We start from the raw sequence: 63592 nt of genomic DNA on the forward strand, positions 1-63592 counted from the left end.
CGTTGAAAGGATCAGAACTTTGCTCAAAAAGTCGACCGTGAGAGACAAAGCTATGGCTTCCACAATCTCACCCATTCTCCAAATCCTCCAACCACGATGCCGATTAAACATCACCGTCCGCGCCGCCTCAGTGAAACCACCGCCGGAATCTCTCTCTGCCGCCAGAACTCGGCGACAGACACTGTTGATTCTTACGGCGACGGCGACGGCGGCGGTAGTGGGGAGAGAGAATCCGTCAATGGCAGAGGACATTCCTCTGTTCGGGCTGAGGAAGAAGCTGAAGAAGGTGGAAGAGGAGGCGGAAGAGATCGTGAGGGAAGGATTCGAGGCGGCGGAGAAAGGACTTGAGACGGCGGAGCGAGGGATCGTTACGGCGGAGAAGGGCATTATAACGGCGGAGAGAGGGATCGAAACGGCGGAGAAAGAAATCGAATCAGCGGTGAATTTCGGAGCTCTGTCGCAGGCCGGAGCGGTCGCTGGAGCTGAGGTCGTCGGAGTGCTTGTTGCTACTTCAATTGTTAATGGTATTTTGGGTCCTGAAGCGCAGAGATAAAATTAAATGGGTATTGGATCCTAAATTTTAGTGTTTGTTTACTGCTTTCTTGCTGGGGTTTATGTTTATAATGATTAATGAACGAAACGTTGTAGAAATATTGGATAAATTATGTAGCTTTGGAAGTGATGAACAACTTAACATTTGCATTGATGTTTGGTCTGATTCCACTCACGGCCTTTTAGTGGGAATGGCTACCTTTTAGTGTGAATGGATAAAGAAAAACCCTTAAAGAGCTCGTTGTCAAACGGACAACTAAGGAAGTTTACTGTGATGTCTCACATTAGTTGGGGAGGAGAACAAACCACCATTTACAAGCGTGTGGAAACCTACGTTCTCTTAGTAGACGCATTTTAAAGCATTGAGGGGAAGCCCGAAAGAGAAAGCCCAAAGAGGACAATATCTACTAGCGGTGGATCTGAGCTGTTACATTTACAACATTCATTCTTCTTGTCACGAGCGGGGAGCGAGTTCAAGACTAAAGAAAACAAAAGCATCTCTTCTTTTTTGTCTTGCCTCGAAGGCTTACGGGTTTGTGGGCACAAGTGAATAAGGCTTGAATTTAGATACAAGTGGAGTTCGAAAAGTTAGAAGTTAGCCAACTAAAAACTAAATGTGAGAAGAAATGACCAGTAGAACCCAAGATATAGTCTAGGCACGTTTATGACATCAAGTTATAACGCTCGAATATAGTATGAGTTCTCAAGGGGATAATGTCGATCAAACTCTCAAAAACAAATCAATGAGAGCGAGTGAGTAAGAAGAAGCTCTAATTGGACTATGGTTAGATAAGATGGTTAGATAAGATAAGAGCTTCAAAACTAGAATTGTAACTTAAGCTGGAACTGAATGATGAGACTGATGCAGATAGTCTAGATTAATTTATTTAAAAGTTTAAAGTTAAAAAGAGTTTTATTTTATTTATTTTAATTTATGGTTGTTACCTAATAACTTTATAAAATTTTAAAATAGTATGTTATATGTCACATATATATATATACACGCATATCCTATAGCGTGATCATGTCATGAAAGTATTATGTGCATCTGACTCAGGCTGATCGTACAAATACATACAGCATCCTTGCCGTTTCGGTGGCCTAAGAATGAGTCCGCGCTCCACATTCCGTTGTTGTTCCTCAATTTCTCCTCCTCACGTACCCTAAAATCCCTCTCTCTCTCTTTCTGTGAGAACCCCACAATGTTCGGCAGCGGAGGCTCATCCAGACGCGGCCTAGTTTTCTCCGAAGATGATGACAACAACAACAACACCGTCCACAAAACACGCTTCAACGAACTCAATAAATCCTGCCTCCACGATTCCGACATCTCCCTCCGACTCCCCACCCGCCACTCCCACAACCTCGACCTCACCATCCTCCCTTCAATGGACACCGAGGCCGACCCGGACCCCTCCTTCTCCACCTCCCCCTTCGCCAGATCCCCATGGTCCGCCCACTTCGATACCGACCTTCCGCCCACAGACGAGGACAATTCCTTCCTCCCCAATATCCTAATGGGCTCCCTCGTCCGCGAAGAGGGCCACATTTACTCTCTCGCCGCTGCAGGGGACCTTCTCTACACCGGATCCGACAGCAAGAACATCCGCGTCTGGAAGGCTCAGAAGGAATTCTCCGGGTTCAAATCCAACAGCGGCTTGGTCAAATCCATTGTAATCGGTGGCCAGAAGATCTTCACCGGCCACCAGGACGGTAAGGTCCGGGTCTGGAAGGTGTCGACTAAAGACCCAGGCGTCCACAAACGAGTTGGAACGCTCCCCACGTTAGGCGATTACATCAAATGTTCGATGAAACCCAGAAATTACATGGAGGGGAGACGGCGGAGGAACCTGTGGATAAAGCATTTCGATGCAATTTCGTCTCTGAGTTTGAGCGAAGACCAAAATTTCCTGTACTCTGCTTCTTGGGACAAGACCTTCAAGGTCTGGAGGGTCTCCGATTCCAAATGCTTGGAGTCCATTCAGGCTCATGACGACGCCGTCAACACTCTGGTTTCGAGTATTGATGGTTTGGTGTTCACTGGATCGGCCGACGGCAGTGTGAAGGTCTGGCGGAGGGAGCTGCAGGGGAAGGGGACCAAGCATTTTTTCTCGCAGACATTGGTGAAGCAGGAATGTGCCATTACTGCTCTGGCTGTCAACGACGAGGCCACTTTCATCTACTGCGGCTCCTCCGATGGGGTGGTTAATTTTTGGGAGAGGGAGAAATCATTGTCGCACGGCGGCACTTTGAGAGGGCATAAGCTTGCTGTTCTCTGTTTGGCGACGGCGGGGCGGTTGTTGTTGAGTGGCTCCGCCGACATGGGGATATGCGTCTGGCAGAGGACGGCAGCGGAGCATTCTTGCTTGTCGGTGTTGACGGCCCACACAGGGCCAGTGAAATGCTTGGCCGTTGAAAAGGACAGTGAAGCCGGGGAAGGCGAGCGGCGGTGGATTGTGTACAGTGGGAGTTTGGATAAGTCGGTGAAGATATGGAGAGTGTCGGAACAGCCGCCGGCCGTCGATCAAAGTCCGCGGCAGCAGTTGGCGGAATCGCCCTCAGGCAGCGGGTTCTTTGTAAATGCTCCCAGTTTCGTAATTCGAGGACAGTAACAGCCGATTTTGAGATATTAATTAATTCATTAATGGTAGCAACAATTTGGTTAAATTAAATTAAATTAAATTAATAAACAAAATCATTTCCATCAAATTCAACCTTTAATTAAAATATTGCAATTAATCTGTTACCGAAACTAAATTACAAAATTATGGTAAATCGTACAAAATCTAACTAATAATAAAATCATTATTATACAAATATTGAAATGAATGGAACTACAAAATTAAGCATGCTCTTACCAATAAAATATATTAATCCAATTAATTAGAAAAATATTAACTATTAAGGATATAATTAATTCATTTGTTATTAAAAAAAGGATTTAATTAATTCATCATAGGCACCCTTTATTACAATAAAGTTGTAAATAAATAAAAACATATAGTTATAAATAACCAATTTTATTATAATCACTATTTCTAATACTTTTATAAAAAAAATAGATGCTATTTTTAGTAAACCGTCTGAAAAAAATTATGCCAATGATCGATCAACTATGTCCCATTGACATCAAATTTAACGAGTTTTCATATTTTATGTGGACGGACTTGGCTCTAGAACCGCATGTCCAAAATTCCTTCGGAACTCCGAATTTCAAGGTTAAGGCCGGGGCCCTACTTGACCCTTCAACAAGCCTATCTTTGACACTCTTGTCTACTCGTTGCCCATATCTTGCTGATGACTCGTCTTCTCTTCAGTGCCCACTTTGATGTGTTGGATGATGCATCGTCCTCTTGATCACATCATGACACTTGACTAGGCCCTCGTATGATTGAGGAGACCCTTGACAAAATAGAGAGGAAAAGAAAAGAGAAGGAAAGAAAAATGGATTAGGGTTTAAGAGGAAGGAGATAAACTTTGATTCGGTGAGAGGAGGTAGAATCAGATTAAGAGTCCTTCACAAGAACTTATGCAAATGAGCTTCAACGAGGGCATCAGATTTATTTAATTTCGTCAAGAATGGAGGAAGAACGAAGGTGAGTCCCATGAATTTTTAGGTTTCGATTTCCTCGAAATTTGTGATCATATGAAGAAAATTAGTCTTTGAAAATTTAGTATAATAATCTTGGCGTATTTTCGCACAGTTTTAATCCGAAGTCAAATCGTGTCGGAAGTAGGAGTTACGAGAATCTCCCAGAATTGTAAGAGAATTGGTTTTAGCCAAATTTGGTGCCTAAATTTGATGAAAAATTCTAAGAAAAATATATTCATGTAGATAGAATATAACTCCACAACTTTCATTTTCATGAACGAAATTTTGCAGGCAAAGCAGGGGAAGACGCGTGTCGCTCAACGACTGGAAGGCGCAACTGGCCTAGAAGTCGACACAGGTAAGCAGTGGGTGGAGAAACATGGCTGGAGGCAAAGGTGACGCCTAGTGGTCCAACCGCTTACTAGACCGACCCACGAACTGCACTCGCGCCCGAGACCCGAAGCGATGCTACACGTGTCAATAGGAGAAAAATCAGAAGAGAGTCGTTTGCCGCTGGATTCAAACGCATTCTATCAGACCTGATCCCACCAACCAGTTGCTAACTCGTTGCACACCTGAGGCACGCATACTTCTCTTGCGAGCGCGTGACAGCCACGCGTGGGACTTCCTCTCAGTGCGTGAGGCGCGTGCATAGGGTATTTATGGTCCATTTAGCCTCCATTCAATTGTTTTTCATCTTGGTTTTGACACGGACCCTAATTAAGCTTGATTCAGGACGTTCCAGTGAGATTTGAAGAAATTTAGAGCCTCCAACATGTAGAAACGCAAGCTTGGGAGGGCACAATTCATCCCAGTAAGTAGCCACACGGACTCGAGGAAAATACCTATATGATTCACTTGGCCATGCTAGCATGCAGGCTTATCATACCTTAGGTGGTTATATTATGCATGTTTAGAACTTCAATGAACAAATGTGATTAGGTGTGCATGTATGTAAAGGAAAATTACAAAAATGCCCTTGCATGAAAATAGATGATGCATGCCCATTGAATATTTTCTGCTGCACTAGAATGGTGGATGAAAATGTTGTGATCTGCACTCCGAGTGCTAGATGAATGTTATCGTCCCGTTGAACATGTTTGAAATATATGATTAAATTATGTTAGATTTAGGTAAATATATGTAGGAATTGTCTGTGCTAACTTGATTGATAGGAGTATTCGTTTATTGAACTTACATGAAACGTTTAGATTATGATTCTTGTGTATTAGGCGATCGATAGAATTATTTCCCTAGTAAAGTATGCATATATAATTATAAGTAGGGTCGCAGAACCAGAGTGGTTTTGCAATGTCTTAGGTCTAAACGTTAGTTGTACGTTGAGCACCTTAGGATCGTGAGCGGCAATCAGAGATCTAGATGCACCCGAAGGAGCTAACCCCGAGTGATCTAGAAACGTTTGTTGTGATCTAATCCGCCTTGACGCTTTAGAACCTAATATATATCTCTACAGCACCCAATATGTATTACATGAGTAGATGATTTAAGGAACTACCACTGTGTGTATAATAGCCTGTCTTGAAAGGGGACGAGAGATTACATAAGTGGGTGACATGAAAAATTGCTACTGTATGTATGATACTTACTCAAGGGAGACAAGGGACTACAGAAGTAGATGATTGATGATATACTATTGTCGGGAGAATAACCCGCCAATAGGGGACAAAAGACTACATAAGTAATATATTAAGGAGTTACTATTGTGTGTGGAGGAAACCCACTCTTAGAGGAGATGAGGGACTACACAAATAGATTGAATTGGTTGATGAAACAATTGAACCAATAACTATTGCACTAGATTTGACAATAAGGGAGGAGAGAAATCAACATCCACCTGTATGGTTAGCAAATTATACTTCCAGTGAAGACTTATCTGAAGAAGATGAGGAAAATATGACATTCTTAATGATTTCAGATCCTGTGAATTTTCAAAAGCCCAAAATGGAGATTGGCTATGGATGAAGAAATCAAATCCATTGAAGAAAATCAAACATGGAATTTGGTGGTTCTACCGACTGGAGCAAAGAAAATAGGAGTGAAATGGATTTATAAAACCAAGCTAAATGAGTATGAAGAAGTTGATAAATACAAAGCAAGATTGGTTGTAAAAGACTACACACAAGAACATGGAATTCATTATACGGAAGTGTACGCACCTGTGGCCAGAATGGATACGGTGAGAATGATCATTGCTTTTGCCGTCCAAAAAGGTTGGAAACTCTATTAGTTAGATGTCAAACCAGCTTTTTTATATCGAGAGTTAAAAAAGATATTTTTTGTTGAACAACCAAAAGGCTATGAGAAAAAGAGAAGTGAGGAGATGGTGTACAAACTCCAAAAGGCTCTCTACGTATTAAAACAAGCACCTAGAACCTGGTTTAGTCGAATAGAATCCTACTTCATCAAGAAAAGATTCAAAATCAGTTCCAGTGAGCAGACACTCTTCATCAAGAAAAAGGGAGGTAAAATTCTTATTGTAAGCATCTATGTTGATGATCTTTTATTTACTGGAGACGATGAAGAATTATTGCAGGAGCTTAAATGTTGCATGAAGAAAGAGTTTGATATGACTGACTCTGGTCAGATAAAATTTTTTCTTGGAATAGAGGTAATACAAAGATTAGATAATATTTTTAAATGTCAAAGAAAATATGCTGCTGAAGTTTTAAATCGACTTGGCATAGAGAATTACAATTCTATTTGTAATCCCATTGTTCCAGGACAGAAAATTGGCAAGGATGAAAATGGTGCAAAAGTAGATGTAACTTTGTATAAAAAAATAGTGGGAAGTCTGATGTATCTCACAGCTACTCGTCCTGATCTCATGTTTGTTGTAAGTTTGATTAGTCCTTTTATGGCATGTCCAATACAACATCTCACAGCAGCTAAAATGGTTTTAAGGTACTTGAAAGGTACGATAGATTATGGTGTATTTTATAGAATGGGAGGAGTTGGTGATTTAATTGGATTTAGTGATAGTGACTATGCTGGAGACATGGAAGATAGCAAGGGTACTTCAGGCTATGTGTTTATGATGAGTGGAGGAGCAGTAGCTTGGTGTTCTCGTAAGCAGCCTATAGTCACCTTATTAACCACAGAAGCTGAGTTTGTTGCTGCTAGTGCTTGTGCATGTCAAGCTATTTGGATGAGGAGGATACTCAAAGAGATTGGTCACTCTCAAATAGAAGGAACAAAGCTAATGTGTGATAATACTTCAACTATTAAGCTATCCAAAAATCAAGTTCTACATGGACGTTCCAACACATAAGAGTAAGATTTCACTTTCTTAGAGATCTTACAAAAGAAGGAACTGTTAATTTATTATTTTGTGGTACCCGAAATCAACTTGCTAATTGGTTGACAAAGCAAAGCCATGAGAGCTTATGCTCAAAGTGGACAATATCATACCATTGTGGAGAGTTGTGATTCCTAACATGGTATCAGAGTCATGCCCTAAACTTAGTCATGTCAATAGAATTCTCAAATATCAAACAAAGAATTGTGAGTCTCGAAGGTGTAGTCAAAAGTGACTAAAGTGTCGAACAAAGGGTGTACTTTGTTCGAGGGCTCCAAAGAAAGGAGTCGAGACTCGATTAAGGGGAGGCTATTCGGGAGCTCCATAAGCCTCAGGGGAGGCTTATAGTGTACTTTGTTCGAGGGGAGATTGTTGAGGATTGTTGAAGATTGTTGGGAGTGAGTCCCACATTTGCTAATTTAGGGAATGATCATGGGTTTATAAGGGAGCAATACTATCTCCATTGGTATGAGGCTTTTTGGGAAAGCCCAAGGAGAGTGGATCTGTGTTGTTACAAATGGTATCAGAGCCAGACATTAGGGGTGTACACCCAACCCGAAATGTAAGGTTCCGAAATATAAGGTTTGTGTTGGATTTCGATGATCCGAAATGTAAGGTTCCGAAATATAAGGTTTGTGTTGGATTTCGATGATTGGGTCAACCCTGCCCTTTTTTGCCCAAAGGCCCAAAGTCAAAGCCTAATCTACAATATTGTCTAGTTTCTGACCAAAGCCCAAGCCCAAACCCAAACCTAACACTTCAAAACCCAATACTTCAAAACCGAATAACCCAAACCTAACACTTCAAAACCCAATAATTACTCTATTAGTGAAAGAAATTTCTCCCTCCCTGCTATGTGTTCTGCGTCTCTACTATGTGCTCTGCGTCCTTCGCACTTCAAAACCCAATAATTACTCCATTACTGAAAGAAATTTCTCCCTCCCTCCCTACTATGTGCTCTGCGTCCTTCGCAATATGCACCCTCCCTCCCTCCCTTGCTTTGCGCCCCTGCTATGTGCTCTGCGTCCTTGGCATCCCTCCCTCTACGTCCTTCGTAGTAGGCACCCTCTCTCCCTACTATGTGTTCTACGTCCCTGCTATGCTACGTCCTTCGCAGTAGGCACCCTCCCTCCCTCCCTCCCTCCCTGCCTGTTATGTGTTCTACGTCCCTGTTATGTGCTCTGCGTCATTCGCACTTCAAAACCCAATAATTACTCCATTAGTGAAAGAAACTTCTCCCTCCCTCCCTGTTGTGTGCTCTGCGTTCCTGCTATGTGCTCTGCGTTCTTCGCATTCCTCCCTCTACGTCCTTCGCAGTAGGCTCAGCGTCCTTCGCAATAGGCACCCTCCCTCCCTCCCTTGCTCTGCGTCTCTGCTATGTGCTCTGCATCCTTCGCATCCCTCCCTCTGTGTCCTTCACAGTAGGCATCCTCCCTCCCTCCCTTGCTCTGCGTCCCTACTATGTGCTCTACGTCCTTCGCATTCCTCCCTCTGTGTACTTCGCAGTAGGCACCCTCCCTCCCTCCCTCCCTACTATGTGCTCTGCGTCCTTCGCACTTCAAAACTCAATAATTACTCCATTAGTGAAAGAAATTTCTCCATCCCTCCCTACTATGTGCTCTGCGTCCTTCACATCCCAACCTCTGCGTCCTTTGCAGTAGGCTCAGTGTCCTTCGCAGTAGGCACCCTCCCTCCCTCCCTCCCTTACTCTGCGTCCTTCGCATCCTTCCCTCTACGTCCTTCGCAGTAGGCATCCTCCCTCCCTCCCTTGCTCTGCGTCCCTGCTATGTGCTCTGCGTTCTTCGCATCCCTCCCTCTATGTCCTTCGCAGTAGGCACCCTCCCTCCCTCCCTACTATGTGCTCTGCATCCCTGCTATGTTCTCTGCGTCCTTCACACTTCAAAACCCAATAATTACTCCATTAGTGAAAGAAATTTCTCCCTCCCTCCTTGCTATGTGCTCTACGTCCTTCATGTTAGATAAAACCTTTGTTTTTCCTTATTTAGATTCACACGTTTACATTTAATTCTCCGTTTGACCATTTGACAAACACGTCGAATGGATTAGCGAATTCTTAGACGGCAATTTTGTAGGAAGTGGCACAGATTCAGTTGGCCACTCTCCACCCATTTTTAGGATAGGTTATATTTAAATAGGAAATCTGTTTAGAAGATTTCACAACCTGAATTGAAAAGCAGTCAAACTTTCAGTCCTTCTCTCTGTTATTTTACGCACTTTATCTTTCTTCCAACAACCTCCTGTCGACAATTTCCTTTCACCGAAAAGAAAGAATTTCCTTGGCCGATTATCGAAATCCAACACTTCACAGTAGGCACCCTCCCTCACTTCCTTGCTCTGCGTCCCTGCTATGTGCTCTGCGTCCTTCGCAGTAGGCACCCTCCCTCCCTCCCTCCCTGCTATGTGCTCTGCGTCCCTGCTATGTGCTCTGCATCCTTCGCAGTAGGCACCCTCCCTCCCTCCCTGCTATGTGCTCTGCATGCGTCCTTCGCAGTAGGCACCCTCCCTCCCTCCCCTCCCTAGTATGTGCTCTGCGTCCTTTGTAGTAGGCACCCTCCCTCTGGTCTCTTGGGAAATGACCGTTATTTTTTATCAACTTTCTCCTCTAAATCTATTATGCTCTCTCCCTACCTCTCTACTCTCAGCCTCTTCACTAAAAAACATTCCTCTCCCTACCTCTCTGCAATCCATTCATCTCAAAGTCATGCAATCCATTCATCTCAAAGTCAAAGCCCAATCTACAATATTGTCTAGTCTCTAACCAAATTTCTCCACTAAATCTTTATGCTCTCTCCCTACCTCTCTGCTCTCTCCCTCTACTCTCACCTCTCCACTAAATCCATTCCTCCCTACCTCTCTGCAATCCATTCATCTCAGCCTCTCCACTAAATCCATTCCTCTCCACTAAATCTATTCCTCTCCCTACTTCTTTACAATCCATTCCTCTCCCTATCTCTCTGCAATCCATTCTGCTATGCTCTCTCCCTACCTCTCTACTCTCTCCCTCTCCACTAAATCCAGTCCTCTTCCTAGCTCTCTCCCTACCTCTCTGCTCTCAGCCTCTCCACTAAATCCATTCCTCTCCCTACCTCTCTTCTCTCAGCCTCTCCACAAAATACAAATCTCTCTCGATACCTAGTCTCTCACAAGGAATTTAGCATTCTCTCGCGTTCTTTATCTTGTTTCTTTTTCGCGCGCCGTCTTTCTCTCTTTAGTCTCCTGGAACGCTATAACGGGTAAGTTTTTTCTCTTTTTATTATATCTCCGATTGTATATTTTAACTCTGATGCATTCTATGATAATTGTTCATATTGGGTTAAATGTTTTTGAATCATAATAGTTCTATTTTACTTTTTATAGATGGAAAACAATAGTGCAACTATATGTGCAAGTAGCTCTAGTAATTATAATGCATTGAAACCACCATTGGCTACACAATCTGAATTTAAGAAGAAGAAACCCAGTAAATCAATCGTGTGGGATCACTTTACAAGATTAGAGAACAATAATAAGAGGTACAAGTGCAACTATTGTTCTAAGGAGTATGCTTGTGATACTAATTCTTGTGGAACTAGCACGTTATGGAAGCACTTAAAAAATCAGTGTAGAAAGTACACATATCAGGTGGAGGACAAAGGACAAACCACTCTAAGTTTTCAACATTCCATAGATGGAAAGGGTTGTATTAATATTGTTACTTCATTATTTAGTCAAATAAGATGTAGAGCAGTATGTGCCAAGATGATAATTATGGATGAATTATAATTTAAATTTGTAGAGAATGAGGGTTTCAAATTGTTTTGTAGTATTGCATGTTCTAAGTTTGACCCTCCGTCAAGAGTAACCATTGCTAGAGATATATTTCAGTTCTATCGAGAAGAAAAAAAGATGTTGAAAGATTTTTTAGTCAGTCATTCCAATAGGGTTTGTCTTGCCACTAACACATGGACTTCATTGCAAATGGACTTCATTGCAAAACATTAATTACATGGTAATCACCACACATTTTATTGATTCAAAATGGAATTTGCATAAAAGAATTCTCAACTTTTGTCAAGATGCTAACCACAAGGGAGAGACTATTGGCAAGATTATTGAGAGTTGTTTATTGGAATAGAGAATCGATAAGGTTTTCTCTATCACAGTTGATAATGCAAGTTCCGATGATATAGCTATTTCGTATATTACAAGAAGGCTTAGAAGTTGGAATTCACTTGTCTTAGATGGAGAAATATTACACATGAGGTGTTGTGCTCACATAATTAATTTGATTATGAATGAAGGGCTTAAAGAAATGCATGACTCCATTTCTAGTATTCGCAATGATTTGAGGTATGTTAGATTATCTCCCAAGAGATTGACAAAATTTTAAGATCTTGTTGAACAAGAAAAAATTAAATGTAAAGCATTTGTTTGTTTGGATGTGGCAACTTGATGGAATTCCACTTATTTGATGCTTGATCATGCCTTGAAATTTGAAAAAGCTTTCAAAGTATTAGAGGAAGAAGAATTAGATTATGTAAGTTCTTATGGGAGGACGACCTTGCTGCAAAGAGGCAGCCAAATTCGAGTGGGGGAGAGCCAAATCAATAAGTCTCTCACCCCGTAAAGGTGCTCTAACATGCGAATACACGTGTATTCCTTGAGCCACCACCTTGTGCGTAAGGTGGATCACTCCACAAGAGGTGTCGTGACCAGTATCCGCTAGAGAAGTGAGCATCAAGCTGGAAGTGGACAAAGAGAAGTGAAGTTGCGAGAAGATCGTGAGAAGTTCAAGTGCAGCAATAGCCACACAAAGGTGGAAAAATGCAGAGAGTTGGCTGAAGGGTAGTGCCAACAACTAAAGTGACTGTGTCAAAAGTTTTGAATTGACTGAATAGAAGAAGTGGCTGCGACGAGAAGATGTCGTGGTCGGGCTTACGAGCCCACCTTGTGCAACTCAGAGAATACACACATTGAGGCCAAGTTGGCCACAATAGGGTAAAGTTCCCCTTTGAAGTCCATAGTCGTCTGGGGAGTGTCTGCAGAGAGAGTCAGCCTCACCCACAGCTATGGCAAACACTGAATAGTCATGTCTACATTGCGAGTCTCGGTGGCTGAGTCCAAGATGCGCGAACAACAGAAATAGGTCCGAAGGGGGATAACTCGTAGATAGTGTGCACAAATTTTCGTATTCATCTCAAACACGTTTGTTTTCCAACAAGTCAATAACAAGTCGTCTAAACTCCGCTCCCATAGTATTTAGTACTGCGAAGAATAATATCGTACTTGACTTGCGAGCCATGCCCTGTGGGGTGTACCATTATGTGTCACTAAGAAAGTATACAGATTGACCAAGAGTAGTGCCAAGCCAAAGTTGAGACAAGTTCACCCAACAATTGACCAAGTCAAGAGTCAGAACGTGGTGCCATATGACAAAGGAAAAGTCAGAAGCATCCACTCGAACTTGTCCCCAAGCTGACGAAAGATGTCAGCAAGATGAGCATTATGACAAAAGATAGTCAGGTGCTTAATAATTTTATACTTTTCTGAAACACAACCAATTCCAGCGAGTCGAGTCAGCAACAGTCATGACAACATACTATGAAGAGAGTATGTTGTGACCCTCACGTCATGACAAGCAAAGTGGCATCCCTCAAGAAACGCTCATCCTGCCACATTCGGGCCAATATAGAAGAGTGCCATGATTCGATCGAGGAGGACGATGCATCATTCAACACACCACCACGCGAAGTGGGCATTGAAGACAAGTTGAGACATAAGCAAGACAGAGACATTGAATAGACATGAAGAGCAAAGATAGGCTTGTTGAAGGGCCGGGTAGGACCATGGGCCTTAACCTCAAAAGTTGGGGTTTTGGAAGGAATTTGGACATGCGGTTTGGGAGTTAAGTCCGTCCATATGAAATATGAATGCTTGCCAAGTTTCGTGTCAATCGGACAGTGGACGGACAATGCACGACATCGTATGACCGTTCAACAAAATCATGTCTACGCCTGGAATATTGAAAATGGCTCAAAATGTACTATAGGGGTACCATGGTGTTAGCTCTCCACCACCCTTGGGCCCTCTGGCCTAAGTGAGCTACCTTGTGGCACATACGTGTGTCACAGTGTGGGCGAGCGTGCCGAGACGAGTGTCTCGGACGACTTCCTTTGAAATGAGATTTTGAAGGACGGTACTGGACGGCACGAGTGTGCCGGTATTGCGCCCTAGCCCACGTGTTGGAGGTTGCTACATACACCCGCTATCCGGTACGATATTCGTAAATGACTCGGCATTGGGCACGGGAGGGCTAATGCCTCGATAGAACCTGGATGGATGGATGTTCGGGAAGTCCCAATGAGATGAAAGACACGCGGGCTCATTCTCGATGGCATGACCGAGCGAGTTATGATGGACGACGACATTCTGAGACTCGGGGTGGCATCAAGACATATGGACCCTGTCGATGAGGATCGAGATAACAAGATGAGATGCAACGTTGCATTGAGAGATCTTGGCCGGAGCAGAGGCAAGGTCGAGCCAAATGACTTGGCTTAGTGTAAAGGCATGTCAGATGTGTCGCAGAGAATGAAAACTGGATATATCAGAAGAATGGGGAGAAATCTCACATTGGTTAATTTAGGAAATGATCATGAGTTTATAAGTAATGGAATACATCTCCAGTGTGGTATGAGGCCTTTTGGGAAGCCCAAAGCAAAGCCATGAGAGCATATGCTCAAAGTGGACAATATCATGCCATTGTGGAGATCCATGATTCCTAACATGGTATCAAAGTCATGCCCTAAACTTAATCATGTCAATAAAATCCTCAAATATCGAACAAAGAATTGTGAGCCTCGAAGGTGTAGTCAAAAGTGACTAAAGTGTTGAACAAAGGGTGTACTTTGTTCGAGGGCTCCAGAGAAAGAAGTCGAGCCTCGATGAAGGGGAGGCTTATGGTGTACTTTGTTCGAGGGAAGGATTCTTGAGGATTATTGGGAGTGAGTCCCACGTTGGTTAATTTAGGGAATGATCATGAGTTTATAAGTAAAGGAATACATCTCTATTAGTATGAGGTCTTTTGGGAAGTTGAAAGCTGTTGAGGTAGCAAATTTCTATTAGTTAGTTTTGTTGTTAGTAGTTTTCATGTATTTTTCTATAAAAGGCATTGGACCCTATGAATAAAAGATGTTCATTTTTTGTACATTTGCCAAGTCTCTAAAATTCACAACTATCATTTTGGTATCAGAGCAGTTTAGGATCCAAGAAAGTGATACAAGAAAGAAAATGAGCAGCAACAAAACACTCACCAAGATTCCACAGTTTGATGGTCACTATGACCATTGGAGTGAACTGATGGAAAACCTCTTGCGTGCCAAGGGTTTGTGGAGTCTAGTGGAAGAGGGTTACACCGAACCGACAGAGGGAATCAAAGTGACTGCAGCGCAGAAAAGGAATCTTGATAAGTTCAAGATGAAGGATCATCAAGTGATGCACTACCTGTTCCAAGCATTTGATCGGATTGTGTTTGAACAGATCTTGAATCGCAAAACATCCAAGAACATTTGGGATTCGATGAAGAAAAAGTTTGGAGGCAACGAAAGAGTGAAGCGGTCTCTTCTCCAAACTTTAAGAAGATATTTTGAGGTTCTTGAAATGAAGAACGAAGAAAACATCGATGATTATTTTGGAAGAGTAATGGTTGTCTCCAACAAGATGAGAAGCAACGGAGAAGACATGTCAGATTCGAAGATTTTTGAGAAAATACTTCGAACTCTGACCGAAAAATTCACATATGTGGTGGTAGTCATCGAGGAGTCAAAAAACACAAGAAAGATGACCATTGATGAACTGCAAAGCTCTCTGTTTGTACATGAAAAGAAATTCAAGAAGATCAGTCATGAAGAAGGTGATCAAGCTCTCAATGTCAGAGGAAGAGGTAGAGACAGAGGATCATACAGAGGTCGAGGCAGGGGCAAAGGACGCTCATTCAACAAAGCAACAATCGAGTGTTACAACTGCCACCAACTTGGACATTTCCAATATGAATGTCCAATTAGGTACAATGGAGCACATTTTGTAGAGATCGAAGAAAAGAATGAAGTTATTCTGGGTGTTCAAACCATATGTGTGGAGAAAGAAGTATGTTCTCAAGCTTGGACACTATCTTCTCACATAATGTCAAGCTTGGGAACAATCACAAACCGATGGTTGGTGGGAAAGGAGCAGTGAAAATAATACTTAAGGGAATAAGCTATGTGATCAACAATGTGTATTATATTGCGGAACTGAAGAACAACCTGCTTAGTGTTAGACAACTTCAAAAAAGGGGTTTAGACGTGCTATTCAAAGGAGGAGATCGAAACACATGCATNTTTTGAGAAAATACTTCGAACTCTGACCGAAAAATTCACATATGTGGTGGTAGTCATCGAGGAGTCAAAAAACACAAGAAAGATGACCATTGATGAACTGCAAAGCTCTCTGTTTGTACATGAAAAGAAATTCAAGAAGATCAGTCATGAAGAAGGTGATCAAGCTCTCAATGTCAGAGGAAGAGGTAGAGACAGAGGATCATACAGAGGTCGAGGCAGGGGCAAAGGACGCTCATTCAACAAAGCAACAATCGAGTGTTACAACTGCCACCAACTTGGACATTTCCAATATGAATGTCCAATTAGGTACAATGGAGCACATTTTGTAGAGATCGAAGAAAAGAATGAAGTTATTCTGGGTGTTCAAACCATATGTGTGGAGAAAGAAGTATGTTCTCAAGCTTGGACACTATCTTCTCACATAATGTCAAGCTTGGGAACAATCACAAACCGATGGTTGGTGGGAAAGGAGCAGTGAAAATAATACTTAAGGGAATAAGCTATGTGATCAACAATGTGTATTATATTGCGGAACTGAAGAACAACCTGCTTAGTGTTAGACAACTTCAAAAAAGGGGTTTAGACGTGCTATTCAAAGGAGGAGATCGAAACACATGCATCATTTTTCATCTCTCAAGAGAAAAAATAGCAGAATCTGTTATAAGTGCTAATAGGATGTTTATCGTGCTGGGTGAATCAAATAACAAAACAAATGAGGAGACATGTCTGCAGGTTGATATCTCGGACAAGGCAGAGTTGTGGCACCATCGATATGGGCATCTCAGCTACAAGAGACTTCACACATTATGCAGTAAAGAGATGGTTGTGGGTTTACCTGAAATTGAAGATGTGAAAACTATCTGTGAGGTGTGTGTCAAAGGGAAACACCACCGTGTTCCATTTTCGAAGCAAAGCAAGTGGAGAGCCACTGAAAGATTACAGCTTATCCACTCTTCTGTGGTCCGATCAACCCACCATCAAACAGTCAAATAAAGTACTTTATAAGCTTTAGTGATGATTTCTCGAGAAAAACATGGATATATTTTGTGCTAGAACATTTCATAAGTTCCAGACATTCAAAGCGTTTGTAGAAAAGCCAACTAGATTGTTCATCAAATGTCTAAGAACAAATAGAGGAGGAGATTCAATTCAATTGCATTCAAAGAATTCTGTAAAGCGCATGCAATCAAAAGACAGCTGACCACCGACTTCACGACTCAGCAAAATGGCGTTGCTAAACGCAACAACCATACAATCATGAACATGGTGAGAGCAGCGTTATTAGAGGAGGTACCAAAAGTTTTCTGGCCAGATGCTGTGCAATGGGTGAATCACATTCTTAACAGATCTCCTACACTCATTGTAAAAGATATGACTCCGGAAGAGGCATGGAGTGAAAGAAAGCCATCAGTCGAACACTTTAGAATTTTTGGATGTATCGGATATGTTCATATCACTGATATTAAAAGAAGCAAGCTCGATGACAAAAGCGTGAAGTGTGTTCTATTAGGTTTTAGCAGTGAATCTAAGGCCTTTAAGACGTTCGATCCAATGGAGAAAAAGGTTCACATCCAATGGAGAAAATGTTGAAAATGCAAAGGACGCGGAAGAAGTAGAAGAATACACTGATGACGTTCCTTCACCAAACGATCCACCAACTGGAGAAACAACAGCAATAACGGGTAGGGTGAGAAAACCACTAATCTAGTCTGCAGATTATATCACAAGAGAAGGGCTATCAGATACAGAGGAAGAAGCAAACATGGCTAGAGTCGAGATTGAAACTCTAGCTTTCATGGCCATATCAAATCCGACCAGTTTTCAAGAAGTTGTAGGACATCAGAAATGGAAACAAGCGATGGATGCTGAGATACAGTCCGTCGAACGGAACCACATGTGGTCGCTGACTGCACTTCCCGTTGGAGCCAAGGCTATTGGGGTTAAGTGGATTTACAAGACCAAATTAAATGAACTTGGAGAGGTAGACAAGTACAAAGCTCGGCTGGTTGTAAAAAGGTATGCTCAAGAGTATGGAGTAGATTACACCGAAGTATTCGCACCAGTGGCTCGAATGGATACAGTGAGGATGATCATTGCTGTAGCAGCACAAAAAGGATGGGGAGTCTATCAGCTCGATGTCAAATCTACTTTTCTACATGGTGAGCTGAAGGAAGATGTATTTGTTGAACAACCACAAGGTTATGAAATAGCAAGGAAGAAGAACATGGTTTATAAGCTGCAAAAGGCTCTTTACGGACTAAAACAAGCGCCTAGAGCTTGGTTCAGTCTCATTGAGGCTTATATCGTCAAGGAAGGTTTTGTAAATAGCTCTAGTGAACAAACATTATTCATCAAACAAAAGGGAGGTAAAATTCTAATTGCGAGCATTTATGTTGATGATCTATTGCTCACTAGTAATGATGAGGAGTTGTTGAATCAGTTTAAGCGCTCCATGATGGATGAATTCGACATGATTGATTTGGGGAAGATGAGATATTTTCTTGGCATTGAAGTGATGCAGAAGACTGATGGCATCCTTATATGTCAAAGAAAATATGCTGCTGAGTTGATTGAGAGGTTTGGGATGCAAAATTACAACTCTGTTTGCAATTCGATAGTCCCTGGATAGCAGATTGACCAAGATGAAGCTGGTGTGAAGGTTGATTCAACACTATATAAGCAAATGGTGGGCAACTTAATGTATCTCACAGCCACACGACCTGACTTGATGTTTGTGGTAAGTCTTATTAGTCATTTTATGGCAAATCCTACTGAGTTGCACTTTGCTATTGCAAAAAGAATCATGAGGTACTTGAAGGGAACTCTAGAATTTGGGATATGGTATCAACGTGAAGGGAAGAGTGAACTCTTAGGCTACATCGATAGTAACTATGCGGGAGATATGGATGACAGTAGAAGCACTTTAGGCTATGTTTTCTTAATGAGTGGAGGAGCTGTGGCATGGTCCTCAAGGAAGCAACCAATCGTCACGTTGTCAACTACTGAAGCAGAGTATGTAGCAGTAGCTACATGTGCCTGTCAAGCCATTTGGATGAAAAGGATATCGAAAGAAATCGGGCATGAACAAGATGAAGAGATGATTATGTTTTGTGACAACACGTCCACTATCAAGTTATAAAAAAATGCAGTCATGCACGGAAAGCCAAAGCACATAAGGGTTCGATACCATTTTCTCAGAGAATTGACAAAGGAAGGTGTAATTAAATTGGTCTATTGCAGCACTAAGGAGCAGCTGGCCGATATAATGACAAAGCCTTTGAAGATGACATCATTTCAAAGAATCAGAGAAGCGTTTGGGATGAGTGCTGTGAACTAAACTCTTGATCGAGTTCAGTTCAAGGGAGGAAGTGTTGAGGTAGAAAATTTCTATTAGTTAGTTTTCTTGTTATTAGTTTTCTTATTATTAGTTTTCATGTATTTTTTCTATAAAAGGCATTGGACCCTATGAATAAATATGAATAAAAGTAAGTCTCTGAAATTTACTGCTATCAAAAGCAAAGTCATGAGACTTTATGTTCAAAGTGGACAATATCATACCGTTTTGAAGAGTCTGATTTTTTAACAAAGGATGAGGCTAGAGAATTGCCTCCTATTGCCAACAGAGTTTTGCCGCAGGCACGAGTGCCTAGGAGAGGTTAGAGGAGGAGCTCAGCACGCACACCCAATTTTTAATGGTTACAATAAAAATGATGTCAAGATGCATTTGGTAGCAAAATCGAAACCGTCTAGAAAGTTGAATGGTTACAATAAGAACCAATTTTTAATGGTTAATTTCATGTTTTAAGAAATCAAACCATTATGAAACTAAAAAACCAAAGTTCTAATCAAACTAAGATTTGAAAACATCTTCAAATTTCCAAACACATACGATCATACATTTCAATTATCAAAAACCATGACAAAAACATGCATACACCACAAAGTTCCCCATATTATCAAGATATAAAACATACCCCTATTCCTCAAAACCCTCAAAAATCAACCTTGTAATCAATCAAGAAGCCCGAAAGATGTCAACTTTGAAAGCGATTGTTGTGCTGCTTTTCCTGATCATCTCAAAAACACAGAAATCCGCAACTTTCAAGTCATTGTCCACAAAAAACTTCCTCCAACCTCTTCTCAATTCAACCCTCCTTTTCATTTGTGGAGTCAAATAAGAATAGTAAGTAACGCCCCACGTTCTTCCATCTGAATCCTGAAGAACCATCTCTGCACCCTCTTCTATATGCATCTCCGCAAATCTTCTTGGCACATTCTTTTCACAAGTAATTAAAACCCATTACACAAAATGTTGTTGATGCAAAATTATACTAAACCCATCATTTTTAATTTGCTTACAAGATATGCTCCTGACTGAATGTGTGAAGGATAGATCTTGCACATAAAAGAAGGGTTGGGAGTCATAGATTGGAAAGTAGTAGCTTTGGCCATCGCCCCCGCTCGTTCGCTCGTTCTCGTCATCGACCGCAACTTTCTCCTGTTGTTCATCAGTTTCATGGCGCCAAAGCTAGCTTTCCCAACTTTCAAATTAGGGTTTTTTTTTTTTTTTTTGTAAGTTGGTTGTTAATTAATCGGTGGTTGTGTGAAAATAAAGCGAGATACTAAAAGATCAAAAATAAAAATCCCATTTTTGTCTTGGTTTGTAAGTTCTTCAAATGCTTATTTGAGTAAGTTCATTCGATTGTTTGCTAACATTGCCTATGTCTTAAAGCTAACGATGATCAAAATAGCTAATTTTACAAGATTAAAGAGGTAAAAAGTAGACACTTGGAAGGTTAAAAGAATTAAAATAGTTCTTCAATTAAAATTTGTGAGTCTAAGCAAAGCTTAAATAATTTAATCTTTGTATGATTTATTAATCGAACCAAGTTATTAATGGGTGGAAAAAGTTATTAATAGTTCAACATTTTGAGGAGAAGTTATTATGAATTTATAAGTAAGGAACATTATCTCTCTTGGTATGAGACATTTTGAAAAAATAAAAAACATAACCATGAGATCTTATGCTCAAAGTGGATAATATCATACACAAGTTCGTCTTGTCTTAGTCATGTTAATAGAATCTTAAGTGTCAAATAAAGAAATTGTTAACTTCAAAGATGTACTTTGTTTGAGAGCTCTAAAGAAGGAGTCAAGCCTCGGGAAGCTGTTTGTCAAGAGAAGGAGGTTTGGGAAGACTCTATGGTGGTAAGTTTTTGAGGCCGTAGAGAAGAAGTCGAGCCTCAATTAAGAGGAGACTGTTTGGGATCCTCTCGAAAGACTGAGGCTCTGGAAGATTCTAGGGTCGTGTAAATAAGGAAAACTATCTCAATTGAATTACCTTAATTGGTTTTTTTTTTTTTTTTTTTCCTAGTTCGGTTATTCGTTTGGATCGAGCTTAGTAAGTAACTAAATTCTCATTTTGAAACAAGCAACATACCTTGAGGGTGAGGGTGAGAAATTAGGTGAAGATCATCAAAATTTGTCCCCATCTTTAGCTTCTTCTTTTTGAGTGGATACTTGATTTCCGTAGCAGTAGGATCAAAGATAACGACATGGAAGCACGAAGATCGGAGTTCATATTTGAACACAAGAAAGTACTCCAATCCAACGTTGTAAAACTCCACAAACTTCTGCCACCCATAATCAAACCACACTCTTCCATCTCTCTTTGTGACACCCACTTCCCACTCTTCCCCATCAGCCACCTTAACCCTTGTTGGGTTATTTTCAAAGGCTTTCAGACCATATTCTCCCACAAACTTCTTCGGAATTTCCTAAACCAAACGAAGAGGATAAGGTTTGTGTTCAAATACATAACAACACATATAGATACAATAGTTGTGCTTACAAGCTTTTGTTCCTTGAGAGCATGAGCAAGAACAACCTTAAAGAAATGGGGGTTGTCGGGGTCTTTGCAGAGTTGACTGGAAGAAGCCATGCCGGGGAGCTGTTGTTGAAGAAATTTGGACATTCTTATTGATCTTCAAATCAATTAATCCACCCTCGTGTTTGCTACTCAGTGGAGTGTTTACAGATAGCTTTTTAGAGGAATTATTATGTGTCAGTCCCATTGTGGGGATATTGAGAAATTGGGTGAACTCAAGAGATATACAAAATCTTCCTATTAAATGGATTCAACTCAAGTAATTAATGACGAGGTTGGTTTACTTTGTTTCAAAAATATTTTGAAATTGGTATTTATTTGGTTTATAAATTTTCAAACTTATAAATTAAGTATTAAACTTCAAACTTGTAGAAATTCATGATTCTATAGATACTACAGAAGAGGCATCGTCATTGATATAAGTCATTCTAGTAAGCTTTGTTCTAAGCTTTTCCTTTCGACAAATTTTGTTGGTTTAATTCTAACTTTGTTTGTTTGCGGTTAGGAAAAAAATTGTCTAAGCGTCGATTTTAATTACCTAATTGTTCTTCCAATGATGGTGTAAAACTAAATATTGAATTACATACATGCCTAACTCCGACAATCATAGAAAAGTTAAATATAAAAAAACAGAACATGTTCTAGAAATTAGAGAGTAAGAACCGATTAAAATTGACCAAACTTCAGCTGAAAAATAAGGCCAAACGGGGGAAATCACAAAAAGAAGCTTCTTGAAAAGGATCTGCCTTGGGTCCATCTACTGTTAGCCCACGTGGAGGTCGTAGCCCAACCATCTTCGTCACGAGCCAACCCAATAATCCGTTTTCAGACCCAGAAACCTGTATTAGGTAAATTAATTTGGTGTGATGAACTTTCATAGGTTGACTTAAACTTCAAGGAACAGATTGAACTAGCTTCAAGGATAAATTAGTGACGATAGCTTAAGCTATGCAGGTAAGTGGCTCTATTATTAATTTGGTTGGATGGAATAAATGAAGTATGAATAACACGTGCTTTGTGGCCCTCCACATGTCATATTTTATGACTAATGACTTACGTTATGCTATGATATGTCATGCAAACTATGTTAGCATGATTAATTCTATGACTATGAAATATTGTTATGCCAAGTATGTATTCATGAAAATGTTTATGAAAGAACAAATGTATGAACTGGATCTTACATTTATGATATGATTTACAACTATGGGACCTCATTCATTTTTTATGTCTTGTCCATCAAGATACTTCCATTACAATGTGTACGTTGTGATATCTATGTAATTTATGATATTATGCAGATTCCTTTTCTTCATTGGTTTTGGCCGTGTGAGTGATGTACTCTATGATATTATGCGGGCTCCTTTTCTTCATTGGTTTTGGCAGTGTGAGTGTGCACTAGCTAAAGGGCAAGCCTAGGATACGTACACACATGCCTAGTGGGTCCATGTATACGTACGTGAGGCGCGTATAAAAGTACTATACTTCTAACTTTAGCTTGAATTGAAAAGTAGAGTTTAATGCCATTAAATGCTTTATGAAAAAATAAGTCCTATCATAATTGCTTGTGTATGCATTTTCAATAGTAGAGTCCCTTACTTAAAAAGGTAAGACACCCATGTCCGATTGTGAGAGACTTAAAAAGGTAAGACACCCATGTCCGATTGATGACAGTGACAGCCATGGAACCAAAATTAAGGTAGCTACATTAATGTTATTTTTCCACCTTGTTTTAATGACTTCATTAGGAACAAATAAGTCCCCGGCCATGGGACCAAAATAAAGGTAACTACATTAATGTTAGTAACATTAATGTTATTTTTCCACCTTGTTTTAATGACTTTATTATGAACAAACTCGATAATGTCATTAGTCCTATAATTAACATTGATTTTTACTAATGGTCCGTTCTTCAAATTTTCAAGTCTACGCATAAGGAGCATTAACATATTAATATCATTAACTTTACGATAATCCATCCGTTTAAGCTTTTGTGTGGAACGTGGTGAAGTATGAATACAAAGAAAAGTTGAAAATAAATGAATAAAAAAAACTAGGATCACTTTAAGATGAAGTTCTTAAAACTCAATCTAACAAACTCATGAGAGAAAAATAAAAGGGGTAAGGAGATATTAAAAAGTTGGTTCCATAAACAAAATGAGTCTCCAAATTCATGCTCTTGTGAGTACTCAACCTCGACACCCCGATCTAAAAATGGTAGCTTTAAACGATAGCTCACTGGTTTCCATCAACTCAAACACACAAATATCACCCTTTTTCAACCCATTATCTCTCGCAAAATCCCTCCAACCCCCTCTCATTTCCACCCTCTTCACACCATGAGGCCACCTTTCACCGCACAAGATCTTCCAAACCCTTCCATCCGACACTTCAACACTCATCTCCTTCGGACTCTCCATGTGGGCATTTGCAAACCATTGTGGAATACTCTACAACAACACCCAAATTCAATCAAACCAACAATCTCATAACAACAAACAACATATAATNCTCTCACAGTGACAGCCATGGAACCAAAATTAAGGTAGCTACATTAATGTTATTTTTCCACCTTGTTTTAATGACTTCATTAGGAACAAATAAGTCCCCGGCCATGGGACCAAAATAAAGGTAACTACATTAATGTTAGTAACATTAATGTTATTTTTCCACCTTGTTTTAATGACTTTATTATGAACAAACTCGATAATGTCATTAGTCCTATAATTAACATTGATTTTTACTAATGGTCCGTTCTTCAAATTTTCAAGTCTACGCATAAGGAGCATTAACATATTAATATCATTAACTTTACGATAATCCATCCGTTTAAGCTTTTGTGTGGAACGTGGTGAAGTATGAATACAAAGAAAAGTTGAAAATAAATGAATAAAAAAAACTAGGATCACTTTAAGATGAAGTTCTTAAAACTCAATCTAACAAACTCATGAGAGAAAAATAAAAGGGGTAAGGAGATATTAAAAAGTTGGTTCCATAAACAAAATGAGTCTCCAAATTCATGCTCTTGTGAGTACTCAACCTCGACACCCCGATCTAAAAATGGTAGCTTTAAACGATAGCTCACTGGTTTCCATCAACTCAAACACACAAATATCACCCTTTTTCAACCCATTATCTCTCGCAAAATCCCTCCAACCCCCTCTCATTTCCACCCTCTTCACACCATGAGGCCACCTTTCACCGCACAAGATCTTCCAAACCCTTCCATCCGACACTTCAACACTCATCTCCTTCGGACTCTCCATGTGGGCATTTGCAAACCATTGTGGAATACTCTACAACAACACCCAAATTCAATCAAACCAACAATCTCATAACAACAAACAACATATAATAAGATCATTACCAGATAGCTCTTCCCTGTATGAAGATACGAAGCTCCCATTGTTACCATAAATGAAGGATTCATCGTTAAAGATTGGAACTTTGTGGCTTCCTCACTAATTGAAAACCTCTCCCTTTTTTTAACCTTCCCTCCACAACCTAATGGATACTCAATCTCCGAAGCGGTTTTATCGAATATAACAACATGGAAGCATGAGTTTCCTTCGTATCTAAACGTCAAAAAATGACCAATTTCAACGCTGTAAAACTTCACAAACTCTTCCCATCCTTTTTCAAACCATATTTTTTCATCGTTTTTTGTCAAACCCACTTTCCATTCTGCCCCACTCGCTACCTTAAGACGCACCTCTTCAGTTTCCAAGGCCTCCCCATGTTTTCTAACGAATTTGTGCGGAATAGCCTGAAAAAAACACAAATTTTTAAAACCCCATTTGATAATACGGATTATCAAATGGAACTATGGTGGAAGAGATGAAGAACTTACGAGCTTTGATTGAGTGAGGGTCTGTGGAAGAATGACCTTGAAGAAATGGGGCGTGGCGGACTCGAAAGAGGAAGCCATGGAAGATTTTAGATATGAAGAGGTTTTCAGCAGTTTTCTTGGTTCATTAATGTTCAAACTGTCTCTCACTTATCAAATGGGGAGATGGGTTATCATTCAAATTGTTGTTGAATTGAATTAATTGACGTGAAATCCTCTCAGGATATTCATTTTTTGAATCTGGTAGGATCTGTTTCATATCTTTTTAGATTTTTTAAATTTATTTTCTCTTAATTTTTGGATTATCGTTTACATCAACCCTAATTTTTTGATCTATTTTGGTCCAATTGGTTGATTTGACATCTTTATTTGATTAGAATCAACATTATAATAGCTGAAGCTCATCACTAACCGATAATATTAACCGATAATATTAACCGATAATATTGAGTGCGTATGATATAGAAGTTGATTAACTAAGTTAAAATTGGATTAAAATTTGAACTGATCCGAAATTTAATTAGGAATGAATGAAGATGGAGAGGTGCGGAATTTGAGGAGTTTGAATAGGAAGGGTTTTAAAAAAAAGGGGTTCAGTTATAGCTCTCAAGATTTGATTTTCTTCTATCTTTCTCTGTTAATCAAAACATCTCTCACCCATATGGCTTCTTCTTCTTCTTCTGTTTTTGTTTTTCTATTCCTTTTCTTCCCTTCAATTACTCTACCTATGATTAATGAATTACTATACCTGTAAATAGGAAAGGTCTTCAAGTTCCAATTGTAGTCCCTAGTCCATTTTTGAGACTGGCTTAGGACATTGTAGTAATATAAGTGTTCATACTAACCACTTACCCGTGTAGTCCCTGATCACTTCCAAGATGGGTTTACGAAGTCACTGCGTCAACCTTACCTCTTTCCTACCCTCAATAGGGACTCTCCTCCTAACCTCTACCCATGTAATCCCTAGTCCAACAAGGACTAGTTTACAGGTTCGTCTATTTCTACACTCACTAGGGGTTTATACCTTGAGCTAACTACTTATGTAGTCCCTAATTCTTCTCAAGAACCGGTTTAACAGGATCAGGATGTTGGCCCTGACCCAATTCTACACTCAATAGTAATTCAACTAGTTTCGTGATTATGTAAGCTACTTAAATCATGTTTAGACATCATGGAGGTCTACTAGGTTCTTAAGGGCGTTCATGCGGTTTAAAATCCATTTCTCAATTATAGGACGTTCGGGGTTAGCCTCTCGACTTAACCAATTCCTAGGTGCACATAGGTTTAACTTCTAATTCTACATAAAAATTGTACTAGTTATAATACCCTAATCTTAACTGAGTTCTCGATGCATGCTCTATTAGGAAAATAAATATAACTACCAACCTTGATAGGAACCAAAGAGACATCAATCATACAATATACTTTAATGAAGATATGTGAAGATCAAAATGCGGTTGAAATTATCAAAAGATATTTCAATTCATGCCACATCGGAAAAAGAATGAAACTTCGTTATTATAAAGTTTGGGTAGATTACAATTTAGAATAATTTAGAGTTATTGTATTTCATTAATATATTTTAAGACTTTTTATTTACTCTAAAGTTACATTTACATGATGGCTAATTATAACCATAAAGTATGTATAGTTGTTAATTATGGCCATAAAGTATGAATGTTACACTCTTGAATGTCTCAGGTAAGGTAAGAGTTTCATTTTGAGGCTATATAAAGTCATGTATGTTGTATTTGTAAGTAGACTTAAAAAATGCATTTGTGCTTTCATTTAGGTTGCATGTAGAATCATCCAAGCTCGACATGATCAATCTTGATTGTGAAGTGATTCGAATCTCAAACAAGTGTTCCTGCCTTGAGATATTTGATCAACAAGAATCATTCTAGCTGGACATGATCGATCTTGCTTGTGGAGTGATTTGAATCTCATACAAGTGTTCTGGGCTTGAGATATTCAATCAAACCTCTTTTAACACGTTAGACGTGTTGTTGGCTTCTCTTGTATTTATTCCATATCAAACCGTCTTTAACACGTTAGACGTGTCTACACATTCACAGATGTCTATTCAGAAAGTATGTCTACCAACCCCTTAATGCACGGAAAAAATAAGGTATGAACCATATCACAATCACACAAGTTCAATGGGGAGATAAAATCCATCAATCACCTAAAGCACATATCAAAATATTCCTTCCTCCATCGTACCACAACAGAAGACATTATATTAGGCATGCTTCTCAACTGTCTTGTTCTAAGGGAAATTTTAAATTTTGTAATATACGTGTCATAATTATCTAAATTGTTCATCCTTGGTCATATTGACCCATATTCTAACCACCTAAGGTTCATCATACACGCATCCTAGTTTGTTCTAGCGATCCCTACAAGTATTACTTGTCTAAAGTTCAGGTAGTTACTTACCGGGAAGAAGTGTGTCCTTCAAAACTTGTTTTTCCGTTGGGAGCGCCAAATTTTTTGAAAGCTTGTTGTTAGGCCCTGAATCAAGTCAAATTTAGGTCAATATCAAAATGGGGGCGAAAAACAATCGAATGGAAGTCAACTCGGGGATTGATGTTTTTTTTTATGTAACTTTTTTACCTTGTTCATAAGAATCAAGATATCTTAATCATGGAATTTACTTTGTTTAACTGACTCGAGGGTGAGAGTAAGTACCACCATAATTGCTTTGCGAATTCAAAAAGAGTGCAATTGTGATAATTGGTATTAGAGTCGAGCCAACTCCTAACAGTGAAATCCAGTAAATATGTTAGCAATTAAGCAATTGGGCAAGTCCCATGCTAACCGATTTGTCGAAGAGCGATGAGGAAGTTCATAAGCATTCGAGGCATGACCCCATCATAGGTTCCAACCCATAATTTTTATCATACCGTTATGGACACTCTCTAGATTCTCTAGTAGGATTTATTTGGCTTCTCCCTAGTAGGCCCTTAACATAAAAATCATAACCGGTCCCTAACCAACTCGTGAATAGCATCCCGGATCGGCGAGCAAGAAGGGCTTGATTAAAATCAACATAGGGGCAGGCCATTGTGTCATGTGAAATAGCCAAAATTTGACATGACCTCTTCAAGATGAATCTAAATCTAACCAATTATGAACATAAATTGACAAAGCTATCTGCTTGAATTCAAGAGCTACCTTAGAATCTGAGCAGATTCAAATCCAAATAATTCCTATCTTCTCCAAACAATATAACAACTAATTTAAAAAATAATAATTGATTCTTCTAACTCTATGAACAAATCACCAATACCAAACTCAAGTTGTTTGGGAACCTTCTTCAACCAAAGCCAGCGTTCCCTCTCTGATAAAGGAAGGATTCAAGAACTTGGCCACAAATGCCCACAGTTTATAAACGTCTTCGAAGTTCGTCAAGAATCCTAACGAAGCTGTCACGACCTCAAGCCGTGCAAATCCGTGCTCCCCACGCCTTCCATTCTCGGCTTGCTTGCACAGGGACGATTCTTCAAGGTTTAAAACGCCACGTTGCCATTTCGGGCTGTCCAAAACCCGAATGTGACTAAGGAATCCAATGCCAAGAGATATGCCATCTCTTTCAGCTACCTTCTGAACAAATTCTGGATTGATTAGTCCCCTGTTTCTGTTCCTCACATTGAAAGCTACTGCTGCTCCTCTTTCATATTTTATTTTGGGTCCATAAATCTGAACCAGATTCGCTTTGTTGTTTCCTTCCGAACCCTGAAACTTTAACTGAAGCAACGACGTGACGAGCCAATTTATCAAAAATCGAAGTCGAAGTGTTGTCTTGTTCAGACCTAACATGTTTATGTGATCGAGATGTCGACATATAATCTCGGGTTCCCTCCTGTTCCATGTTTCCTCGTCGTCATATTCTCCATTGCTGGTATAATCTTCATCATCTAGGCTCGTCATTGTTACTTCCCCCGGCTCGATGCTATGGTTTAAGTGCTCGTTTCCATTATCTTCCATTCTAAACGAAACTCGTCTTACATGCTTATTTCCTTCCCTTCTCCCTAGCAACCTGAATTCACCTTCTGTTTCCCTTCTAATGGCACTCTCCTTCGTCTCCGAACATATTTCCGAGGCGCCGTTGGAAAGTGGTTTACTAGCTTCTGTTGCTTCGTGGATCTCGGTAACGACTTGGTTATTGGAGTCCTTTTTGCTATTAGCTGACATGGCACTTGTTTCTGCCAATAGTTCTCTGGGAACCTCCTTGATGCAGTCGATTTCCTGACATGCTGATTGGACAGCAGCATCGAAAGATAGTACAGGGTGATCGTCATAAGGCCCCGAGTTAAAATCGTTGTCTTTGTCGTATGATGGTTCACTGTGGATCTTAGAAGTTGGCTTAGGAGAGAGTAGTTTGTTCTTCTTTCCTTTTAACCAATGCTGAGGCAGGGGAGAAGCAAGTTTCTGTGTATGCAATTGACCTGCATTATCAGATCCGAGCGGACTCTGTCCTAAGTCGATCCAAATCGAACAATCCGACGATTCATCTTCACTGAAAACCGGGCTCTTCATCACCTCCCCAAGAGAAATAGTCTCACTTTCCTCAAGTATGGTGCTTGTTCCATCTCGGTCAGAGATGTTGTCATGATCCATCTCGGTTTCAAGAACATCCCGAACCTGTGCAGACGTGAAGGCACCAGAGAAAGCAGGCAGTTGTGACCCCTGACGAGTTTCGGACGTTTTATCCACAACCCCAGCAACTCGATCATCTTCAAATCGACCCACTTGATCAAGATCATCGATCGAGTCACTCAGGTACACGGGATATTCAGGGGTAATCTTCACCATTCCAGAGCCAGTACATCCAGACCGAGTTTGTAAACTCCCCATCACTGATCTCTTGATCAGAAGACATCCAAAACCAGTAGGATCATATCCAAAAACCCTATAAAACGATGTTATGATAAAATCCGGTCGAAAAAGCGATAAACCGAGCGAATCCATATCCTTAGGACCTAACGAACCAGCATCAAGCAAAACATGCCAATTGTTCTGTTGTGCCAGAGCCATCCACTGATACGAATACTTAGCACCAGTCACTCTAGACTGAACAGGAAACACAAACAGACCAACAGACTCCTTCTTCTTCCTCCTCTTGTTCGTTATCCGTTTCCGCAAATCGGTCGAACAAAGCTTCAAACTCGGCCATTTAAACCAAGCATTATATGCCTTAGCACCCTTCTCCTTAGCAAATTGAGCCATCCAATTCACAGATTGGCTCTCATAATCAAACATGGTCAACAATTTCTTATTGGTATGAAAAGGATACGATTCAGCCAGCAATTTAAAAGCAGACCCTCTACTAACAGTGAAAACAAGGCCATATTCATGCTCAGGTATATTCAAATGATCCATAATCCTACTCTTAATATCATGTTCTACTGTCCCTCTCTCAGCACCACCATACAAAGCTTGATTACTCAAATTAGCAGCAATCTCAGACAAACTAAACGTAGAAGACTCCCAATAATGAAGACTCTGAACATAAGAAAACAGCCCAAATCCACAGTAATCAAGACATACCTTAATCAAATGAGAATACTCATTCGAACGAAGCTCATCAATTTTCTCTGAGCTCTGATACTTTGGGTACATTGTGAGAAACTTAGAGAAAGCTTCACGAAGATCAGGAATGGCATCATCAGATTCATACGTACGGTCGGCCGCCATGGCTGTGGCCTTGAGGAACTCGCGTTGAGCTTGAAGCCTAGCGAGCGACCGAGATCGACCCAACCCATTGTCGTCGCCGTCGTTGCGCAGTGGCTCAGAGTCCACATTTTGCGATTTGAAGAGCGACCCATCTTCTGAAGCTTCTTCAAGGGCTTCTCTAAGCTTGTGTTCTTCAAGTTTTCGAAGAATCATTTGGTGTTTCTTGATATCCATCGCTGAATCGTACCCATCTTTTGTTCTACTCTTCTTATCCATAATCAAAGCAACACAGTGAGATAGAGGCTTCCATAGTGAATGATGCATCGCTTGAGCTGCAACACCGCAATGGGGCTTTATTTCGCCATTAAAACAAGCTTCATTTGGGTATGAAATTGAAAACCCACATCAAATTTAAGATCCCCATAAAGGAAATTTGAAAGAAATCGACACCCACAAGAAGAAGAAGAAGAAGAAGATGAATTATTTAAAGGGTCAAACCCTAAAAACACAGGACCCGGATCCCCAAAATTTTCAGGGACACTCGAATTAAGTGCAGAAGAAGAGAAATGAAAAACCCAACAGAAATAAATCCATTGAGCCTCAAAATCAAATGCCCATTTACACCATTTTCAATTCAGAGCCACTCTTCATTGAATAGACACACACAGAGCATTAATGCATTTCTTCGAGTGTTCTCTCAGGCGAACTTAGTTAAGGCAGTGCCTTAAGAAACACAGGAAAAGGAAATTTGGCAGTAAAGACTTTCATTCGTTTTTCTTTCAAAAAGGAAAAGAACAGCTTTAGTTTGAACAATTCATCTTTACTCCCATTGAATGAATTGAATGATTTTTTTGGCTGTGTGCTTTAAGGACCCCACTGTGACTTTTTTATCTCTGCAATTGGCAGATTAAAAAGTCAAATATTATCTTCGCTGGATTGTCAAAAAAGCTGTTTTCTGTCCAACCAAGAACGCCACTCACCTCAAACCAATTGGTTCTTGTTCTTCATTGATTTCAAGTTCATTTTAATTTCATTTCTTTTTTCCATTAGGACTCAGCATGGAAAAGGTAATGAATTACTATCTCGATCAAGTTTAGTCTCTAAAACCAATGTTCGTTAGAAGTGATCATCGGGGATAGATGGTGGCCAATGGTCGCCAACACCATTGAAATGATCCTTCAAAATGTTTCAGCATCAATACCCATTGATATGATCTTGTTTGCCATGAAGTCATACCTTCTTCAAAGTAACGACTATTGATATGAATTTGCTTTGAATCCAAATTCCTACTCCCGACTTTAACCAATTGTGTAAGCTCATATTTTAGAAAAAGAAATTTATAATCATTAAGAGATTAAATTGAATTCGGTAGAACTCTCTTCCCAAAAATTTTGTTTATCAAACCTCTATAGTTACTAGCTCTAGTCTTTCTATTTTCACGTTGATTCCTTCAACTTATGACTTTGCCAAGCCAAAGATTTTGACAAACGGTATCTTAAAGAATGCTCTATTGCTTACTGCAAACTTCAAGTTTCTTACCGAACATAAAGAACGTAAATTATAGTATAGAATTTTAAAGGAGAAAGAAAGTAAATATTTTGAAAGGACGAAAGAAAAGAACAAAAAAAAGAATGATGATAATTGAGAAAGTAGAGTTGTAAAAAGCATAAAGAAAAAAAGGTAAAACAATTATGATTAAAGTAATAGAAGTGGGATTTCTTTTGCACTTTTCATCTCAAAAAGACCAAGCAAAGTTTACAAACTTTATTTGAAGAACACACAAACCTCATACATATCATTATTACAATTCATTAACTTTGTGTAAAGGTTTGAACCCCAAAAGTCTCCCAATCAATTCAATCAACCAAAAAGTCATTATGAAACATAATATAAAGTAAACCCATTAGATGATACAATTAATTTTATAACATAGCTTTCAAAATAAAAAAATTTGAACGAAAAAAAAACCCATCAATGTAGAAGTCATGGATGATGAGATGAGTTGGATGTCTAAGCTTTAGAACTATGTTACTCTTTCATCTATTGAGGTTGAGTATGTGACAATAGTCGATGCTATAAATGAGATGATATAGGTGACAGACTATCTAGAAGAATTAAGTAAGAAATAGCGCGGCATAAAGTTGATGAAGAACCTAATCTATCATTCAAAGACAAAACACATCACAAGAAGATACTTCTCCACTCGCAGTTGTGGAAGAAGATGATATGTGTTTAAAAAGATAGGGAGTGCAAAGAATCCAACAAACATAATGACATCATGTGTTGATATTGGGAAATTGAGGTTATGCAATGTCTTAGTTGGCCTGGTGGATTGAAGATATTGATGATGAAGACAATCCTTTAATAATGAAGTTTTGGGTTGACCGGATTAATCTACTAGTGAGAGAATTGTTTGGTTGTGAATCCGAAATGTTTACTTATAACTTACTTAATGACTATAAATAATAAATGACCATATATTTGAAATGATCATAAGTATAATAAATGATTATACATTATAGAGGATTATATTTAGTAAAAGTATATGTAGTTGGTATATATTCTCTTAGGTTGCTTTGAATATGTACTTTCTGTTTTCTCTATATTCACTGTATTTGTACCTATCAAAAGTGATCAATATACACCTCCCTTCTCTCTTTTGTTCTTCGTGTAGATCAAATGTGTGAGTTGTGCGATCCTAACCTTAATTGTTACCTGAAAGTGAAGAATTCTCTTAAAAGTAACTCCTTACAAAAGACCTCACACTCACATCACTAAATTAAAACTTCACGTCATATATTTGCAATTTTGTATTGCACAAAAAAACTTAATGCAACACATTCTCGTCACATTACAGACCGAAATCAAATCGGTTTCGAAGGATCGGTTCAACTGTTAGGAGCTGTGATTTGTAAGCTGTAAAACAAAATACTGGGGGATCCAAAAAACTACTGAACCACACACTCCTTGCTCCACTTGCCACCTAAAAACACACCAGTTTTCTGAGTTCCCAAAAAGTTACTTGCCTCAAAACTGTGTCAAAACTACACATAATTTAGCACCATATTGTTTTATACCTACACGTCGCAAAACCCTACCGCTACCTAAGATTATAGCTCCGACGGAGTTGAGAGTTTCACTCGGGCCTACATTTTTTTATTTGATAAACTGTTTGAACCCGCTTCTGATGTTTTACACCCCTCCTCCTCTAAACTATGGTCTTTTGTTGTACTCTCTGAGCTTGTTTGGCTGCTAATATCAGTATTCTTTTTGAGGCTTTGGTCTGTTGACGATGCAGATGCTTGAACTTCCAATAATTCTTTCTCACTGTGGTCATCATTGCCACACCCCAGATCCATGGTGTTGTTTGATTCTACCGCAATTGTTGGTATTTTTTTAGTTATTGGACATTCATCAGAAGGACAGTAGTTACCATTCTTTCTCTTTAGGCAATGCCTTTCCTTTTCTTTTTCACTGATGACGTCTTCGGCAAGTTCATCGTTTTCAGATTGAAGTTGTGATAGTTCCTCATTTCCATGGTTGAAATGATTTGGAGGTTTAGTTTCTTTTGAGCCCTGCTGTTCCAGGCCTGAAAAGCTCAGTGACCTCTTAACAGAAATATAATCCTTAATCTCTTTACTCTGTGGTATATTCTGCTTCTCATTTTCAGATTCATCTACAGCATGATGTTCCATTGTTTCTAAGAGATTATCATTAACCTTAGGAGAGCCTGCAGGATTAACTTCAAAATTGGTGAAGGACAACGACCTCTTGGCAGAAGCAAGATCGGTCGGATTCTGCACTGAACTCGGCTTTGAACGTTTGGTTTGGATGAGAAAATGTGCAACAGACTTGAACCCCATCCTTGCTATCTATACAGTTCAAACTCAATTGACCTTAGCACCAAAATCTCCCGAGTAAAACAAAATATACAAGGAGGTGATTCACATTACAGATAAGAAACTTACCTTCTTATACAGAGGTCCAGTAGGAAGCCATCCTTTTGCTTGGCGACACAAACTGCAGTTGCAAATTCCACGACAGACGGGACATATCCAATCGGGATTTTGTTGCGCTTCAAGAACATGCTCTCCATATCTGCAGGAATGAGAAAACAATAGGAATACTATGATGGCAACCCAAGTATAAACTCCATGTACCAGTTTCAGTGTTCTAAATCCACATAGAAAATTGAAAAGTTTTCATTTGCAAAAAGCCAAACAAATTGGAGTTTATACGGTTTATGCATCCAAAGATTGGAGACAGCACATCATATTTTCCAAAAACAAATATCCAAAAGAGAGAATATGAAATCCAATTGCAGAAAGAACTAAAAAGGAACGTTATCAAGAGTGTAGTACCTCATATACAGACAGTCTCCACAAAATTGCCCTTGGACCATGTTACATTTGCTGCAATGAGTGCGATGTCCTAATGTTTTTTGCCTGTAAATATAACATTTCCAATTTTCCATCAAAATAAAATCATAACACATGATATAATGCATTTTTCACTAGCTAACGAAGCTGTTCTTGATAGCACTGTTGAACAAAATCAGAGAACAATGCACAAATAGATAATAAGATCACACAAACAATAGTTTTCCAATGAAAATTTGAGAAAAATTTCATTTCGATGAACCTGCATTGATGGCACGTCTTTCCCTTTACTGGATCATAAATTCGTTTCCCATCGTTACCGTATCCATCCACAAATAGCGTCCAGCTCTTCTCTGTACTACCCAACACCTTCTCATGCTCTTCCGAGTATATCTCCGGCCTCGAGCCATCTTCAAGAACCACATCCTCCTCCTCAGAAAACTTGTTTTTCCTCTCGATTCGCAGTTCAGAATAAGTTACAGGCGTCACATTCTGCAACCTAAATCCGCCAAAAAAAAAAATCATAATAGAAAAAACTATGAGGAAAATCGGAAGAAAACTGGACAAATATAGAATAAGATTATCGAATAAGAAAATAATAACTAATATCCTATTTGTATCCAAATATCAGAGAACGAGCACTGTCAGTTCCGATAAGGGCTACGAACGAGAGATTTGGGATTCGGAGAAAACCTGGATGATCGGCGTAGGGGTCCGGTCGGCGGGAGGTCGAATGAAGGTGGAGAAGCTTTGGGAACAAGCGATTTTCGGCGATTTTTCTTTGAAGGAGCGGAGGTTTTGAGCTTGAGAGAGAGATCAGGAATGCCAAGTTTCTGCATGCGCTCCATGTTTTCTCTGATTCTCAACTCTCTGGACTGCTCGTACTGAGAAATCTCCGGCATCTGGGCGGCGGAAGGCTGGTCGATTTCCATCTGGGGCGGTTCCGATGAGGGTTTTGGAATTGGGGATTTCTGTATGCCGGAAGGTTCTGTCATTTCTATTACCGATGTCCTCGGTTCCTTCTTGTTAGTGCTTTTCCAATTAAAATTTTAACGGTCATATTTTTGGAATCCATAATTATTTATGCATTATATAAAATACAAATATTTTAATATTTATCCTATTTTGTTAACTAAATATCCAAAATTAATACTAATATTTATCCTATTTTTATTTGTAGGAAGCCGAGCAAAGTGAAGTCGTTTTCAAGAAAATACAAAATCTTGTTTCTCGTAAGTTACGTGACCAAAAGAACAATTTTCTTCTCGTCTTTTCAGTTCGTTATTAGAGTCCGTTACATTTCCAATAGTGTTGAGATCATTAAAAGTTAGATAACGTCTTACCAAATTTTCACTCTCGTAGAGCTCATGTTTTTGTGTAGCTTTCTCAATATAGATATACAGTATAATGTCTATATATAGTAAAATGAATTATAAATATATTCTATCCACGGTAGTACAATTCATCAATATAAATCTCTAGCTGTCATGAGTTTACCATCCCGATGTTACCATGTATATTTCTCTGTGTTTTCTTTCTCTTGTTCTTCTAGATTAGGTATGTGAGTTGCGCGATCCTAACATCTTGTATCAAAATTAGGAGAGATTCACCAAAATCTGTGAAAATAGAAAGCTCAAAGATCGAAATCGAGAAGTTTGATGGATTTGATTTTGATCTCTAGAAGATTGTTTATACTAGAAAGATCTTCACAAACCCTTGTATGCAGTAAATTTGGATTCCGTGACCATTGAAAAGTTGAAGCTCTAGGATTGGCAAGCTCTAGAGTTGATTCAGTTGATGTTATCCAGAGACGTGGTGTTTACTATCGTCAAGTAGAAAACAACGTCGGATCTGTTGAAGGCGTTGGTCGAATTTGTACGAAAAAAAGAAGATGCATACTCACAAATTGGGAGATGATAATGTTTCTGCAAATTCAATGAAAGATACTAGGGATGCTTTAATTCTCGGTATGGATAGGGTGGTTGAATCTTGAATTTTGGATTCGGGTGCATCTTTTGGAAATTTCGGGAAGATGTATCTTGTAACAAAATCTTGGAGATTGAAAGAAAGGATGATGTCTGCGTATAAACTCTAATAGAGAATCAGTAGACATGTAAAAATGTTAGATATATTTTGGTCTAAAAAAAAATATGATCTTTATTCGTTAGTTGGACATCAGGCGTCATCAAACAAAGTTTAGGAAGAGCTTGTTGGGAGATTGTGAAGGATGCTACGGTATTTGCAAATAGCACAAAATCTTTAACCTTATACACCAATATAGAGTGTATAAACATGGTTGCTGTTGCATAAGAAATATTAGAGGGGTTTGAAAATCTGTTGATACTAGTCATTGTTGACACAATATCTACCGCTCATAACTGTGAATAGATATGAAAATATTATTAGTCAAGGATACAGATTTAAGAATGAGAAATAGAATTGGGATCGAAGGTTTAATCTTCATTGATATCCACAACGTTTAAATAGGATACAACATATCAACTAATACTTACGAGCAAGGAAAATATAAACTAACTAAATTTTGATAATAAAATAAAATATACTGCTAATCAAATTTAATTAATATCGAAGATATATTCCTTAACAAATCAAATATTAAATAATTACGAATATCATATCTTCCAACTAATTCAAACTGGAAATAAGTTGCACTAAATTCTGAGAGCCTCCTTTAGTGCAAGCTTATTTCCAACTCCGAGAGCCTTGCGAAAAACTTCAAACTTCACTTTGTTCCCGGTTAACAGCTTGCCATCTTGTTTCTTCTTTAGGAGCTTCTCTTTTTCTCTTTCCTTTTTTTTACGCTTTCTCTTCTTCCCAGCTGTTGCCGTTTCTGTGCTCTCTTCTTCAGCTTCCTTTTCAGCTGATGCATCAGAAGGAGTTACAAGGTCGGGTGGGTTCTCAACTTTGGCCTCTTGTGAAGAAAGAGGAGAGTCTACTGATTTTGATATAGTAAGCCCCTCTCTTAGCTCAGCAAGAATCTTATCCAAATCATCTTCTTCTAGAGCAATCCTTTCACTCTTCTTCTTCTTTTTATTTTTTGAAGTTTCTGCCACTCTTTTGCCTTTATCTCTAAAATTTTGAGTCAGTGCCGGGGTAGTTTTTGTTGTCTCTACATCTGACATTTCTTTTTCTACCTCTTTATCTGATACATTAAAATTCCTGGTCTTCCCTTCTTGATCGATGCCCTTGCTTTCCTTGCACTCGTCATTCAACTGAACTAAAGATTCTAACGAGTTCTTATCATCCATTCCATTACCTTGTTCTCTTTCACCAACCAAACTGTCTTCAAATTTGTCGCCTTCGTCAGCCACAACATCACGTGACACGGTAACCAACTTTGTTTCCAAATCCATACACCTCCAACCCTTTCTATGAGTATCATAGCCAACAAAAATGCATTTCTTCACCTTTGGGTCAAGTTTAGTTTGATTATGTTTCAGTACATGAGCATAACAAATAGACTCAAAAGTATGAAAATAACTCACATTGGGTTTACGATGATAAATTAGCTCGAATGGTGATGATTATGTCCCTGGCCATGGAGGCAGCCGATTTACAACATGGCAAGCTGTTTGAAAAGCTGATGCCCATAACTCTCTTGGAAGACTCCTCGCATGCAGCCAAGACAAGCGAACTGATGTAAGATGAGCTAACTTGAGCTTAGCCATCCCATTTTGTTGCGGGGTTCCTGGACAAGTCAGTTGACGCTGATTCCCATGCTCCTAACAGTATTCCATAAAATCATTTGAAAGAAATTCCCCTCCATTATTAGTGCGCAAGCACTTGATTTTCAATTTAAATTCTTTTTCCGTAGCATACTTAAACTAAATAAACTTTGAAAAAGCTTCACTTTTGTGTTCTAAGAAGTATACCCAACTGAAGCGAGAGAAATCATCCACAAACACCATCACGTAATGAAGGCCGGTATAGCTTGTTGTTCGCGTCGGTCCCAAAAGATCAAAATGAATCAATTCCAATACTGTTGAAGCTCTACTCTTTGAGCTTGTGAAAGGAAGATGATGAGACTTGCCATATTGACAGATTGGACAAACCTCATCATGTTGAATATCTTTAAAGACAGGGACACCATCAAGAAGTTGTTTTGTGGATATTTTCTGCAACAACTGAAAATCCACATGACCCAAACGAGCATGCCAAAGAGTTGAGCTTGCATTATGACCAACTTTCTTGATATATTCATCACTAGCTGATAAAACATACAAATATTCTTTTATTTTTCCACAAAACTGGATATCAGCATCAACATGTTTCACATTAGAGAGTATTTGAACATCTTTAGGACAAAAAAGAACATATCTTCCTGAATCTGTTATTTATGACACAGAAGCAAGATTTTTCTTCAAACCAGGAACATGATAAATATCCTTGAGTAGAACACTCCCATCATTCAAATCTCCTTCTTTCGTCACAGGATGCATTGAATTATCAGCTGTCACAATGACCTTATTTTGAAAATGTGGACGGACGTCTGATAGAAGAGTTTCGTTTCCAGTTGCATGATGAGAGCAGCCGGAATCGACAATCCATTTTTCATTGTAGTCTATAAAGGCATGAGCATTTGCAGAGACATCATCTTGGTGTACAGCTGAAGTCACATTTGTTGGCTGGTCAAGAACCTCAGTGGTTAAGCAGTGTTCCCAAATTGGATCTGAAGAACTTTTACTTTCATGTACATCATTTGCTCCTGATTCCTGCATTTTTGCTCGGCAATTTGGCTTAATATGGCCTGACTTTCAGCAACGATGACACACCACTCTCACCTGACAATCTCATTTAAAATGGCCAGGTTTTCCACACCTGTAACAAGCTTTAAATGGCTTCTTTGACGACTTCTCACTTCTGAATTGATTCTCATTGCTTGATGAAGGCTTTGAATGAAAGTTATGTCTCCTTTGATCTTTGACATACAACACATCTTCTGACTTTGGGGAAAACTCGTTGCTGCTAGTCATTTGCTTAATCAAGGCTTCCTGATTGGAAAGAAGATTATCCACTTCAATAACTATAGGCTGATTTGCCCACCCTTGTATTGAGGAAACAAAGGGCATAAACTCTTTTCGTAATCCACGAATAAGATAACGCCGTAATCGAGCATCACTCACTGTCTCCTCAGCATCTAATTTTGAAATTTCAGAACATAGATTTTTCACTTTCAAAAAATATTGTTCAACAGAAAAATTACCTTGAGTTACCATAGCTAGTTCATTCTCTAGAAATTGCAATTGAGCGGTATTTTTCTTAGTGAACAACTCTTGAAGTGTTTCCCATACTTGCTGTGGAGTATCTGCTGGAATCTCTGTGTCATCACCTTCAATTAAATCCCACAAATCTTGCCCCTGTAGATAAGCTTCATACATAACTTCCAATAACTATAGTTATTACCAACAAGCTTTTCCATAGCTATACCTATAGAAGCACTTCCACCATTCATCTCGTTGAGTAATAATATCAAACCCTACCAACAAAGCTCTGATACCAACTGACACAATATCTACCACTCAAAAGTGTGAATAGGTATGAAAATATTATTACAATACAGATTTGAGAATGAGAAATAGAATTGGGATCGAAGGTTCAATCTTCATTGATATCCACAAAATAGAATACAAGATACCAACTAATACCTACCAACAAGGAAAATATAAACTAACTAATCTTGATAATAAAATAAAATATACTACTAATCAAATTTAGTAATATCTAAGATATATTCCCTTACTAATATATTGTTCAAATATTAAAGGATTACTAATATCATATGTTAACTAATTCAAACTAGAAATAAGTTGCACTAAATTCGGACAATTGTGAGAGTTGCATTATGGGCAAACAAAAATAAGTTAGCTTCACAAAGGTACCAGAGAATCGAAGAAAGTACGATTGAAAATGGTCGATACAGATATTTAGAACCATCTCGAGTTTCATCATTTGGTGGATCCAAGTTCTACATCACCTTATTAATGATTTTAGCAGAAAGATAGGAGTTTATTGTTAAAATACCATCACTAGTCTAATAGAGTTAAGCCCAACATTGTATATTAGGAAAATTATTTAGAAAATTTAGGAATAAATTTAGGAAAATGATTTATATACTTTATGAAAAAGGTTAGAAATTTTAGGAATAAATTGTCTAGCCGTCTAGTATAAATACCCCATCCTACCTAGATTATCATCCCAAGCAATACAAAGCAATAGTATTCTACAAAGCTGTCTTGTATTCTCTTATCGATTGGTCTTAGTAAAGAGTGCGAGTGTTTCTCACAGAGAGTTGTGTTCAACAATCTAGTATTAGAGCGAGGTTAGTGTAGGTTATTCGATCTCTTGGAATTCTTAGTATGCTATGTGGTTGCAGCTCTTTCTGATCTTCTACATCAGAAACGATTTCTTGAGATTATTAGTGTGTGAGTTTCATTGGTGTCGTGAGTAGTCTGTGACTATGCAAGTCTTGTGTCGAAAGAACTTGTTTGGTATTACTGAGGTATAGCCAACACGATGGGTGATTTCTAAATCGTTGAAGGAATCAAGAAACTCAACAACAACAACTAAAATACGTGGGCAACATGCATGATGTCCTATTTATAAGGACATGATCTTTGGGAGATCGTTGGCGGGCGCTGCTAGAGGATGATTCTAACAGCGCCTTGCGCAAATGGAGAGTCAAAGCAGGTAAAACAATGTTTTCCTTGAAGACCACAATCGGAGAAGAGATGTTAGAGCACATTTGGGATGACAAGACACCGAAAGAAGCATGGGACACGTTCATGATGCTGTTCTCAAAGAAGAACGATACAAGGCTACAACTTCTGGAAAATGAGTTGTTGTCAATTTCATAACGTGACATGACAATTGCTCAGTACTTCCACAAGGTCAAGTCGATCTGTCGAGAGATTACTGAACTAGACCCGAAGTCTGCCATTGTAGAATCTCGAATGAAGATGATTATAATCCATGGATTGCGACCAGAATACAGGAGCTTTATTATTGCTATACAAGGATGCCCACTCAACCATCACTCGAAAAGTTTGAAAATTTGTTAGACAGCCAAGAAGCCATGACTAAATAAATAGGAGGCATAACATTGAAGGGTGAAGAAGAAACACTTTACACAAGTGAAAGTCGGAGCAATAATAAGTCGTCTACCAAACGTGGATACAATGGTGACAAAAGAAGAAGTCACCAAGGAACTGCACAACTAGAGAGAGCTCAGAAGAACGATAACAATAACTCTCAAGGGAAGAGATTTGAAGGCATTTGCTACAATTGCGGGAAAAGGGGTCACATATCCAGGGATTGTTGGTTTAAGAAAAATTCTGTTGAAAGCAATGTGGCAGCATCCAAAAAGAAGATGGAGGATGAATGGGATGCAGATGTGTCTCATAGAAGAAGACGAGCTAGCACTCATGGCAATGATGGGAGAGCATATCAGTTACGAGGATGATTGGGTCATTGATTCAAGATGCTCAAACCACATGATTAACGATCAGAGTGACACAATTGAAGCAGGCCCTCGGAGAAGGAAGTATTATCAGACTTGGGAACTAGTACCAAGACTAGAAGATGTCAAATCTGTTAGACAAACACGACTCTCCACAATGGTATGATATTGTCCACTTTGAGCATAAGCTCTCATGGCTTTGTTTTGAGCTTCCCCAAGAGGCCTCACACCAATGGAGTTAGTATTCCTCACTTATAAACCCATGATCATTCCCAAAATTAGCCGATGTGGGACTTCAATCATCCAACACCTCCCCTCGAACAAAGTGCGCCTCCCCTTAATCGAGGCTCACTCCTTTGGAGTCTTAGTCGGTTTTGACTGCCTTCGAGGAGGCTTGACTCATTTTCTTTTGGAGTCCTTTGTTCGATATTTGAGAAGTTACCAATCTATTGGCACGACTAAGTTTAGGGTATGGCTCTGATACCATGTTAGACGAACACGACTCTCCACAATGGTATGATATTGTCCACTTTGAGCATAAGCTCTCATGGCTTTGCTTTGAGCTCCCCCAAAAGGCCTCACACCAATGGAGTTAGTATTCCTCACTTATAAACTCATGATCATTCCCTAAATTAGCCGATGTGGGACTTCAATCATCCAACAAAATCCATCTCTTGCAAGTGGGCTTACAAAATAATGTGTCTCTTGGATGGATCAATAAAGATACAAAACTCAATATGTAGCTCGAGGGTTCTCTCAAGAATATAGACTCGACTCTGATGAAACGTTTAGTCCAGTGGCGAAGATAACTATCTTAAAGGTTCCTCCAGTACTTATGGTAAATAAAGATTGGAAATTATGGCAGATGGGTATGAAGAATGTTTTCCTGAACGGTGAGTTAAACAGAGAGTTCTACATGGACCAATCGAAGAAATTTGAAAATGAAGTTGGAGTCATTAGTTAGTATATGCAAAGTCCGAAGAAGCCTCAATTGGATGCAGCACGATGGACCTTGAGATATGTCAAAGGTACAATCAATTACGATCGTTTGTACAAAAGAAGCGAAGACTGCATGCTAGCTGGATATAGTGATGTCGACTATGCAGGAGACCACGATACCCGAAGATCAATCATTGGGTATGTGTTCAAGCTCGGTTTGAGAATAATTTTTTGGTGTAACAAAAGACAACCAACAGTATCATTGTCAACTAGAGAAATAGAGTAGAGAGAAACAGCTGGAGCAGCTCAAGAAAATACATGGGTGAAACTCTTGATGGAAGATTGGCACCCGAGATTTGACTATCAAATACCACTTCATTGCAACAACCAATCTACAATTTTCCTGGTAGAAAATTCGGTGTTTTTTACTAGAACAAAGTATATGGAGGTGCACTACCATTCCATTAAAGAGAAAGTCCTAAAGGAAGAAATCGAGATGCAACAGATCGAGACAGATGACCAAGTGACAAATTTGTTTACAAAGGGGCTGAACATGGTGCAGGGAATGAGAACTATTGATGAGGGGAGTGTTAAAATATCATCACTAGCTCAATAGGTTAAGCCCAACATTGTAGGTTAGGAAAATGATTTTAAAATTTTAGGAATAAATTTAGGAAAATGATTTTGATACTTTAGGTAAAAGGTTGAGAAATTTTAAGAATAAATTGTCGAGCCCTCTGATATAAATACCCCTCCATCCTACCTAGGTTATCATCCCAAGCAATAGTATTCTATAAGGTATCTTGTATTCTCTTCTCAATTGGTCTTAATAAAGAGTGCGTGTGTTTCTTACAAAGAGTTGTGTTCAACATTTATTTCTTGAAACACAAGCCAAATATGTTTGCTACCTTCAAGAGGTGGGAGGTGGAAAACTGAAGTTGAAAATTAGATCGATTTGAAAATCAAATACCCGAGGTCTGACAATGGAAGTGACAAGTCATAATTCAAAGCATCGAGTGCAACTGAGAGAATCAAATTAATGAGGAGAGTTTCTGATAAGGCAACACAAGGAGTATGATGTTTATTCTGGGTTGCTAAAAATATTTTGGATTGATATTGTGAATACAACATCTTACTTTATCAATAGAGGGCTATCAGTATCCTTAGAGTTCAAGTTGCCAAAAGAGATATGGACCGAAAAAGAATTCAAGTGTTCTCATTGAACTTTTCGTTGCACTCCATTTATGTTGTTTTAGAGTAGAGTGACAAGCTTAATGCTAAGGCTATGAACGGCTACTTCATAAGTTATGGTTCTAACATGTTTGTATATAAGTTTTGAGATGACAAAAATGGAAAAATCATGAGACTTATGATGTGACATTTAATGAAAATATCATGTACAAGAAAAAAGAGAAGAAAAATTAAGACACAATGAAGCAAATGAGAGTCGAGGTAGAGTTGTAGAAAAATTCACCAATAATGTTGTAATAGAAACTTAAAAACTTCTGATACTGTAGTTGAAAAACTAGAGGTGGAGCACGTGACACTTGAGTAGGTGTTGAGGACATCATTCTGAACCATTAGAACACCAAATAAATATTCACCTTCATTACACTGTCTATTGTTAACTGATAAACGGAAACCAGAGTCCCTTGATGAAGCCTAAAAGGTGGATGATTCAACCAAGTGGGAACAAGCCATGGAGGATGAGATGAATTCGCTTGAAAAGAATAACACGTGGGAGTTGACAGAGTTACCTATGGGATAGAGAGCTTTGTTGAACAAGTGAGTGTTCAGAATAAAGGCTTAACTATGTGGCAAAAGGAGGTTCAAGACTCGATTAGTAGTTAAAGAATATTCACAAATAAAATGTTTTGATTATGCTGAAATCTTTTATCTTGTTGTGAAATTAACTATTATTCGAGTTCTTTTGAGTATTGTTGCATCATAGAATTAGCACCTTGAGAAAATGTAGATAAAAAATAGTGTTTTTACATGGCGACCTAGATGAGGAGATCTATATGCAGGAATCAAAAGGGTTTATCGTCCAAGCAAGGAACACATGGTGTGCAAGCTCAACAAGAGCTTGTATGGATTGAAACAAGCAACGAGACAATCATCCATGAAGTTTGATTCCTTTATTTGCAAGAGTGATTTTCACCGGAGTGAAAATGATCACTGTTATTACTTCAAGAAATACACTAATTCTTATGTATTTTCTAGGATCCAATACGAGGGAGATAAACATATCTTTAGTATTTGAGATGAAAGATTTATGTGCAACAAAGTAGATTTTCCAGATGAGGATTTCTCGAGATAGATTTGCTATCACATTAAACTTATCTGAGTAGCAGTACATCGAGAAGGTGTTGTCTATATTCAAGATGAATGATGTCAAACCTAGGACTACCCTTTTGACAAATCGTGTCAAATTGTCAAATGGGCAATCTCCCAAGACAACTAAGGAGTTGTGAGCAAATGACATTAGTTCCATTCGTTTTTGTAGTTGAGAGCTTAATGTATACTATGACCTGCAACAAACCTGATATAACACATGTAGTGGAAATTGTTAGTAGGTACATGATAAACTCGGGGAAAGAATATTAAGAACTATGAAGTGGCTTTTGAGAGATCTAAGAGGTACATTTTGTACTTCCTCTGTTATGGAAATGACAAATTAATTCTATAAGGTTTTATGGACGTTGTACTTAGTTGAGATGTAGACAGTGGTAAGAGCACATTTGGATATATCTACATTATAGATGGAACAACGGTAAGTAACTTGTGTTGCTTCCTCTACTAAGACCGAGTACGTGACAATAATAAGATGATGCAACTAACAAACTATTTAGAAGAGTTAGGCAAGAAGTAGTGTGAGAAATTTGTTTTTTTTACAAATAGTCAGAGTGTCATACCATTAGTAAAGAATTCGGTTTATTTATTCAAAGATAAAGCACATCAAAAGATGATACCATTTCACTCACCGGTTAATAAAAGAATGTGATATATGTTTGGAGTAAATAGATGGTGCAAAAAATTCAACAGACATGTTAACAAAATGTGTTGATATTGAAAAATGGAGATCGTGTAGAGCCTTGGTTGGTCTTCTGATGACTGAATATAGTAATGATGTCGAGAATCCTTTTACTTATAGCTTACTTAACGACCATATTGAGCTTACCTTTGTTTTGCAAAAAAGAAAGAAAAGAAGGAGATGATGATGGTATGGTAGGTAAGCCAACCAAAACTCATCCAATTTACTCCATCATAGCGTTATGAAGATCGTCAAATGAACAGCTGAACCAATTTATGTTTGAAACTTTTGTGGTCGGGAAATAAATCTGATAAACTACCCTATCAAAGTCACAAACTTTTGAACAAGAACACAAAAGTCAAGCCAAATGTGTCTTAATTCAAACAATAAATTGCATAAGTTTTATCAAATGGGTGTCTTGTGGCCTTCAGAAAGCTGCCCACCAATGCCATGCAAAACATTACTGCTTATATATAAACATATAATGGGTTCGTCTCTATGGTAGCGATGGGAGGCTGTAAAATGATCGTTCGTTTGATCTTGATGGGGTGTTTGCTGGTTAATAATGGAGTTGATGGAGCGAACAAGAAGGTGGACGTTGGAGCTTCGTTTATATTTGGCGATTCACTGGTTGATGCGGGAAATAATAACTATTTATCGACCTTGTCCAAAGCTAATCTTCGTCCCAATGGCATTGATTATATTCCTTCTGGAGGCAACCCCACTGGCCGCTTTACCAATGGTCGAACCATCGGCGACATCGTCGGTAAGTGCTTCTTACTCCGGTATGTTATAAAGTAAATTATACTTTTGATCACCGAGGTAAAGCATACTTGTGCCTTTGGTGGTCAATAACGTTCTATTAGATAGGAACATATTTGATAAATACTAATAACTCCCGCGTAGTATAAGTCTACCTGACCGTGAGACCGATTGGTCGAACAGAGACGAAAGTCGGTCATAGTGATTCGAGGTGATTAGTGAAATACATTAGTTTATATTAATTATTAGCATGGTTATAAGTTTGATGGGAGTTGGTTGGTTGCAGGTGAGGAGTTAGGAATTCCAAACCATGCAGTGCCATTTCTTGACCCAAACGCCACCGGTAAATCAATATTGTACGGCGTTAACTATGCATCCGGCGGTGGCGGAATTCTCAATGCAACCGGAAGGATCTTCGTATGAAATTTCTCTTTCTTTTTTATTTATTTATTATTATTATTATTATTATTTTTAATAGTTTTGATCATTTTCAATTTCTTTTTGTCCAATCCAACTTTCTATCACTTTTATAAGTGGTCGTTGTTATCTGCATATTATTTAAAAATAAAACATTGGTTTGAACAAATTTTTTGTTGGACGAACATTTCTTGGACATGTGGCTCTTCTTTCCGTAATTGTAGCAAATAATTTCAAATCTCTTATTTTGAGAAGTCTTGTTGTCGATCTTCTGAGCTCCCTTAGGTTGTGTGGTTCTTTCGTAGCTTATTCTTTTGTCATAATTTTTGTATCTACGCAACTTATTGTTACTCCGACTTGTATTTGAGTAGAGTGAATTTTATTCACTCTTCGTGATGCCTCTCATTTGCTTAGTCATGACTTCTTGACTAGCTAAAAGATTTTCGAATCCTATAAGTCATGGTTGAATGGGTCATCTTGTACAACAATAATTGAATCAAGTTGTGTAATCTCTCGACAGATTAACTTGACCCAGTGGAAGTACTAAACCATCGTCGTGTCGTGTTGTGAGATTGATAAGAGCTCGTTCTCCAAAATTGTAGCACCGTATCATTCTTCTTTGAAAAAAGTGTCATAAATCTGTCTCATGCTTCTTTCGGTGTCTTGTCATCTTGAATGTGCTCCAACATCTCTTCTTCAACGATGGTTCTCAAGGCAAACATTGTTTTACTTGCTTCGATTCTCCATTTGCATAAGTCACCATTAGCATCCCCTCTGGCGGCATAATTTCACTTCTACCAACAACCTCCCAAACGTCTTATCCTTATGGATAGGATACGATGAATGTTGTCCACTTGTAGTTGTTGCTTATGGTTTTTTTTTATTTCATCGAGGTCTTAGAGATCAACCATCGTGTTGACAGTACCTTAGTAATACCAAACAAACTAGTTTTTTTAACATAACTTGTAAAGTCACAGACTACTCATAATCGTTCGTTAGTTAGTGATTGTGTACTCATAAAATTATTGAGCTCAACCGTATTGAATTAGTACGTAATTTGGTAATAGAGGTGTGATAATTGGCAGGTAAACAGGCTAGGAATGGACGTTCAAGTCGATTTCTTCAACATTACAAGAAAACAGTTCGATAAAATCTTGGGTCCATCAAAAGCAAGAGATTACATATCCAAAAAGTCCATAATTTCCATCACAATCGGAGCCAACGATTTCTTGAACAATTATCTCCTTCCGGTGCTCTCCATCGGCGCCAGAATCTCCCAAAGCCCCGACTCCTTCATCGATAACATGATCGCTCATCTCAAGAACCAGCTCACTGTCGGTATCATTTCTTTCCTTCAAAATAAAATTACATAACTTAGCAAATAATTTGGTCATTCATGCAGAGACTTTACCAAATGGATGCTCGAAAGTTCGTGGTGGGGAATGTCGGGCCCATCGGATGCATACCCTATCAGAAGACCATCAACCAGTTGAACGAAGACCAATGCGTTGATTTGGCCAACAAATTGGCACTTCAATACAACGCCAAGTTGAAGGATTTGCTTGCCGATCTCAACAAAAAACTCCCTGCCTCCACTTTTGTGTATGCCAATGTCTATGATCTTGTCATGGACCTCATCGTCAACTATGACAATTATGGTAACTACTCTATATTTCTATCTCTTTTTTAAAGTTCTTTTTCTTTTGCCATTTTATTATTTTATTAAAAGGGTTCGTACCATTTTATTATTTTATTAAAAGGGTTCGTAGGTTGAGTTGGATTAAGTTGAGTCGGATTAAAATCTTTTTCTAGACTCAATTCAAATGTTTGGATTATAATTTTTTTTTTGTTTTTTTTTTTTTTTTTTTTTGTAGTAGCTCTAGCTTACCACCGGTAGATATCATCCCCTTTGGATTTTCCCTTCCTGGAATTCCCCTCAAGATAATACCTAGCAAATATTTTCCTCTTTGAGCTAACAAATATTGTTCTATTTGGGTATTCCCTTCTCAACTTCCCCTCGTTACCACGGGCAAATATGATCCTTTTTTAGCTTTCCTTCTTGGCCTTCCACTCAAGGTTACTACTAGCAAATATGGTACTTTTTGGACAAGCAATGTTCTTCTATTTGGGTACTTTTTGGGCTAGCAAATATTCTTCTATTTGGGTTTTCCCTTCCGTACTTCCCCTTAAGGTTACTCTGAGTAGATATTATTCTTTTTTAGCTTTCCCTTTCAGGCTTCCCCTCAAGGTTTGAACTTCCCTTCAAGGTTACTCCTAGCAGATATGGTTCTTTTTTAGTTTTCCCTTCCCGACTTCCCCTCAAGGTTACTACTAACAAATATTGTCATCTTTGTGCTATGAAATATTGTTCTATTTGAGTTTTCTCTTCTAAGCTTTCCCTTAGGATTTTAAAGTTTTCCCTTAAGATTTTAAAACGAGTTGTCTACGGAGAGGTTTCTACACCCATATAATAAATGTTTCGTTCCTCTCTCCAACCAATGTGAGATCTCACAATCCACTCTCTCGAGTGCCAGCATCCCCATTGGCACACCATTCGGTGTCTGGCTCTAATACCATTTGTAATAGCCCAAGCTTCCCCTCAAGGTTTTAAAATGCATCTATGTGTGAAAGGTTTCCGAACCTTTATAAGAAATGTAATCAAGGTGGGATCTCACATTTTTAAGCCAAACTTTTATTAAACAATGAACGGAAATCAACTCAAATAAACAACCCGATGCATAAAATTTTCATTCCCCAAACAGTAGAAGTTAGATTTGGTTAGATTTGACTCAAGTTTTTTTTGGGTCATCTGATTTCTTAAACACCCCAATTTTTATTGAAGATGATTTGATTCAACTCAATCTAATGTGAGGAGAATCAATTCATAGAATTTTTATTTATTTGAACTCAATCAAGTTTTAAGGAGTTTATTTCTTAAAATGTTTGGGATGGCGTGATATTGCAAATAAAACTATATATTTATAGGGTTCAAGACGGCTAGTAGAGCGTGTTGTGGGAATGGAGGGCAGTTTGCAGGTATAATACCATGCGGGCCTCAATCAAGCTTGTGCACAGAGCGATCAAGGCATGTGTTTTGGGATCCTTACCATCCCAGTGAAGCTGCCAATCTCATTATTGCCAAGAAATTGCTGGATGGCGACCATAAATACATCTTCCCTCTTAATCTTAGACAGCTTCGCGACCTCTAATAGTCATAATCAGCAACAACAAAGCTCCAATTTTAGGTTTTGTATGGATAATATATCGTTTATAACATGCTTTGGATTGCCTTTACACTGTTTGATAATATGCCCCAATCTTCCTTTTTCTTTACATTCTTTTGCTTGGATTGTCATCTTCTTTCAGTATTATCTCCCATAAATTCCATTGAGATGATACCATTTAAGTAACCAGAAAGAAAAAAACAAAATAATATGTGAGATTCAATGTCGGATGCGAGGAGAACTAAACATTACCTCTAAAGGGAGAACCGAAAGTAAAATATTTGTTAGCGATGGACTTGAGCTATTATAAATGGTATCAGAGCCTATCACTGAGGTATGTGCTAGTGAGGAGGCTGAGCCTTGAAAGGAGTGAATATGAGGCGATGTACCAATAAGGACGTTGGACCCCGAATGCGGTGGATTGGAGGAGTCCCACATCAAATTAGAGAAAGGAACGAGTGCCAGCAAAGACGCTGGGCCTCAAAATGGGTGGATTGTGAGATCCCACATCAGTTGGGGAGGAGAATGAAGCGTTACCGTGTTAGGAATCACGACTCTCCACAATGGTATGATATTGTCTACTTTGAGCATAAGCTCTCATGGCTTTGCTTTGGGCTTCCCCAAAAGGCCTCATACCAATGGAGTTAGTATTCTTCACTCGTAAACTCATGATCTTCCACTAAATTAACCAATGTAGGACACTCACTCCCAATAAACCTCAACATACCTCTCCATAGCAGACGAGTTTTTAAAAATCTTGAGGGAAAACCGGAGAAGGAAAGTCCAAAGATGACACTATCGGTGGGTATGAGTTATTACAAATGGTACCAGAGACAGACACCAAACGATGTGTCAGCGAATGGCTGAGTCCCGAAAGGGGTAGACACGAGACTAGACGCGTTTTAAAATTTTTGAGAGAAAACCTGAGAGGGAAAGTCTAAAGAGAACGATATCGATGAGTTTAAGCTATTATAAATGGTATCAGAGACAGACATCAAGCAATATGACAACGAATGGCTGAGCTCCAAAGGGAGTGAACACGAGACCAGATGCGTTTTAAATATCTTATTTTAAAAATCTTGAGGGAAAACCTTAAAGCGAAAGCTTAAATAGGACAATATCATACCTAAGACATCATAATGATGGAGCTTTGTGCGCCTATTTTTTGCATGTCGGACGTGTTTCTCCGGGAAGCACATGGTTGAATGGCGTATTCCATCTAATGCACACCAGCCATCTTCCTAGGGCTGCCGGCAGCCACCCACAGCGGCGGTGGTCCAGTGTGCAAGAGATGGAATATACCACAAAGCCATGGAAGGAATGAATATGGGTGAAGTAGATGAAGTTTAATAGCTTTTATATAGAAAAGAAGGAAGTTTTGAGTATGAATTGTTTAGGTGAATAAGGGTTTGACTTACTGTTTGCTTTTCTTTTTCCCCCTTTTTGTGAAATCACGTGTACGAATGACAACAAATTTGACGACCCTTTTCATAACAACTTCCATTTTTCTCGATTTTGGTTAAAAAAAATGTGCACCCATAAAGTTTCAGGTAGTGGAATCATGAGCTGTTTTATTAATTAGCCATTATACGTTGTAAAGAGCCGAATACCTTAGTATATATCTGACATTCGAGTAAATGAGAAGCACATGAATGAACCAAAACTACATTTAAACGAGAACGATCATGATAACAGAATGACTAATAAAAGCTTAAAAGAATTGAAAGTGACTGTCAATACCAATAAAGGTGCACATTTCTTTTTATGGTTCATTATAGAAATTTCATGGTTAAACGTGTTTTACTTGAATGCATGTGAGTGAAGACAAAACATGGTGAAATGACTCGTGTTGGTCTATAGGGATAATTTTCACTCTTAATAAGTGATGAGTAGGTAACGTAACCATGACATGGGAATGTCGAAGTCATCAGGTGTCGAATCTAGATTTCGAAATTTTGGCATGGATTGTTACAATATGATTCGTTGTGATTGCAACGACCCTACTTTTTCATTTAAAAATAAGACTGTCATTACTTATATGTCGTGATTATTATGTGTGAAAAATCATTTAAAACATTTCCTTTTAAACGTTGTCGTGAGCTTAAATGTTCCAAAAATTATTGTAACTTCTACCAAAGTTAAAAAGAACTTCAATGGTCTCTTCCTAACGTAGGACTATAACTTTCCAAAGTTGATGTCATCATCGGTATAGAAGTGTTTTAGAAATTTAACTATCCTAACTATATTTTCATGATAACTGTAGTTGATATCGTCGTCCCTATATGAGTGTCTTATCTTTACGAAAAAAAATAGCAAGCATGATTTGAGTATTTCAAAATAGACAATAAATAGCCCTGCTTTTGCTACTCCTTGGTCTCTAATTTCTTTTCGAGGCAAGATTGGATGCGTAGTACTCCTATACACATGGTTTACACACGAGCACATAAACCCACTAGGCAGACTTATATACGTACCCCTAGAAAGGAGCACATATCATATCATGGTGTACGCGTCTGTATATAACATATTGCGAAAGTATCTCGTGTTTGTGACATACAGTATACTGAGGTCTTGCGTTTCAAATCATGGCATATAGTTGTGATGCACATCTTCCACTACCAGAGTTACACCGAACATGACATTTTCTGTTTCGAGTTTTGATATCTCAAAATTGTTCCCTCGTTTATGGGTTTGATTTCACAATTTGGTATATATAAACAAGACAAAACATCAAATAGTTTAGAACTGAACAAAAGAAACGTGGTGTATTTGTTAGAACAAATGTAGTGAGATTGCTTGAGCTGTCGGAGAAGATGCCATTTTATATCTGTAAAGCTGTAATATGACATTCCATATGGTCACAGTAATATTCTTCTTGTCGGCCTCTACCTATTCTTTTTATGTAACAAATTATTAAATTCCCTTTTCGATACAACTTTTCCAATTTGTGTAACTTTCAATAATTCTATTTTTCCATTCCTTCAATTGACTTTCACCCGTTTCCATTCTTTTATTTCCATCATGAAAATGAAGATTTTCCGACGTCAGAATTGAATATCATACGACGAATTTATTTACTTGACTGGGTTAAAAATGAAGGATTTAGTGACCTGATTAAGTTACAAATGGTATTAGAGCTCGATATCGGGCGATAGTGTGTTAGCAAGGACATTGAGTCTCTATAGAGAATGGATTGAGAGTCCCACATCGATTAGAGAAGGGAACGAGTGCCAGCGAGGAAATAGAGTTAGTACGTTTTTCATAATGAAGAGAACCCTTCCTCTGATGCCTTATTAGTGCTATTAGTGACCTAGATTGGACCTAATAGTGTCTCTATTGTGCAGTAGGATTTAGGAACCCGTAGCATAACACTTGAGCCCCAACGAGAAATTAACACTTGAGGTAGAAGAGAAAGATGTTGAGTATTATTGGGAGGGGTAGTCTCACGTTTACTAACTAAGGGGAATATCACGAGTTTATAAGTAAGGAACATTGTTCTTCATTGGTATGAGATATTTTTGAAGACTAAAAGTAAGACCATGAGAGTTTATGCTCGAAGTGGAGGGGTCGTGATTCCTAACATGATATCAGAGTCATATCTTTAACTTATCCATGTCAATAGAATCCTCAAGGGTCGAATAAGAAAGTTAAATTTTGAGCCTCGAAAGTATAGTTAAAAGTGACTCAAGTGTCGTACTTCATTAGAAGGCTTTAGAGAAGAAGTTAAACCTCAATTGTGGGGAGACGGTTCGAGGGCTCCAAAGACATTAGGAGAGACTCTATGGTATACTCTAGACCACCAATTTTTTAAACGTAAGATCTTCGTTCTCGAAATCTATCCCTTCCTTCTATTACAATGTTTTTTTTTTTTTTAAATTTCAAATCTTCGAGATGGAATCCGAAAGTCCTAACTATTGACTAAACCAATCATGTCGACCTCTATTTTAATTTTCATTCGGTAAGATGCAAGAAAGAAGCCTTTTCATCATGTCATGACTCGATTTTTGAAGTTTCGAGTCTCGGACCGTGATAAAAAAGGAGGCGAAATCAAATAAAAATAAAAGTAAAATAAAACATAAGATGAAAACCCGATAAAATTTAAATAGAAATAAAGACAACACCATCAAAATTAAATACAAAATATAATCAATTATAAGAAAGTGTTGTTTTGAATTTTTCACGAAAGGAAAAATGGGTTTGAGATACAATTGCAAAACAAAACACAAAATACTCAAATACAAAGACGGACTGACACTTTGGAACGATGCTTTGTGCGACCGCACAACTCTTGCACGCTCCTCTACCTCAACCGACAACCTGCGAACACTTGAAAAAGAAAGAGGAAAGGGGTGAGTATATAAATATACTTCGTAAGCCCTCCTTGCATCCTTAACCTAGGAAGTATCCACGGGCTTTACTATAGAATCTAAGAAGTTTGGGCCTACTCTCTACTCCTACCGGAATATCTAGAGTGTCTTGAAGTTCCACTCTAGGTACGGAGGGGATAATTCAGCAATTTCTAGGCGACAAATCTCATCTATGAGGTGAACTACTTTTCTGTTTTTATATTTAGGTAGCTTTCTTTATATAAGCAGTATGGAATGGGCATCTTGGGTGGAGGCGCTACCTCGTAAAACTCTTTGGTGGGGATAACATGGTGTGTGCTAACCTGTTCTCATCATCCACGTGAGGCTAGCTAGCATACCCTACCCATAGGACCATCTAATCACCCAAGATTTGGGAAGTGGCCCTCTGCGCTTGCCAACTACTAAGACTAGTCGCAAAATTTTACATCTTGAGGGATACTTTGCCAAGGGTAATCCAACTGAATTATGGATCACACAACCCTAATTGGCCTAGGGCTGGCTCGATGGTATTGATATATTGATACCATAACAATTGCTAACAACATGAAGGTTACCTTTGTCTGTTGAGCTGCTACAATCTCTCCTCTTTAACCTTCAACACTTATTTTGCTTACTCAGTGAATGATCGATAACCTAAATTGAGGTGAGACCTCATAAAATTATGATGAGACAATATGGTGATTTCTAGTCTGAACATCATCCAAGAGAGGTTGGCTGGCCCATCCATCAGGACCATAAAGTCACCTAAGCTTGGGGGATGCGATCCTCGTGTCCTAGCCAGCTACTAGGCTATCTGTAGTGGTCCCACACTCCTCTCTCAGTAATGGATTTACAGCATAGTGGTTTGTGCCTAGCTCGTTACCAGAGTGGAAAGGGTAGTGGAGGATCTGAAGACACTGTTACACTATTATCAGCCTAAAGAAATATATTGGTCGTCCTTGGTTGTCATGGAGGTTTACTAGGTTCTTAGGGGTTTCTAGACAGTTTAAATTCATCTTTCATTTATAGAACGCTCGGGGATAGCTCCTCGGGGCTAATTCAAGTCCCTAGTTGCACTCAGATCAAGACCTTTGTTTGCCTCTCATGATCCTAGGGTGCAAGGTCTACTGAAAACGTTTTGACTTAAGTCAACGTGTAAATCGTACTAGTTGTAGCACCCTATTCTTAACTGAGTTCTCCCATGCATGCTTTACTAGGTAGATATATCTATCGATCGCCTAAACATGTAATCCATAATTCAAACTTCGTCTTGGTCATATCTAGGAGCTGATGAGGTTTATTGAATTCTTAGGGCAGCTAGGTGGCTAAACGCGGGCTTCTGGCAAAAGGTTACTCTGTTTTGAATCCTTGAATCTTTCTTAGTATGGGAGCACGAAGGTCTAGACTCTCTAACCGTTGGTCACGATCCTAAGGTGCTCCGTCTACTGGATATCCCGACCAAGGTCAACATCTAGGCAACCTAACTATAACACCCTTTCAATGTGCAGATAAACACACTCCACAAAGATAACACACAGTCAAACACCTGGAGATAACACATACTATATCATGCACACATACAAGCAAACGAGCTCAACGGGGAGATAACATACATCAATCACCCGGAGCACAGATCGCAATAGCCCATCCTCCTTTCTAATACAACGGGAAGCATATAAAACAACATTCATCACATATCTCATCGTAGGGGTATATTGGTAATTTTTTACATCATGCATAACATACTCTTTCATATTGCCCAACTCGTACTTTAGTTGTGCATATTCTTTTTCTAACTTAACATAATACATAAAACAACATGTTTCTCAAAAATCTCAACCTAAGATCATAACAATAATTTTACCGTACATACTCATTCAAAAACATCCTTCTGAAGTCCTTAACAAGCATTTTCTATCTACCTAAAGTAAGGAATGTTGACATGCACGTCTTACCAATCCCTACAAGTATTTCTTGCCTAAAGTCCGTGTGGTTACTTATTTGGATGACGCATGCCTTCTCGAGCTAGCTTTTTCGTGTATTAGAAGCTCCAAAATTTCTGAAATCTTTCTCCACGTGTTGTTACCTGCATATTCGACTCTTTAGTAAGGTATTTTTCTCATAAATTTTAATTAATTAGAAATAATCGAGCCCAAAGATAGTAAAAAAAAACTAAAAACTTACCAAAAAAGTTTCCGCTTCTTGACGTTCATGGGCATGCCACCTCTCAATCCGAATCAACTCCGACTTCCTTCATAAAACTTGTGCAAAATCTCTCGAATATCAACATACTAACAATTTAGCATTTAATTCTAAGAAAAACTCTCGAATTTAAAGGAAAATCGGAATAAAAACCATGAAAATCGTACCACCCGTTCTTCTTCGATTCTTCATAGAATTGAGTGATTTGAAAGCCCATAATGATTCTCTCAAAGCCATTGAGCCATTGTTGCGAAGAATTATGATGAGACTATGTTGTGAGTATTGATTAATGGCCACAAATTGTATACTTGCTCCAACCTTTGTAGTAACATATCATATTGTGTTTCTCTTTCTCTTTGTATGGTATGTATGGTATGCGAAATCCGTACACTCAAAATAAATAAAAAATTTTGTATCTAAGGGTAATTTGAAGCAACTATTCCCTAGATACACGCGTCGTCATATTTTATTTCACAATTGAATCAATTTAAAAAAAGACTTAATAGGGACTTCTCAATCGATAATGTTGCTCCAATACCTAACCAAAGGGGTAACTGCAGTTCCAATAAAAAAGACGTTGTCGCTACTGGATAACGAAATGGATTTTGGAATTTATTGACATTCTCCAAAAACGGTACCGTTAATAATCCCGCCGGTATAAAACTTTTTTTTTAGAAGTTTTCATATGACTCGAGAATCCGACAAACTTAGGTTGTTAGATTTTTATTTTTATTTTTTTATTTTTATAGATTGGGTTAAATTTTTGAAAAAAAAAAATCAATTAAATTTGCAAGTTGACATTTTTTAGGTTAGGTCACCCGAACAACTTGAAAATAGAGTTATAATCTAATCTAACTCTACCGTACATTTAAAAAGGTTACGAATAGTGATTCATCATGATTTATAAATATATGATATTTGAAGTATAAAAAATTTAAGTTATTAATGTAACATTTATTATGGATAAATAAAAATGGTAAAATTATTTAAAAAAATAAAAAAAATTGCCTTTACGCTTAGTTTTGAATGGAAATAGTCATGCTTGTTTCAAAAATATCATTAAATTTTTCGAAATAATTTAAAAAAATATTTAAAAAATATTCTGACTTTTCAAAAATCCTATAAACATTTTTAAAAAATTAAAAAATACTTATGATAGTACAAGGTTTCAAAAATACTCATGAACTTTCTTTCCTAAATGATTTTGGTTCATATATGGATAATAAGATTTTTTTTTTCCTTTTTATAAAATTTAAAGGTATTAATACTAATTTTAAAATTTATGGATATTTTTAAAACATTATTTAAGTATATATATTTTTTTAATACAAATTTAAGGTTATTTTTATTAATTAAGAAAAAAAAAACCGTGAGAAATGAATGCCACGTGGAGGAAACGTGGCGACTGAGCTTGAGCTATCGAGGCCCCACGTAAGCAGATGAATTCTACGTCAGATATTGAGGTAATAACTTTTAAAAATTTGAATTTCATAGTACAAAATTATTAATAAAATAAAAACAAATAATATTAAATTAGACACCAGAAAGTGAAGTCGACGTCGCTTCCGTTTTATCATTTTGTGTGGATCACTCTCTCTGTCTCAGTGTTGAGAACACTTCCAATCATCAGAGACAAATCAAGATTCCGGTTGGTGAGTTGTTTTCCCTTTCCGAATCTCTGAAGGAGTTCATGAACTTTCCAAAATCCTGTTCAAATATCCATTCATTCTTATCCCCAACAAATGATTTCATTCAGCATTCGGATTTTTCAATTTCCATTTTCTTGTTCCCTTTGATCTTCTCTTTCTCTTCGTTTCTCGGGGGAGGTGTCTGATGGGTCTCTGCAACTCCAAACCCTCCCCGAATTCTGATCTGTTCTCTCAGAAATCTGGTTCACGAACGCCCAATGTAGGGCATAATTCCGCTCAACCAAACTCTGTTTCCGCCGCGGGAGGAGATGAGAGGAAGACGGCGGATAGGAGAAACGCCCGCCATGAGACGGATGATGTGAAGAAATCGCCGTTTTTCTCATTTTACAGTCCCAGCCCTGCTCATTTCCTGTTTTCGAAGAAGTCTCCGGCGAGATCTCCAGCGAATGCGAGTGCTAATTCGACTCCGAAGCGGTTCTTTAGAAAGCCATTTCCGCCTCCATCGCCGGCGAAGCATATTCGTGCTGTTCTAGCGCGGCGGCACGGCTCGGTGAAGCCAAATGAGGCGTCGATCCCTGAGGGGAGTGAGGCGGAAGGCGCTACTGGTTTGGATAAGAATTTCGGGTTTCCGAAGCATCTTGCGAGTAAATATGAGGTTGGAGAAGAGGTTGGGAGAGGGCATTTTGGCTACACTTGTGCTGCGAGGTTCAAGAAGGGCGAACTTAAGGGCCAACAAGTGGCTATCAAAATCATTCCCAAGTCCAAGGTGCTCTGTTAAGATCTAGTTAACATGATCTATATGAACTTGGTTATGGATCTTCAGGCTTTCCTTTTCTCTGTTTCAAATAATTTTCTACTAACCATGTTCATATTTGTATTACTTGAAGTGCTTTGCTACTTGAAACTAGATCTAGTTATCATGATTCAAGCATACACTATATTACGTTTTCCTAATTGTTTGGCTTGTATTTGTACTGGTAGATGACTACTGCGATCGCAATCGAGGATGTCAGACGGGAAGTGATGATATTAAAATCTTTGAGTGGTCACAAAAATCTTGTAAATTTCTATGATGCATATGAGGATCATGACAACGTATATATAGTAATGGAGTTAGTTTCTTCACACTATCATATAATATCCCTTTTGTTGCAGAAGTTTCTTTCATGACTTTAATGTTTGGATGAGTCTAAATGAGTTATACATTTTCAGGTTGTGTAAAGGAGGAGAACTTTTAGACCGAATTCTATCGAGGTACTCTTATCTAATGCTGTCTCGAATACGTGCTATATTGTATTGGGAAAAGGAGGAAAGCTCTACGTTCCTGGTTATAGCTGGATTCTTTGGAATCACAAGAATCCTTAGTACCTTTTTGGTTTAGGATTTTCTTGAACCATAAAAGCTTTGGTAAACTTATGATTAATCTACTGATGTTCTCTTGAATTTTGTTTTTACTACTTAGGGGTGGTAAGTATACAGAGGAGGATGCAAGAGCTGTAATGGTACAGATACTATATGTTGTAGCTTTTTTCCACCTTCAGGGTGTGGTTCACCGGGATCTCAAACCTGAGGTAAGTTAGACAGATAGGTTTGTGTTGTATAAACAATTTAAAATATTGAATTTGATTAGACGTTCAATTGGTGTTGTGAGATCTTGTATCGGTTGGAGAGGAGAACGAAGCATTTCTTATAAGAGTATGAAAACCTCTCCCTAGCAGACGCGTTTTAAAATCTTGAGGGGAATCCCAGAAGGGAAAGCCCAAAAAAGACAATATCTGCTAGCGATGGGCTTAAGCTGTTACAAATGGTATCAGAGCTAGGCACCGGGCAGTGTGCCAGCGAGGTCGCCAGGCCCCCAAGAGCGGTGGATTGTGAAATCTCACATCGGTTGGAGAGGAGAATGAAACATTCCTTATATGGGTGTGGAAACCTCTCTTTAGCAGACGCGTTTTAAAACCTTGAAGGAAAGTCCAAAAAGGACAATATCTGCTAACAGTGGACTTGGACTGTTACAAATGATATCAAAGTCAAGCACTGAGCGGTGTGCCACTGAGGATGCTAGGTCCCCAAGTGGGTGGATTGTGAGAGCCCACATCGGTTGGAGAGGAGAATGAAACATTCCTCATAAGGGTGTAGAAACCTCTCCCTAACAGACGGGTTTTAAAACCTTGAGAGGAAGCCCAGAAGGGAAAGTCCAAAGAGTGAATGTAATTTCTTTTCTGGTACATTTCCACTTCATGAACTCTTGGCTAAGCACACTTTATTGGTGGATCAGAATTTCCTTTTCACTTCAAAGGGCGAAGATTCATTGTTGAAGGCTATCGATTTCGGATTATCAGATTTTGTGAAGCCAGGTTTTCCTTAGTTTAGTTTCAGTATGATTAACTCCAAAACTTGAATATTAGTTTATGTTCTTTAATTTCTTTGGCAGATGAAAGGCTTAATGATATTGTTGGTAGTGCTTACTATGTAGCTCCTGAAGTCCTCCATAGATCATACAGTACAGAGGCAGATGTCTGGAGTATAGGCGTAATTGCATATATTCTTCTATGTGGTAGTCGTCCATTTTGGGCTCGAACGGAGTCTGGCATCTTTAAAGCCGTCCTAAAAGCTGATCCCGTCTTTGACGAGTCGCCATGGCCTTCTCTGTCTTCTGAGGCAAGAGATTTTGTCAAACGACTATTAGTTAAAGATCCACGAAAAAGGATGTCTGCTGCTCAAGCTCTAAGTACGTGCATTATACAAAGAAACTTGGTTTTTCTTCTTGTTGAATATTGAGTTCCACTTAGGCTACGTGTTCTCTTTACGTGCTACTAAGCCGTCACACAAGATCTTAGACGGGTTTCGTCCCCTTTCTTTCATAATTTCCCCTCTTATTCATCTTTTTAACACAGGTCATCCATGGATTAAAAATTCTCTGGATGTAAAATCTCCTCTTGATATACTAATATTTAAACTCATGAAGATTTACATGCGGTCATCATCTCTTCGAAAAGCTGCTTTAAAGGTTTGTTTCTGGCACTTGTATGATTTCCTGCATACTCATCTGCTGTTTTCCCATTATTTTGTTTACTAAAGATTTTTTGTTATAGGCTGTGTCGAGAACGTTGTCTTTAGACGAGCTATTCTATTTGAAGACGCAGTTTTCACTCTTGGAACCGAGCAAAAATGGCACCATAAGCATAGAAAACATCAAAGAGGTTTATATCCTTCTTTTCTCTTTGGTTTTCTTCAAAATGGTTTCATGTTGGTTATGTTGATTTCTCTTTTACTTATGGTTAGGCTTTGACGAAAAACATATCGAATACTATAAAGGAATCGAGGATACCGGATCTATTGAGTTCGGTATTGTTCTCAACTAGTTTCTTGATTCAATTTCCTTTAACCTCGCATTGCTCATGGTTTTCTTTGCTTTTGTGTGACAGCTTAATGCATTGCAATATAGGAGAATGGATTTTGAAGAGTTTTGTGCAGCTACACTAAGTGTCCATCAACTCGAGGCTCTCGATAGGTGGGAGCAACATGCGCGATGTGCTTACGATCTGTTTGAGAAGGATGGAAACAGAGCCATTGTTATAGAGGAACTGGCATCGGTATGTTTGATATGCTTGTGTGATGAAACGTCTGTGCATCAGTTTCCTTATTTTGCAAATCATACTCAAGTAGTTTATAAATGGTTTCAAACACGTGGTTCTAAAATTCTCGACGTGATTCCGTTCTATTGAGATTTACGTAGAATTCGTACACAACCTTTGTAAGCCAAAACTACACATGCAAATCTATGGTATTGTAAACTCTAATGTATGGTATTGTGGCCATTCCAGGAACTTGGCCTCAGCCCTTCTGTGCCTGTTCATACCGTTCTTCACGATTGGATTCGACATACCGATGGAAAATTGAGCTTCCTCGGGT

General features: G+C 38.6%; 9 protein-coding genes across 11 annotated transcripts in view; 5 read left to right on the forward strand and 4 right to left on the reverse strand.

Annotated features, from left to right (window-relative positions):
• Positions 1-4: 4 nt before the first annotated feature.
• LOC111776892 lies at positions 5-706 on the forward strand. The gene has a single exon (XM_023656290.1). The coding sequence runs from the start codon at positions 53-55 to the stop codon at positions 551-553; it is 501 nt and encodes a 166-aa protein (XP_023512058.1). The 5' UTR covers positions 5-52; the 3' UTR covers positions 554-706.
• An 891-nt stretch (positions 707-1597) lies between these two features.
• Positions 1598-3198, forward strand: LOC111777637 (protein JINGUBANG-like). The gene has a single exon (XM_023657323.1). The coding sequence runs from the start codon at positions 1755-1757 to the stop codon at positions 3162-3164; it is 1410 nt and encodes a 469-aa protein (XP_023513091.1). The 5' UTR covers positions 1598-1754; the 3' UTR covers positions 3165-3198.
• A 15338-nt stretch (positions 3199-18536) lies between these two features.
• On the forward strand, positions 18537-18977 carry LOC111777698 (uncharacterized mitochondrial protein AtMg00810-like). The gene has a single exon (XM_023657421.1). It carries the CDS (start codon positions 18537-18539, stop codon positions 18975-18977), a length of 441 nt encoding a protein of 146 aa, XP_023513189.1.
• A 735-nt stretch (positions 18978-19712) lies between these two features.
• On the reverse strand, positions 19713-21865 carry LOC111777689 (B3 domain-containing transcription factor VRN1-like). 2 transcript variants are annotated; one of them, XM_023657407.1, is made up of 4 exons: positions 21726-21865; positions 21279-21615; positions 20198-20379; positions 19713-20114 (listed from the first exon to the last, which is right to left on the reverse strand). In XM_023657407.1, exons 1-4 carry the CDS (start codon positions 21810-21812, stop codon positions 19854-19856), a joined length of 867 nt encoding a protein of 288 aa, XP_023513175.1. In that variant the 5' UTR covers positions 21813-21865; the 3' UTR covers positions 19713-19853. The 2 variants fall into 2 exon arrangements, with proteins under 2 accessions (XP_023513175.1, XP_023513174.1); XM_023657406.1 differs by having other exon boundaries at positions 21690-21865.
• Positions 21866-24760: 2895 nt separating this feature from the next.
• Positions 24761-25653, reverse strand: LOC111777699 (B3 domain-containing transcription factor VRN1-like). The gene is made up of 3 exons (XM_023657422.1): positions 25576-25653; positions 25093-25491; positions 24761-25021 (listed from the first exon to the last, which is right to left on the reverse strand). The coding sequence occupies exons 1-3, from the start codon at positions 25651-25653 to the stop codon at positions 24761-24763; spliced, it is 738 nt and encodes a 245-aa protein (XP_023513190.1).
• A 3062-nt stretch (positions 25654-28715) lies between these two features.
• On the reverse strand, positions 28716-32043 carry LOC111777789. Its single transcript, XM_023657504.1, has one exon. It carries the CDS (start codon positions 31573-31575, stop codon positions 28870-28872), a length of 2706 nt encoding a protein of 901 aa, XP_023513272.1. The 5' UTR covers positions 31576-32043; the 3' UTR covers positions 28716-28869.
• A 2100-nt stretch (positions 32044-34143) lies between these two features.
• On the reverse strand, positions 34144-36623 carry LOC111777622. The gene is made up of 5 exons (XM_023657298.1): positions 36324-36623; positions 35893-36129; positions 35613-35696; positions 35220-35349; positions 34144-35123 (listed from the first exon to the last, which is right to left on the reverse strand). Exons 1-5 carry the CDS (start codon positions 36560-36562, stop codon positions 34398-34400), a joined length of 1416 nt encoding a protein of 471 aa, XP_023513066.1. The 5' UTR covers positions 36563-36623; the 3' UTR covers positions 34144-34397.
• Positions 36624-47529: 10906 nt separating this feature from the next.
• LOC111776992 (GDSL esterase/lipase At2g23540) lies at positions 47530-51936 on the forward strand. The gene is made up of 5 exons (XM_023656423.1): positions 47530-47846; positions 48129-48259; positions 49345-49593; positions 49662-49917; positions 51245-51936. The coding sequence occupies exons 1-5, from the start codon at positions 47579-47581 to the stop codon at positions 51466-51468; spliced, it is 1128 nt and encodes a 375-aa protein (XP_023512191.1). The 5' UTR covers positions 47530-47578; the 3' UTR covers positions 51469-51936.
• Positions 51937-59574: 7638 nt separating this feature from the next.
• LOC111777325 (CDPK-related kinase 5-like) overlaps positions 59575-63592 on the forward strand; it is a 4501-nt gene continuing 483 nt past the window's right edge. Inside the window, exons 1-11 of one of the 2 annotated variants that reach the window (XM_023656866.1) lie at positions 59575-60446; positions 60662-60792; positions 60893-60934; positions 61143-61251; positions 61956-62034; positions 62112-62408; positions 62575-62687; positions 62773-62880; positions 62963-63025; positions 63106-63273; positions 63505-63592. The exon at positions 63505-63592 is cut by the window's right edge and continues 483 nt beyond it. In XM_023656866.1, the coding sequence (XP_023512634.1) occupies positions 59865-60446; positions 60662-60792; positions 60893-60934; positions 61143-61251; positions 61956-62034; positions 62112-62408; positions 62575-62687; positions 62773-62880; positions 62963-63025; positions 63106-63273; positions 63505-63592 (1780 nt within the window). In that variant the 5' untranslated portion in view covers positions 59575-59864. Of the gene's footprint in view, positions 60447-60661; positions 60793-60892; positions 60935-61142; positions 61252-61955; positions 62035-62111; positions 62409-62574; positions 62688-62772; positions 62881-62962; positions 63026-63105; positions 63274-63504 lie in introns of those variants that run through there. The other variant, XM_023656867.1, reaches the window with a different exon arrangement.

Source organism: Cucurbita pepo, chromosome LG16 (genome assembly GCF_002806865.2).
Source record: "Cucurbita pepo subsp. pepo cultivar mu-cu-16 chromosome LG16, ASM280686v2, whole genome shotgun sequence".
Classification (NCBI taxonomy): Eukaryota; Viridiplantae; Streptophyta; class Magnoliopsida; order Cucurbitales; family Cucurbitaceae; genus Cucurbita; species Cucurbita pepo.

Bases quoted from the DNA above. Each gene is read 5' to 3' on its own strand.
- LOC111776892 (XM_023656290.1), top strand. From the start codon at position 53: ATGGCTTCCACAATCTCACCCATTCTCCAAATCCTCCAACCACGATGC.
- LOC111777637 (XM_023657323.1), top strand. From the start codon at position 1,755: ATGTTCGGCAGCGGAGGCTCATCCAGACGCGGCCTAGTTTTCTCCGAA.
- LOC111777698 (XM_023657421.1), top strand. From the start codon at position 18,537: ATGTATCTCACAGCCACACGACCTGACTTGATGTTTGTGGTAAGTCTT.
- LOC111777689 (XM_023657406.1), bottom strand. From the start codon at position 21,812: ATGTCCAAATTTCTTCAACAACAGCTCCCCGGCATGGCTTCTTCCAGT. The intron at 20,380-21,278 runs GTATGTTGCTTG...CTAATTTGAAAG, and splicing joins TTCTCACCCTCACCCTCAAG to TTGGGAAAGCTAGCTTTGGC. The intron at 20,115-20,197 runs GTAAGCAAATTA...ACTTGTGAAAAG, and splicing joins TTCAGTCAGGAGCATATCTT to AATGTGCCAAGAAGATTTGC.
- LOC111777699 (XM_023657422.1), bottom strand. From the start codon at position 25,653: ATGGCTTCCTCTTTCGAGTCCGCCACGCCCCATTTCTTCAAGGTCATT. The intron at 25,492-25,575 runs GTAAGTTCTTCA...TGTTTTTTTCAG, and splicing joins CCCTCACTCAATCAAAGCTC to GCTATTCCGCACAAATTCGT. The intron at 25,022-25,092 runs GTAATGATCTTA...GTGTTGTTGTAG, and splicing joins ATACAGGGAAGAGCTATCTG to AGTATTCCACAATGGTTTGC.
- LOC111777789 (XM_023657504.1), bottom strand. From the start codon at position 31,575: ATGCATCATTCACTATGGAAGCCTCTATCTCACTGTGTTGCTTTGATT.
- LOC111777622 (XM_023657298.1), bottom strand. From the start codon at position 36,562: ATGGAAATCGACCAGCCTTCCGCCGCCCAGATGCCGGAGATTTCTCAG. The intron at 36,130-36,323 runs GTTTTCTCCGAA...TGGCGGATTTAG, and splicing joins CCCCTACGCCGATCATCCAG to GTTGCAGAATGTGACGCCTG. The intron at 35,697-35,892 runs GTTCATCGAAAT...TTATATTTACAG, and splicing joins AAGACGTGCCATCAATGCAG to GCAAAAAACATTAGGACATC.
- LOC111776992 (XM_023656423.1), top strand. From the start codon at position 47,579: ATGGTAGCGATGGGAGGCTGTAAAATGATCGTTCGTTTGATCTTGATG. The intron at 47,847-48,128 runs GTAAGTGCTTCT...GGTTGGTTGCAG, and splicing joins AACCATCGGCGACATCGTCG to GTGAGGAGTTAGGAATTCCA. The intron at 49,594-49,661 runs GTCGGTATCATT...TCATTCATGCAG, and splicing joins ATCTCAAGAACCAGCTCACT to AGACTTTACCAAATGGATGC.